Below are 72,089 nucleotides of genomic sequence, written 5' to 3'. Positions count from 1 at the left end.
AAAGAGAGAATGTGCAATCTGCACACAGTCACACGAGACTGGGATCGAATCCATGTCTCTCGTGCAGCGAGGCAGCAGCGAATCAGGATGAACAACAAATGCTGTCCTGACCAGCGACATCCACACCCTGTGGGTATATCAGGAAGAATAAAAACACATTCACAACATGGACAACGGGACTTACGTCTACGTGGACATGATTTGAACCAATCGTTCATCCTGGGTAGATACAAGGACACCGATATCACAGAGAAACCAGCGCAATGCGGGATTCAATTACCTGCTGAAGTGGAAACTCATCTACTCAGTCAAACTGGAGAGAGACTGTTCAACAATCCCGTGTGTGGGAAGGGCTCAATGAGCAGAAGAATCTCCAGATTAACCAGCAAGATTACATATCCCAGAAGGAGATCAATTAAACTGTCAACGCTGCTGTTAATCCAAACCAGCTGCCGATTTCATAGTGTCAAAGTCACAGTCTCACACAGCCTGAAAACAGGCCTTTCACTCCTACCAGCTCATACTGTACATAATGCCAAACTAAACGAGTCACATCTGACCGCTCTTGTAAGTGCTTAGGGTTAATAATGTCCTTGTGATATTATTACTGCATTGTTAATATGAATGTCCAGATATAATTCTGTGGACACGGGTTCAAACCCTGGCATGGCAGATGCTGGAATTATATTTTAAAAAATACCTAGAGTCTAATGATGATGTTGAATCAGTTGTTGTCGATCTGATTCACTAATGCTTGATAGGGAAGGAAACTGCCATAACTATCTGGTCTGGCTGGTATGTGACTCCAGATCCAGAATATCGTGGTTGATTCTGAACTGCCCTCTGGGCAATAAATTATGTACTAGACATGAATGAATAGCTTTTGTTAATCCAACTGATACTTTCCAATTCATTTATCGATCCAAATCTCCTGTAAATATTTTAAATGTACTTTCATTCATCACTGCCCCAGGAAGTGAATTGCACACGTCAGCCATCCTCTGTTAATAGAAAGCCTCTCATGTCTTATTTTAACTCCCTCTTTTCACTTTAAACATTTGCCCTCTCGTCTTGAAGTGCCCCTCCTTGGAGAAAAGACAGTTGCAGTTAACTCAAGCCGAACTCTCAAAAATATATAAATTTCTATATGGTCGCCTTTCAAAACTCCAGTGCTCGAGTGAAAATATTCTCAAGGTAGGCATAAGACCTTCCTGAAGAAGGGCTTATGCCCAAAACGTCGATTCTCCTGTTCCTTGGATCCTTCCTGACCTGCTGCACCTTTCCAGCAACACATTTTCAGCTCTGAAAATATTGTCAGCCTATCCAGCCTTTCGTTATAACACAAACCTCCCCCACTAGCCAGACACTGGTATACCTGTTCTAAACCTACTCCAGCTGAATATTTTCCTTGCTATGACTGGGCGACAAGAACTGGACACAGTATTCCAGAAGACGCATCACCCAATGTCCTATTCAACTTCAACATAACGTACAAACTCCTACACTCAAAGGACTGAGCAACGAAGGCAAGATGACATTTTTTTAAAACATTCTGTCTATATATGAAGCAAACTAAAATGAATTATGTACTTGCATCCCTGGCCTCCGTGTTCCACAAAACGATGCAACGCCCGATCATTAATTGTATAAGCCCTACTCTTATTTGATGTAGCAAAATGCAACACCTTCCATTTATCCAGATTGAACTTCATGTGACATTTTTCAGCCCAAAGACGCAATGGATTAAGATCCTTCTGGAATCTTAGATCACCTTCTTTACTGTCTCCAATTCTGCTGTCCTTTGCAAACTTATGAACCATGGCTTCTATGAGTTCTATTGTTTTCTCATACAGGTCAACGATTTTTAATTATTTGTCGTGGCCATTATTTAGCTGTTTGCAAATCAGGTAACAATTAGTCATGTCGTTAACCATGAGGAAGAAAGCTATAGACTGCAAGGAGATTGGAAACAATTGGCAAGAAAATGCGCTGAAAGGAATTCAATCCAGTGAAGTGGGTGATAATGAATTTGTGGATGCACAATGAGAAAAGTGTGAACACTGAGTGGTTTAAAGTAATAAAAGAGAAATTGGAGTAGACATTCACGAATATTTGAAGGTGATTGGACAAGGTATCAAGTCGTCTCGAGGGGTTGGAGATACTTTCTGTTCTTGACCGCAGGTGGGAATATAAGAGCAGGGAAACGATGCTGGAACTTTAGCAACGGCCTATTCAAGATTAATAGACAGGGGAATCAGATGGACGGAAGTGCGTACTGCAGGTGCTGGAAATCAGAATCAACATTAGAGTGGTGCTCAAGAAGCACAGCAGGTCAGGCAGCATCCGAGTTGCAGAAAGAAATAACGTTTCGGGCAATCGCCCCTCATCAGGAATAAAGCTGAGAGCCTCGAGGGTGGAGGGATAAACGGGAGGACTGGGTCTGGGATGAATTTAGCTGAGAGTGCAAGAGGTGGATAGAGATGGGGTCAAAGGTGATAGCTCGGAAAAGAGGGTGGAGCGGATAGGTGGACAGGAAGACAGACAAGTGGGACAGGTCAGTAGGATGGTGCCAATTTTAGAAAGTTGGAACTCGGATAAGGTGGCTGTGAGGAGATGAAGAAACTGGTGAAGACCACGTTGATGCCCTGGGGTTGAGGGTCCCGAAGTGGAAGATCTGGTGTCTGGTGGTGAGGGAATGGTGGTGGAGGAGACCCAGGAACTGCATGTCCTTGGGAGAGTCGGGGGACGTGGTAATTGATGCTTTTGGTCATGGGGCGTTGAAGTTGAATGTTGTGGGTTCCCTGAAAATGTTCTCTGAAGCGCTCTCCGAGAATGTGTCTGTTGGCCCCAATGTAGAGGAGACCACATCGCGAGCAACAGATGCAATAAATGACATGTATGGAAGTGCACATGCACATTTGATGCATGTGGAAGGCTCATTGGAGCCTTGGAAGGATGTGAGAGGGAAGATGTGTGTGCAGGTTTTGCAATTCCTGTGGTGGCAGGGGAAGGTGCCGTGAGGGGAGTGTGGGTTTTTGGAAGGCGTGGACTTGACTAGGTAGTCGTGGAGGAAACAGTCTTTGTGAAAAGTGGATAGGGGTGGGGAGGGAAATATAAATTTCCCTGTCACTGCAGGAATTGCAAAACCTGCACCCACATCTACCTCCTCCACTCTGTCCAAGACTCTAATGGAGGCTTCCACATCCAACAAAGTTTCTCCTGACTTCCACACATGCCATTTCTTGTATATCTTCCGCCCGATGCGGCCTCCTCTAAGTTGGAGAGAGGAGATGTGTTCTCACACAACACTTCAGAGAATATCTCCAACATACCCGCACGAATCAACCCCAGTGCCCCATGGCCAAACATTTCAACTCCCCCTCCCACTCTCCCGAGGACATGCAGGTCCTGGGCCTCCTGTATGAACACTTCCTCATGACCCGATGCCTGGAGGAATAACGCCTCATCATCTGCCTTGGGACCCTTCAACCCCATGGCATCAATTTGGACTTCACCCGTTGCCTCATTTGCCCTCCCCCTACCTTACCCCAGTTCCCACCTTCCAGCTCAACACCGTCCGCCTGACTTGTCCCACCTGTGCATCTTCATTCCCACCTATCCACTCCACCTACTTCTCTGACATATCATGTTCACCCCCCGCCTGCATCCACTTACAGCACTCTCCGCTACCTTGTCCCCAGCCCCACCCCCTTCCCATTTATCTCTCCATCCCATGTGCTCCCAGTCTCATTCCTGATGAAGGTTTTTGACTGAAACGTCCATTTTTCCTGGTCCTCAAATGCTGCCGGACCTGCTGTGCTTCTCCAACACCACTCCAATCTTGAGGGGAGTCAGTTGATTGAGTGGACTTTCAGATATTTTCTATTGTTGACCACAGGCTGTGGCTGATAGCAGAACTTTAGCAACCAACAGGTCAGGGAACAGCTAAAGGACTGAGCACAAGTCTGATCACGGCATAAATCAACATTTTTCTTAAAATTATAAGATAAAAGATGGAAGGCTGAAGTATGCAACTTTGCCCATCAAGGCCGTTTCACTAATGAGTTTCTCACTGATTCCTTTCCAAGTCAGGGTGCTGTGGGCCTTGGAGGGGAACTTGATAACGGTGGCGTTTTGTTGCCTCTTCCAACCTTGTCCTTATAGTCAGTCCAGCTGTTGAGCTTTGAAGGTTGTCAAAAATGCCCGAATGACTTACTCCAGTGCATCTTATAGTTGGTGAACTCTGCTGCAATTGTGCCTTAGCGGTGAAGGGAATGAATATTGCAGGTGTTGAAGAGGGTACACTCAAGTGACTGCATTGTCGTGGATGGTATCCAGTTCCTTAAGTGATATTGAAGTTACACCCATCTAGGCAAATGGAGAGAGTTATATTCCACGTCTCATTTGTGCCGTGCAAACGATGTAGGATTCACAGAACAATGAGTTGAGTTTATAATCAAAAAATGTCTCAAGGACATGTTATTGTTGTAAAAGTGTTTATGTAGCCAGTTTCTATAAGTTTTTCCCCCCGAAATAATAGCTCTGTGGACGATTACACGGGGTAATTTGTTTACAGTAAAGCTATTGAATGTCAATGAGATATGATTAAATTCTCATTTGTCAGAGTGATCATTACTCTATTTCGTCCTTGTGTGGACCAATCTGATTCCAGTCACTGTCTGATTTCAAGATCCATTATGCCGTCTGTGCTTGAAATTTCAACCGTTTCTTTGCATAAATGTCTCCACCTGCCTTAATAACATGTAAGGACGCTAAAGGGGACAGCAGAGATTAATGAACATGTTTTCAACACTGGAGGAAATGGAGCTTCGTGGAATGATTAGTTAGGCTGGGATTATTCTCCTTGAAACAAAGGAGAGGGAGGGGAGCTCTATAATCACATAGTAACATTTATAAACGTTCAATATTCATGGGATCTTGACAGGGTAGATACGGGCAGGTGGTTCACCCTCTGGTATGAGGAGAGCACCAGAGGACATTAACTCAGAATTAGATATTGCTTATTTAATTCAGAAATGAGGAGTAATTTCTTTGCTCAGGATCCAGTGAATCGGTGGAACTCCTTGCCGAAATTGTTGTTGAGGCTGACTTGTTGTGTATTTTCAAACTATGCCAGACAGATATTTAACCAGAAAGATGATGAAGCTTTGTCGTGGCAATGCTGGAGAATGGAGTTAAGGATTATCAGATCAGCCATGAGTTCGTTGAATGGTGGAGCAGACTCAATGGGCTGAATGGCTGACTTCCATTCCTGCATCAATGGTCTAACGCCCTAATTGATTGATACCTTTAGAATTCTGAGAGGATGGAATGAAGTAATAGAAAAGGTTTCTCAACCTGATCAGACAGATCAGGAACTAAGCTCATAATTTCATGACCAGGAAATGTGCTGTGACCTGGATACAACAAATGGCACTGGGCACGCCGAGGATGGGTATGTGCAGATGTTGTGATTGCTAAAGAAAATTGGTGGGTCTAATATTGTTGCCAATTTGGTGATCACGCTGGATGATTGATCGCGGTATGATTCACACAGCAAAAGGTTGTGAAATAATGAAAAATTCGTTTCATTGGAAAAGTTTTCTGCGGTTCCAATTCAATTGACTGTTAAGAATACTGATCAGAACTTTGTGTGGAGTGTTACATTAAAATTCACAATCCCACTGGATAAACTATTGCACCTGATCTCTCCTTATTTGTTCCCCTTTCATTCGATGTAAATTCATAGAACGTCAAGATGGAATGAAAGGAGAAAAGTAACGTTTGCACTCCTTTTCATTATCCCAAAGTTACTTACAACAGAATCAAATTGTTTTATTTCGACTTTGATGAGGTATCGATTTATCACAAATCTCCGGTGCAATGAAGGGCAAGAGCAAGATTCTCCACGTTAAATGTTGCGTTCAATTTTGCTCCGAATTTATTTCAGCTTAAAGAAAATAACGATGAGAAAAACAGAAGCTTGAACTACAAAACAAGATGGCAGTTTTGATGCTCAGTTACTTTGGCAGATTTCAATGGGTATGAAAGGAACCCAACATCATGGCGATCGTCCTCCCATCTTTAAGGCATGGGATTAAAGCAGGAAATCGATCTCCAAGAGACGGGTCACTTCCTATTCATTATGGAATAGCTGTCCTAGACAACAGACAAAATCTGCTCAGTTCCATTTATAATGCTTCATGTGGAATATTAATAGAAATCTTTCAAAACTATGAGTTTTTTTTTTGCTGAATCTTACTCAGCTGCAGACGTTTCCGATATTCCATTGCACCTGAAGTCGTCCAAATTAGATATTGTTTCCTCGCACCTTCTAGCCCCTACACCCTCCTTTACACTTTTACCTGGCCACAGGCTATCTCTCACCTGGTGAAACTCACTGCTTCTGTGTCTCTAAATGTGCCTTCCCAAATATTTTGGAAACGGATTGTCTGAGTGACAGAAAGTCTGCTCCCATTATGTCTTTGTCCTACATCGATGGTTTTGAAATCTTGACTTTCAGAAATTTATGAACTTGAAAGAGTGAATTTGTCACATATTTACTCTCTCCAAACCTCATATACTTTGGAAAACTTCCATTCGGTTTTCCTTGGTTTAGTTTCAAATTTTCCAAAACACAAATAAATAAAATTCCATCCCCACTAAATACCGTCAGCATCGTCTCCAATGTCTTAGCAGCCCAGTAAATGCTGGCAGTGTCCCCTCTGATAGAATCACAGATTCCCCCTACAATGCAGAAAGTACGGTTCAGCCAATCGAGTCTATCAGGAGACTCTGAACAGCATCTCAACCAGACCTAGCTCCCGTCTCTATCCCCGCAGCCCTCTGGCTTGTGATTTCAAATAAACTTGCTGGAATAAAACCTGGCATCGTGTGACTGCTGACCTTATCACCGCGTTACCCATGGCTAATTCACTTAACTTACTGAATACACTCCCTGGACACATCAGCGCAATATAACATGGCCAATCCACCTAACCTATAGACTTAAGAGCAGTGTGAACCACTGAGCAAAGGTACCATCACATTGACCACTATCTGTATCATGTGTAACGGCTTTACACACTGGGAACTCCGCCTCGTGAAAGCAAGCTGCGCCCACCAACCCGAATTCAATCCATCCAAACCCGGTTCTCCTCTGTACAACTTCAGTAGTTCTGCTGGAAATGTTTCTGCACTCAGGTCTGAATGGGTTTACTCTTTTCTTCCTCAGATTCCTGCTTTAAATAAACACATCAGTCAGGAACAACTCTATATAATGGATTTCATTGCAACACAAACACAATGTGCAGTTTGCAGAAGTTACGTGTTTGCACTTTCACTGACACTCCATCTCCCCAGGAGCTGCAGCCCTTCCCCAGCTGATTCAGACAGCACTGTCCTTCCTGTGACATGTCCCATCGAGAATGGAAGGCCAGCCATGAATAACCTTCACTGGGGAACAGAGCGACAGGTTTAAAACTTGACGATGCCCCCAGGGGAGAAATGAGCCCTGTGACGGGCGGGGACACTAACCACGATACTGTGGAGGACAACAACATCGAAGGAGGCCCTTCAGCCTGTTGTGGCCGCACTTGTCAAACACAACTGCTTAACGACCTGAATCAAGTTTTCCATCGTTTAGCCCATAATCTTACATGTTTTGGCATCGAAAATTAACATCTCAATTTTTTTTAAAGTTAGAATGATTTCCACCTCTATGACCCTTTCCGCAAATCTGCTCAAACCTTTCTGCCTTTTCCCGAAATCTCTTGGCCCCAGTGTTCCATCCCTCCATCAATGAGAAACGTTTCTTTCAGTCTATCCTATCCATATCCCTCAGTATTTAGTCCATCTCAGTCATGTCTTCTCCAATCTCCTCTGCTCGGTGACAAACAACCCCAGTCTGTCCAATCTCTCCTCACAACTGAAACTCTTCAGCCCAGACAATATCCCAGTGAATCTCTACTGCAACGTTCCCAGTGCGATCACATCCATTCAGTACTCTGAATTGCAGAACTGCACACAGTCATCTAGCTAGGGCCTAATCAACTTTGTTTTTCTATTCTGTTTCAGTATGAGGGCGTCGCTGGCTCGTCAGTACTGATTGGTATCCCTAATTGCACAGCGGGCAGTTGAAGCTCAACCATCTTGTAGTGAGTCTGGAGTCACATGGAGCCCCAAAAAGGTAAGAATGACAGTTTCATTCCTTAAATGAGGTCAGATGGTTTTGTTTTCTCAACAATTGAACATGGATATATAGGAGTTATTATATTCGTAATTCCAGATATTCATTAAATCCCAATTCTACCACCAAGCATGGTCGGAGTTAAACCCAGGTCCCTGGTGTCTGAATTAACAGTTCAGTGTTCAGTGGCAATAGCGCTCGGCCATTGCAGAAAAGCAGTGAAACTGATCTTATCCAATTCAGTCGCTTTTCCACGATACTGTTCTGTGCCATTTTCCTGAGCTTGATCCCCCTCAATAATCTGTGGTCCATATCAGTAAAAGCTGCTACATGAGTATTGATCTCACAACATTGGTAACCAAATGCATCAAATGGTCTGTAGGTGCCGATGGTGCGGTTGGGACACGTTCACCCAGCAACAGTGACCCCAGCCACACAGACTGATCGATATCAATGGGAGAGTCTGTATTAGATTCTGCAATGCCTTAGTGAAATGGGAAATGACTCCACAAACACATGATGAAAGAGCAGCGCTCCTAAAGCTCGTGCTTCAATTAAACCTGTAAGACCATAACCTGGTGTTGGGTCATTTTTAATTTTGTACTCCATAGTCCAACACCGGCATCTCCAAATTAATTAAATGGGGGTATGGGATGGAAAGTTCAGTTAGTGATCGTAGGAGGGAAGAAATCTCTGACAACAGGTGGATTTGGATTCTGACATATGAAACACAGAGATGTGAGCGAGCAGAGCTTGAAGGAAAATAAAATCAAAACTTTAAAACAACTGATTCCATTGTGTTTCACAAAAGACTGGAACACATAGAGAAGTTACTGCCGTGACTCGGATTCGAACCGAGGTTGCTGCGGCCAAAACACAGAGTACTAACCACTATACGATCACGACATTACACAGACGAACACACTAAACTCATGCAATAAGTACATTATTATAAGGAATGTTAGGCAGAGCACCAAATGCACAATATCAGTGCTGAGCGAACAGTAGCAGATATGTGGGAATTCAGAATGGGCTGACCGTTAAACATCGGTTTCCCCCAGTGGCTGTGTTGATTCCATCATTAATGTGTTGAGGGCTGAGTTAAATAGATTTCTCCAAAATGAACTGCTGTGCTCTTCCAGCACCACTAATCCAGAATCTGGTTTCCAGCATCTGCAGTCATTGTTTATACCAAATTTTTGTTGAAATATATACTTCCATAGCAATGCAGTTTAACATCGGTTACTTCTCGAGTTTCCCCACACAAGGCAGTAACCCCTGCTGCCACATGGGCCCATTTCCCAGCCCCAGAATCAGAGGAACTGAGTGGCGCAGTCGCGAAGAACCAACTTGAAATCGGGATGGGAATGAGGTCGCAGAGATACTCGATGGCTCAAGGGACGCAACCGGAGAATGCATGGTGTTTCTATGATGGTTTAGAGGCGCAAGCAATTCCGAGGTTGGAAGTGCTTCTGGTCAAAGACGGGGCAGAAGGGAAAATCTGTTCCCGTTTATAATAACAGCAATCGACAGTGTATCTTGCTGAGAGAGCTGAGTGCCACAACTGGTGCGTGGAAAGCACGTTTGAAATTTAATTTTGCTTCACTATCATCCACTTCCCTGGAATGAATTGCTTTCACCATTTTTATTTCCAATTGTTTAATATCTCCCTGCATTCTGCGGTTTTCTTCCTCATGGTTAATTGCATGACTAACTGTTGTATGATCAGCACACTGCGAAATCACGGCAACTCCAAGTAAATAGGAATCATTGATCTATAGGAGAAAACAGTGGAATTAACAGCAGCATGCTTTGTAGGTTTGCAGGCGAGACCAGAATTGTAGCCAGTGTGGAAGATTACCTCAGTTTCAAAAGGATCTTAATCAAATGAGTCGTTGGACTGAAAAATGTAACATGGAGTTCAATCTGGATAAATGGCAGGTATTGCATTTTGGTACAACAAAAAGGGTATGGCTTTGCGTATGTTGGAAAACAGGGAAGCTCGGTGTGCAGGTACATAATTCCTTGTAATTTGCATTACCAACAGACAAGATGGTTCAAAGGCATTTAACCTACTTCCCTTCATTGCTCAGTCCTTTGTGTAGAGTAGTTGGGACGTTATGTTGCATTTTTGAAGGACATTGATGAGGCCTCTTCTGGAATATTATGTCCAGTTCTGGTCGCCCAGTTGTAGGAATGATGCTATTCAGCTGGAGTAGGTTCACAAAAGGTATGCACGCTTGTTGCCTGTGGAAGGTTTGAGTTATAATGAAAGGCTGGATAGGCTGAGACTATTTTCAGACTCGACGTTGGGGTGCTGAAAACCACATCAGGTAAGGCAGCATCCCAGGAGCAGGAGAATCATTTTTTTTTCTCGCACGTGTCCTTCACCAGGTTCTTCCCCGAAACGTCGATTCTCCTGCTCCTCAAATGCTGCCTAATCTGCTGTGCTTTCCCAGCTCAACACTCTCGAGTCTGATCTCACATCTGCAGTTCTCACTTTCTCCCAGTTGAGTGTGTTTTCACTCTAGCTTAGGGGTTTGAACGGCGACCTGACAGAAGATTATGAATTATTGAGAGACAAGTTTAGAGTTAACGATCGCGGCCTTTTGTCGGGAGGGGGATTTCAAGACGAGAGGGCATATGTTTAAGATGAAAAGAGAATTTTTTTTAAAAACTGACATATGTGGCATTTTTTTAGAGACGGTGTTTTACGTGTGTAATTAACTTGCTGAGGAATTGATGGATGAGTGTACGTTTGCAACATTTAATGGTCAATTGATTCCAAACATGAATGGGAAAGTGGGATTTTCAAAATAAATTTATTTTCGCCTTGTACGTCAGTTATTTCCCAGAGAGCTTTTAAGAGTCACCCATGATATTATCCATCTGGAGTCTCATGTGGGACAGAGATGAATATGACAGTTTGCTTCCCGAACTGGCATGAGTGAATCAGATGGGATTTTCCACACAACTATTTCAGGTCATCACGAGACTCTTCAATTCCAGGTGCTTATTGAATTCAAACTCCAGTATCTGTCATGCCAGGACCTGAACCCTTTGTCCCCAAAATGCGACCTGGGTTTTGGATTAACAACACAGTAATAAAACTACAAGGGCATTTTCACCACTCAGTGGGTACACGAGGAGGCAGATGGGACTAGATTAATTTGGCAGTATGTTCCAGCATGGATCAGTTGGACTGACAGGCCTGTTTTCATGTTGTATGACTCTGACTGACGCTATGGAGCAGGCAGCTGGTTGGGATTAACAGCCGCATTGACATCATAATCGAACACCTGATGGGATCTGTAATCCTGCTGGAGTCTCCGGAGGTTGTTTTGCTCAGTGATCCCTTCCCACACACGGGACTGGTGAACGGCCTCTCCCCAGTGTTACTGATTAAATGAGTTTCCATTTCTGTGGTTAATTGAATCCCTTCCAGCAGTTCTCACATTATCTTGCTTTCTCTGTGATATCAGTGTCCTTTTCTCTACACAGGGTGAATGATCCTTTCAAATTGTGTCCACACAGATAAAAATTCCGTTTTCCATGTTGTTCATGTGTTTTCATTCTTCCTCATTCACCCACAGGGTGTGAGTATTACTGGTCAGGACAACATTTATTCTTCGCCCCTCGTTCGTTGCTGTCTGGCTACACTACAAACCCGGGTGTGATCCCAGCCTCGGGTGTCTGTCTGTGGCCAGTCTACACATTCTATGTGTGATTGCGTTTTTATTTCTCCCTCTGGCCAAAGATGTGCCAGTTACAGGGATCAGCAATGGGAAATGCAGGCTTATGGGATAGGGAATACCCTGGGGTCTGGTGGAATGCGCTTCGGATGTGCGGTGTGGACTGGAAGGTCCGATTAGACTGCTTCGCCAAGCGGTGGAGATTCTTGAATTAAGGGTCAGCTCATGTTTTTCTGGTCCTCGAGTCGCTCGTTGGCAGGACTGGGTGAAGATGATAGAATGGCCTGCATAAGGGACGTGAATGAATGGGATTGCAGGAAATTAAAGTCATGATCTCTGTTCCTGAGGTCAGTCTTGTATTTCATGTTTTATTCATCGAACGTAAACATCACCGTTTCTGTGTCCCAACCCCCAAGGATGACTAGTTTAAAATATCACCCCAACACCACCTTCTCCTGGTTGAAGTCTTGACTGTGTGGAAGGAACTGATACTGAGCTGATGCGAGCAAATGTAGCTGCCACCGCCAGTGTCAGAAACACAGATACAAATAGAAAAATCATTTTTAAACCCATCACTGCAACGTTAAGGTCTCAACACGCTCCACTCAGCTGTCTTAGAAAGATGCACCGTAAATCGCTATAATAGTATAAACGGGGGCAACTATTCCCTTGAGTAGGAGCACACTCAACCGAGGAATTTCCTGCGTCTCTATACCATCACAGAAGGACTGGACGCTCTCCTATTGCATCACTGGAGCCAGAGAGTAATTCCACGCACACATTCCCATCCCCATTTCCGGTTGGATATCGGCGGCTGTGCCAATGTTTCGCTAAAATGCTATTGAAGCATACATTTCAACAGTATCCTGTACTGTCCCCCTAATCTTTGATGTTTTATCGAAATCGATCAATCTCGTCCACATGTAGGCCAGACCAAGTAAGGATAGCAAATTCCATCCCGAAATAACATCAGTGGAACATATTTTTTTTCAACAATTGTCAATGGATAAATAATAGTCATTAGATTATTCCTTGCCGTAACTGAGCCGGTCCAAATCAACTAACTAAACATGTCGCCCAATTTCTAAGCATCCGTATCCCTCTGCTTCTCACTTACTCATGTATTTGTAGGCGCATCGTTAAATAATCTACCATGCCTGCCTCTGCTACCTCTGCTGGCAACGCATTCCAGCACCTACCACCCTCTGTGTAAAATACTTTCCATGTCTATCTCCCTTCAACGTTTCACCTCTCTCATTGAACGCATGACCACTCATTATTGAATCCCGCAACTTGGGAAAAAGCTTATCTCTATCCACCCTGTCTGTGCCCTTCATGATATTGTAGACCTCAATCAGGTCTCCTCAATCTCGTTTTTTCCTGATGAAAGCAGAAGTAATCTACCCAACCTCTCTTCAGAGCTTGCATCTTCCATACCAGGCAATATCTGCGTAAACCTTCTCCGAATTCTCTCCTAAATGTCCACATAATTTTGGTAGTTTGGCGACAAGAACTATACAGAGTATTCTAAACGCGGCCGAAACAAACTCTTCTACAATTTTAGCAGGACTTGCCTGCTCTTATACTCAATGCTCTATCCTGTGAAGGCAAGCATGCCATATTCCTTCTTGACCACTGTATCCACCTGTGCAGTCACCTTCAGGGTACAAAGGACCTGAATTCCCAGATCTCTATCCTTATCAAGTTTACCCGAGGCTCTTCCGTTTAATGTATACTTGGCTCTGGAATTAGACTTCCCCAAATCATCACCTCACATTTGCTTGGATGGAACACCATTTGCCAATTCTCTGCTCAACTCTTCTCTCTATCAATATTCCCCTTCATTCTTTGACAGTCCTCTATGTTTTCTGGCTGCTCCACCAATCTTTGTGCCATCTGCAAATGTAGTGGTGAGATACTGGGCTAGCAACCCTTGGAGATTGGAACATAGCAGTTGTTCATCCCATGCTGCAAGGAACCATGTTTGGATGCTTTTTCCCAGTGAAGAACCACTGTTTCCTGATGTAGATCAATACTTCAAACTTTTTCATTAGGAGTCATGATTTAGAAGTTTACTGATGATACATAGTCGTGTAGTTGACTATGGTGAATAATGTCATGGACCGCAGGGATGTATCCATCAGATGGAAAGCCAAAATGGTGAATACAATTGAATCCAGACCAATGAGTGGTGGTGAATTTGGGGAGTTGTAACAATAACAGTGAGGATTCTGAGTGGTGTACAGGAACAAAGAGATCTTGGAATGGGCATTCACAGGTCCCTTAAGACAGGGACAGGGAGATAAGTTGTTCAGGATGTTTTTGGATATTTTCTATTGTTGACGACAGACTGTGGATGATATTCGATCTTTAGAAACCGCCAGTTTAGGAAACAACTAAAGGAAGGAGCACAAGTCTGGTCCATGCAATAATCTACATTTTTAAAACTTAAAAGTTGAAAGACAGAGGGCTGAGGTATAAATCTTTGCCCATCAAACTACTTCACCACTCAATGAATTTACCACTGATTCCTCTCCAAGTCATGCTGGCATGAGCCTTGGACGGTAATTTGCAAATGGTGAGGTTCAACCTTGTCCTTATGGTCGGTACAGTTTTTGAGCTTTGAAGGTTCTGTCAACAAAGCCTGGATGACTTACTCTAGTGAATCTTCTCTGTGTTGCATTCTGCTGCAATTGTGCCTTCGCAGTTAAGGGAATAAATATTCAGATATTGGGCAATATACAGTTAAGTGACTGCATTGACGTGGAGGGTGTCCAGTTCCTTCAGTGGTATTGAAGCTGCACCCATCTCGGCAAATTGGGAGATTTCCGTTAAACATCTAATTTGTGTGTTGCGGACAATGTAGGCTTCACGAAGACAAGAGTTGTGTTAATAATCAAACAAAGTTGAACCACGGACAGGTTTTTGTCTTCAACTTCTTTATATGTGCGCTCAGGTTCCATTTTTCCTAAATACTAGCTCCCAGGGCGATTCCACGGAGAAATTCAGTTGCATTGAAGCCATTAAATGTCAATCGAATATGATTAGATTCTCATTTGTCAGAGTTATCTTCGCTGTATTTGGTCCTTCTGTGGGTCAATCCGATTCTAATTGCTTTCTGATTTCAAATCTCAATTCCCGTCTGCGCCTGAAATTTCAACTCGTTTCCTCGCCGAAATTTCTCCACATGTCTTAATAATATGTAAGGATGCTGTAAGGGACAGCGCAGACTTACTAACATTTTGCTAACTCTGAATCCAGTAGAACTTCGTGAAATGATTGGTTAGGCTGGGATTATTCTCCTTCAAACAAAGGAGGAGGGGGGGAACTTTATAATCACAGAATGACAATAAAAAATGATCAATATTCTTGGGATCTTGACAGGGTAGATACGGGCAGGTGGCTTGCCCTGTGCTTTGAGGAGAGCACCAGAGGACATAATCTCAGAATTAGATATTGCCCATTTAATTCAGAAATGACGAGTAATTTCTTTGCTCAGGGGTCAAGGAATCTGTGGCATTTTCCAAGTAACCGCTGTTGAGACCTTGTGGTTGGGTATTTTCAAACTGTGCCAGATAGTTAATCAGAAAAATGATGAAACTTTGTCGAGCTAAGTGAGCAGAAAGGATATCAAGATTATCAGATCAACTATGTTAAAAATCACACAACAACTAGGTTATTGTCCAAAAGGTTTAATTGGAAGCACATTAGCTTTTGGAGCTACGCTCCTTCATCAGGAGTGTTGTGTGATTTTTAACTTAGTCCAAAACCGGCATCTCCAAATCAGATCATCCATGAGTTCATTGAATGGTTGAGCAGACTCCTTGGGCTGAATAGGATACTTCCACTTGGTTTAACATTTCGTCTAACGCCTTATTGTATTCATAAGTTCAGAATTGTGAGGGGATGGGATGAAGTGTCAGGAAAGGTTTATTAAACAGATCAGAAAGGTCAGGAACAAAGCTCATAAACACAGGAAATAGAAATGTGCTGTGACCTGGGGGCAACAATGACACTGTGCCCCAGCATAGGTGGCTGTGGACAGAAGCTGTGATTGCTGAAGGAAGTTGCTAGATCTTATACAGTAGGCACGCTCATAGTCAGTGACCACGTTGGATGATGCATGATCCACACACAGCAGAAATTGGTGAAAGAATGAAATGTTTGTTTCATTGGAGAAATTTTCTGCGGTTGCATTTCCGAGTGACATTTTGAAATACTGATCAGATCTTTGTGTGAACTGTTAGTTTAAAATACTCATGAACAACCGCACTGGATAAACCTGTGCTCCCGATCTCTTGTTATTTTTTTCTCTTTCTTTCGATGTAAATTCGTAGAAAGACAAGATGGAATGTAGGGCGGAAAGAAAAATGCGTTCCTTCTCATTTCACCAATTTCATCTACAATTGAATGACTGCTCTCACTCTTCATTATGACTTTAATGTGGTGTCGATTATTCCTGAATCTCCCGTGCAGTGAAGGGCAAGAACAAGTTTCTCGATCCAGTGTATACCAGAGGTGTGAGGTGCAAAGAAAAACTGCTAGAGCGGCGTGTAAAGTTAGTAACCAGAGTGTGACTCGAACCCATGAATGTGGAGCACAGCAGTGTAATAACCCAGCAACATAATCTCTCGGTCTCCTTTGCACATTTTGTAGTGGGGTGACATGTGACCTCATCAGGTTACATGTGGTGAAAGTCATGAATGAGAAAGTTCCAGAGCGGAATCGAATCCACACCATTGTGTTTCTGCTTTCACTAGAATTATCATAACAGCAAATTCCAATAAATAACCAAGCTGGTCAGAATGAATAGCTGTCATTAATACATTCTGAGTCAGAACTGAGTCAGAATGAAACAGGACAAGAATTTTCCCTCATATTTACACCTACATTTGGTACATAATTTCTTCAGTCACTTGCTCTATCACGTGAAGAAGCAGCCATGGAGAGTGAAATAAAGGCAATGTTGTTGTTCAATGGTCTTTCTGATATGGCTGAACCTGAATTGGATTCAATCGCAATAAAATGCTGATTTGTTCGGTTCATTGTAATTTTGCTGAATCCTCACATTATTCATTGTAATAATCAGAAGTCAATTAGTTATATCTCATTGGAACGAAGAATATTGTATTCAAATTTGCTCAGCAAATATATTTCAGCTTAAAGAAAATACTGCTTAGAAAAACAGAGGGTTAAAATGCAAAAGAAAACCCACCAGTTTTGTTGCTCGTTTCTTTGGCAGATTCACTGAGTATTAAATGGATCAAACATCATGGTGTTTGTTCTCACATCCTTAACGCATGTGATGAAAGCAGGAAGTCGATCTCCAAGCAACTGGTCACTTCCTATTCATTATGTAATATCTTCCCTTCACAATAAATAAATATCCACTGAGTTCCATTTACAATGCTTCAGGTGAACATTATGCCAAATCTTTCAAAATGCAGAGTTTTGGAACCGAATCTTATTCAGCTGCGCACATTAAAGAAAATTCTTTACATTTAAAGACAACCAACTTAAACATTGTTTCCCCGCAACTTCTGACCGACTACACCCCAACCCCACACCTTTACCTATCCACACGCTGTCTCTCTCCTTGTGAAATTTATTCCTTGTATGTCACCAAATGTGCCTTTCCAAATATTTTGAAAAACAGATTCTCGGAGTCACAGCGATTCCGTTCTCATCATTTCTTTGTCCTTCAAAGGTTTTTATCAAAGGATTTGAATGCCTGACATCTAGATGTTTACTTACTTGAAAGAGGGAATTTTTCACCTATTTACTCTGTCTAAACATTTCATAAGCTGAATAAACCCAGTTAAGTCTTCCTTGGTTCAGGGATAACTGTTCTCAATTTTTCAAGAAGACAAGTGAATAAAATCTCATCCTCAGTACAGCTCCATCAGCATCTTCTCTAATGGCTTTACATCCCAGTAAACACCGTCATTATCAATTCATAGAATCAAAGAATCCTACAGTGCAGAAAGAGCATTTCAGTCAATCGAGCCAGTGTCGACTCTCTGAAGAGCATCTCACCCAGACCTTGCTCCCCTCCCTATTTCCTTATATTTCACCTGAAGAACGGGAATCCCTTCCCCTTATGATTTCAAATAAACCTGTTGGAGTATAACCTGATGTCCTGTGACTTCTGACCTTATCCCCGCGTTACCCATGGCTAATTCACCTAACTTACTTAATTCACTCCCTGGACACGAAAGGGAAATTTAACTTTGCCAATCAACCTAACCCTCCCTCTGAACAGCAGTGCGAATTACTGAGACAATGTTCCATCATACTGGGCAAATGCTGTATCATTTTTTAATGGTTTTATACCCTGGTAAAACTGATCAAAACAAAGGAACACAAATTCAATGTATCGAAACGCTACTCTGTCCTTTTCAATTTCATTCGTGCTGTGGGAAATGTTTCTGCACTCATATTTGAATGCGTTTATGTTGTTTCTTTCTCGGCTTCCTGCTTCTAGTAAACACTTCAATCCGGAACAAGTCTGTCAAATGCTTTTCATTCCAACACAGTCACAAGGTGAAGTTTGCAGAAGTCACGTGTTTGGCCGTTCACTGACACTCTGCCTCCCTGAGAGCTGCAGTCCTTCCCCACCTTTATTCAGGCAGCACTGTCCCTACTGTGACATGCCCCATCGAGAATGGAAGGACAAGTATCAATACCCGCACTTGGGAATGGAGCGACAGTTTTAAAACATTTACACTGTCCCCAGCGGAAAATTGAGCCCTGTGACAGGCGGGGACACTAACCATTATATGATCGAGGACAAGAGTGTCAAAGGAGGCCCTTCAACCAATTGTGGCCACACTTGTCAAAAACAACTGCCTAATGAACTGAATCCCATTTCACAATGCTTACCCCACAGCCTTTTCTGTATTGGCATCAAAAGTTCACATCTGAATATATATTCAGGTTATAAGGGGTTCTGCTGCTCTGAAAAATGCAGACAGTGTATTCCAAATTCCAACCACCGATTGGCTGATAACGTTTTTTCGCACATCTTCTCAAACTTTTCTGTCTTTCTCCTTAAGTCTCTGGCCCCTGTTGATCGATCCCTCCATCAATGGGAAACTCGTTCAGTCAACCCTGTCCATACCCTAACTCAATCATGTCTTGTCTACATCTCCTTTACACTGCGACAAACACTCCACTCTGTCCTGTCTTTCTTCACAACTGAACCTCTTCAGCCCAAACTGTATCCCGGTAAATATCTCCTGCAATTTTCTCAGTGTGATCACATCCCTACTATAATGTGACTTGCAAAACTGCACAACGACACTCTTGTGTGAGCTTAATGAGCATTTGTTTTAAAATTTCTGGATTAGTGTGAGGGCGATTCTGGCTAAGCAGAATTTATTACCCATTCCGAATTGCCCAGAGGGCAGTTGAGACTCAAGCATATTGCTATGAGTCTGAAGTCATATGCAGCCCAGACCAAGTAAGGATAGCAAATTCCATCCTGAAATGACATCAGTGAAACAGAGTTTTTTTCAACAATTGTCGATGGATGTATAATAGTCATTAGATTCTTCCTCGCAGATTTTTTTTTAATCCAAATTTGACAATCATGACATCGTGGGATTCAATCCGAGTACCCTGACTATTACCTCGGTCTCTGGATTATCAGTCCTATGAAATTATCACAAGACCAACGCAGAAAGCCATAAAAGCTGATCTTTAACAATATCATGTCTTTTCACCAGAACTGCCCTGGGTATTTTTCATGAGCCTGACGCTCCAATTGTCTCTGGCCGATGTCAGTAAAAGCTGCTACATGGGGATTGAATTCACAACCACGGTATCCAAATGGATCGATTTGTTTGAAGGTCCCGATGGTGGGATTGAGGCACGTTCACCCAACAACAGTGACCGCAGCAGCAGCACAGACAGAACAGTATGAATGTGAAAGAGAGTGATAGGTTGGGCATTGCCTCAGAGAAATGGGGGGAGGGACGGAAAGGAGGTTTAATGATCGTGGGTAGAAGGGAAATCTCCGACAACGGGTGTGTTTGAATCCTGATACATGAAACGCAGAAATGTAAGAGAGCGGAATTTGAAGGTAAAACAATTAATTTCTGAGCAGGTGTCACAAAAAGGACAACGGAGAGAACACTTAGTGCCGTGATTTGGTTTCAAATCGAGGTTGCTGTGGTCACAATGCAAAATACGGACAACCACGATCACAGTAACCACAGAACAGGATGCTTCTGTATAGAGGAGCACGAAATTCCTCGGTTGAATGTGCTCCTGCTCAAGGGAATGGTTTTCCCCGTTTATACTGTCATAGTAATTTCCGCCGCATCTTTCTAAGGCAGCTGAGTGGTACAAGTGGAGCGTGTTGAGCCCTCAACTTTGCAGTGGTGGGTTTAAAAGATGATTTTGCTGTTTGGATCTGTGTTTCCGACACTGGCGGTTGCAGCTACATTTGCTCGCATCAGCTCAGTATCAGCTTCTTCCACACAGTCAAGACTTCAAGCTGGAGAAGGTGGTGTTGGGGTGATATTTAAAACTAGTCATCCTTGGGGGTTGGGACACGGAAACGGCGATGTTTACGTCCGACGAATAAAACCTGAAATAGACCTGAATAAAATCTCAGAAACAGAGATCATGACTTTAATTTCCTGCAATCCCATTCATTCATGCCCCTTATGCAGGGGATTCAACCATCTTCACCCAGTCCTGACGACGAGAGACTCCAGGACCAGAAAAACATGAGCTGACCCTTAATTCAAGAATCTCCACCGCGTGGGGAAGCAGTCTAATCGGCCCTTCCAGTCCACATGGTACATCCGAAGCGCATCCCACCAGACCCCACGGTATTCCCTGTCCCATAAGCCTGCATTTCCCATTGTTGATCCCTGTAACTGGCACATCTTTGGTCTGAGGGAGAAATAGAAACGCAATCACACAGAGAATGTGTAGACTGCCCACAGACAGACACCCGAGGCTGGGGTCACATCCGGGTTTGTGGTGTAGCCAGACAGCAATGAACGAGGGGCGAAGAACAAATGTTGTCCAGACCAGTGATACTCACACCCTGTGGGTGAATGAGGAAGAATGAAAACACATTAACAACATGGAAAACAGGATTTGTATCTGTGTGGACACAATTTGAAAGAATCAATAACCCTGTGTAGAAAAAAGGACACTGATACCACAGAGAAAGCAGGGCAATGTGGGAACTGCTGGAAGCGATTCAATTAACCACAGAAATGGAATCTCATTTAATCAGTAACACTGGAGAGATACCGTTCACCAGTGCCGTGTGTGGGAAGGGATCACTGAGCAAAACACCCTCCGGAGACTCCAGCAGGATTACATATCCCATCAGGTGTTCGATTATGATGTCAATGCGGCTGTTAATCCCAACCAGCTGCCTGCTCCATAGCGTCAGTCAGAGTCATACAACATGAAAACAGGCCTGTCAGTACAATCGATCCATGCTGAACATACTGGCAAACTAACCCATTCCCATCTGCCTCCTCCTGTACCCGCTGAGTGGTGATAATGCCCTTGTAGTTTTATTACTGTTTTGTGAATCCAAAACCCATGTAATATTTTGGGGACATACTTTTGGTCCTTGCATGACAGATAGTGGAGTTTGAATTCAATAAGCACCTGGAATTGAAGAATCTCGTGATGCCCTGAATTTGTGGAAAATCCCATCTGATTCACTCATGCCAGTTCGGGAAGCAAACTGTCATATTCATCTGCTCTGTCCCACATGAGACTCCAGATGGATAATATCGTGGTTGACTCTTAAATGCCCTCTTGGAAATAACTGACGTACTAGGCATGAATACATTTATTTTTAAAATCCCACTTTCCCATTCATGTTTGGAATCAATTGTCCTTTAAATGTTGCAAACAGACCCTCATCCATCACTTCCTCGGCAAGTTAATTACACACGTAAAACACCGTCCCTAAAAAAAAATGCCGCACATGTTTTTTTTTAAATCTCTCTCTTTTCATCTTAAACATATGCTCTCACGTCTTGAAATCCCCCTCCTGGGAAAAGGCCGCAATCGTTAACTCTAAACTTGTCTCTCAACAATTCATAAACTTCTGTCAGGTCGCTGTTCAAACCCCTAACCTAGAGTGAAAACAGTCTCAACTAGGAAAAAGTGAGAACTGCAGATGAGGGATCAGAGTTGAGAATGTTGTGCTGGGAAAGCACAGCAGGTCAGGTAGCATTTGAGGAGCAGAAGAATCAACGTTTCAAGCAAGAGCCTGATGAGCGACACTTTCGCGAAAAATAATGATTCTCCTGCCCCTGGGATGCTGCCTTACCTGATGTGGTTTTCCAGCACCCCAATCTCGAATCTGAAAATATTCTCAGCCTATCCAGCCTTTCATTATAACTCAAACCTTCCACTGGCAACAAGCGTGTATACCTTTTGTGAACCTACACCAGCTGAATAATATCATTCCCACAACTGGGCGACCAGAGCTGGACATAATATTCCAGAAGAGGCCGCATGAATGTCCTGCAAAGCTTCAACGTAACGTCCCAACTCCGATACACAAAGGACTGAGCAATGAAGGGAAGGTTCAATTCCCGCCTCAGGCGACTGACTGTGTGGAGTTTGCACATTCTCCCCATGTCTGCGTGGGTTTCTTCCGGGTGCTCCGGTTTCCTCCCACAGTCCAAAGATGTGCAGGTCAGGGGAATTGGCCATGCTAAACTGCCCGGAGTGTTAGTTAACGGGCAGATGTAGGGGTATGGGTGGGTTGCGCTTCGGTGGGGTGGTGTGGACTTGTTGGGCCGAAGGGCCTGTTTCCACACTGTAAGTAATCTAATCTCCCATGCTCTCCAACATACGCAAAGCCATACTCTTTTTGTTGTACCAAATGCAATATCTTCCATTTATCCAAATTGAACTCCATGTTACATTTTTCAGTCCAACGACTCATTGGATTAAGATCCTTTTGAAACTGAGATAATCTTCCTCACTGTCTACAATTCTGGTGTAGCCTGCAAACCTACGAAGCATGCCTGCTGTTAGTTCCACTGTTTTCTCATATAGATCAATGATTCCTATTTACTTGTAGTGGCCGCAATTTACCAGTGTGCAGATCATACAACAGTAAGTCATGCAATTAACCATGAGGAAGAAAGCTGCAGACTGCAGGGAGATATTAAACAATTGGAAATAAAAATGGTGAAAGCAATTCATTCCAGGGACGTGGGTGATAGTGAAGCAAAATTAAACTTCAAACCAGCTGCCCCCGCTTCAGTTGTGGCACTCAGCTGTCTCAGCAAGATGCACTGTAGATTGCTGTTATTATAAACGGGAACAGATTTTCCCTTCTGCCCCGCCTTTGACCAGGAGCACTCCCAACCTCGGAATTGCTTGCGCCTCTAAACCATCATAGAAACACCGTGCATTCTCCAGTTGTGTCATTTGAGCCATCGAGTATCTCTGCGACCTCATTCCCATCTTGATTTCAAGTTGGTTATTTGCGACTGCGCCACTCAGTTCCTCTGATTCTGGGGCTGGGAAATGGGCCCATGTGGCAGCAGGGGTTACTGCCTTGTGTGGGGAAACTCGTGAAGTAACCGATGTTAAACTGCATTGCTATTGATGTATACATTTCAACAAAAATTTGGGAAAAACAATGACAGCAGATGCTGGAAAACAGATTCTGGATTAGTGGTGCTGGAAGAGCACAGCAGTTCAGGCAGCATCCGAGGAGCAGTAAAATCGACGTTTCGGGCAAAAGCTTTTCATCAAGATTTCAGGCAGAGAGCCTGTAAAGTGGAGAGATAAGTGAGAGGAGGGTGGGGGTTGGGAGAACGTAGCATAGAGTACAACAGTTAAGTGGGGGAGGGGATGAAGGTGATAGGTCTGGGAGGTAGGGTGTAATGGATAGGTGGAATAGAAGATAGGCAGGTAGGACAAGTCATGGGGACAGTGCTGAGCTGGAAGTTTGGAAATGGGGTGAGGTGGGGGAAGGGGAAATGAGAAAACTGTTGAAGTCCACATTGATGCCCTGGGGTTGAAGTGTTCCAAGGCGGAAGATGAGGCGTTCTTCCTCCAGGTGTCTGGTGGTGAGGGAGCGGCGGTGAAGGAGGCTCAGGACCTCCATGTCCTATGCAGAGTGGGAGCGGGAGTTGAAATGTTGGGCCACAGGGCTGTGTGGTTGATTGGTGCAGGTATCTCGGAGATGTTCCTTAAAGCGCTCTGCTAGGAGGCGCCCAGTCTCCCCAATAAACAGGAGACTGCACCGGGAGCAACAGATACAATAAATGATATTGGTGGATGTGCAGGTAACAAAAGCTGCACTGTCCCCGGAGCCTTTGATGTTTTGGAGAAATCTATTTATCTCAACCTTCAACACATTAATGATGGAATCACTACACCTACTGGGGGAACAGATATTAAAAGGTCAGCCCATTCTGAGTTCCCACATATCTGCCAGTGTTCGATGAGCACTGATATTGTGGATTTGGTGCTCTGCTTAACATTCTTTATGATACTGTACTTATTGCACGAGCTCAGTGCGTTTGTCTGTGGGGTGCCGTGATTGTATAGTGTTTAGTACTTTGCGTTGTGGCCACAGCAACCTCGGTTCGACTCCGAATGGTGGCAGTAGCGGTTCTATGTATCCCAGTCTTTCGTGAAACCCAAAGGAATCAGTTGTTTTCAAGGTTTGATTTTCTCCAAGGTGATTTTTTTTTCCTTCAAACTCTGCTCGCTCACTTCTCTGTGTTTCATATGTCAGAATTCAAATTCACGCGTTCTCAGAGATTTCTTCCCTCCTACAATCACTAACCGAACTTTCCATCCCAGAGCCCCATTTCATTAATTTGGAGAAGTCGGTGTTGGACGATGGTGTACAAAGTTAAAAATGACCCAACACCAGGTTATGGTCTTACAGGTTTAATTGAAGCACTAGCTTTCGGAGCGCTGCTCTTTCATCAAGTGTTAGCGGAGTTGTTTCCTATTTCACTAAGGCGTTGCAGAATCTAACGCTGACTCTCCCATTGATACCGATCAGTCTGTGTGGCTGTGTTCACTGTTGTTGGGTGAACGTGCCCCAACACCACCATCGGGACCTGCAGACCATTTGATCCATTTGGTTACCACTGTTGCGAGATCAATACTCATGTAGCAGCTTTTACTGATCTGGACCAGATATTATTGGTGGGGTCAAGGTCAGGAAGATTGCACAGAACAGTATCGGGGAAAAGCGACTTAATTGGACAAGATCAGTTTCACTGCTTTTCTGCAATGGCCGAGCGCTATTACCACTGAAGACTGAACTGTTAATTCAGACACTCGGGACCTGGGTTTGACTCCGACCATGCTAGGTGGTAGAATTGAAATGCAATAAATATCTGGAATTATGAATCTAATAACTCCTATATTTCCATATTCAATTGTTGAAAAACAACAAAACCATCTGACGTCATTTAAGGAATGAAACGGCCATTCTTACCTGCTCACGCCCCCATGTGACTCCAGACTTACTACAAGATGGTTGAGTCTCAACTACCCGCTGTGCAATTAGGGATAGCAATCAATACTGCCGAGCCAGCGACGCCCTCATACTGTAACAGAATAGAAAAAAAAGCTCATTAGGCCCTAGCTAGATTACTGTGTGCAGTTCTGCAATTCAGAGTACTGCATGGATGTGATCGCACTGGGAACGTTGCAGTAGAGATTCACTGGGATATTGTCTGGGATGAAGAGTTTCAGTTGTGAGGAGAGATTGGACAGACTGGGGTTGTTTGTCGCCGAGCCGAGGAGATTGGAGAAGACATGACTGAGATTTACTAAATACTGAGGGATATGGATAGGATAGACTGAAAGAAACGTTTGTTATTAATGGAGGGTTCGAACACTGGGGCCAAGAGATTTCGGGAAAAGGCAGAAAGGTTTGAGCAGATTTGCGGAAAGGGTCAGAGAGGCGGAAATCATTCTAACCTTAAAAAAATTCCGATGTGAATTTATGATGCCAAAACATGTAAGATTATGGGCGAAACGATGGAAAACTTGATTCAGGCCGTTAAGCAGTTGTGTTTGACAAGTGCGGCCACAACAGGCTGAAGGGCCTCCTTCGATGTTGTCGTCCTCCACAGTATCGTGGTTAGTGTCCCCGCCTGTCACAGGGCTCAATTCTCCGCTGGGGGATCTTCAAGGTTTTAAACCTGTCGCTCTGTTCCCAGTGAAGGTTATTCACGCCTGGCCTTCCATTCTCGATGGGACATGTCACAGCAGGGACAGTGCTGTCTGAATCCGCTGGGGAAGGACTGCAGCTCCTGAGGAGAGAGAGAATCAGTGAAAGTGCAAACACCTAACTTCTGCAAACTGCACATTGTGTTTGTGTTGCAATGAAAACCATTATATAGCGTTATTCCTGACTGATATGTTTATTTAAAGCAGGAATCTGAGGAAGAAAGCAGAGCAAACCCATTCAGATCTGAGTGCAGAAACGTTTCCAGAAGAACTACTGAGGTTGTACAGCGTAGAACCGCCTTTGGATGCATTGAATTCGGGTTGGTGGGCGCAGCTTGCTTTCACTAGGCGGAGTTGCCAGTGTGTAAAGCCATTGCACATGATACAGATAGTGTTCAATGTGATGGTACATTTGATCAGTGGTTCGCACTGCTGTTAAGTCTGTAGGTTCGGTAGATTGGTCATGTTAAACTGGGCTGATGTGTCCAGAGAGTGAATTCAGTAAGTTAAGTGATTACGAATGGGTAACGCAGTGATAAGGACAGCAGTCACACGATGCCAGGTTTTATTCCAGCAGGTTTATTTGAAATCACAAGCCAGAGGCCTGTGGAAGTAGAGACGGGAGCTCGGTCTGGTTGAGATGCTTTTCAGAGTCTCCCTACAGACCCGATTGACTGAACTGCACTTTCTGCATTGTAGGGAATCTGTGATTCTATCAGGGAGGACACTGCCAGCGTTTACTGGGCTGCTAAGGCATTAGAGACGATGCTGACAGCGTTTAGTCTTGATGGAGATTTATTTAGTTGTGTTTTGGAAAATTTGAAACTAAATCAAGGAAAACCGAATGGAAGTTTTCCAGAGTATGTGAGGTTTGGAGAGAGTAAATATGTGGTAAATTCACTGTTTCAAGTTCATAAATTTCTGAAAGTCAAGATTTAAAAACCATCGATGTAGGGCAAAGAAATAATGGGAGCAGAATTTCTGTCACTCACACAATCCGTTTCAAAATATTTGGAAAGGCACATTTAGAGACACACAAGCAGCGAGTTTCACCAGGAGAGAGACAGCCTGTGGCCAGGTAAAGTGCAAACGTGGGGTATGGGGGGTAGAAGGGGCGAGGAAACAATGTCTAATTTGGACGATTTCAGATGCAAAGAAATATCGGAAACGAATGCAGCTGAGTAAGATTCAGCAGAAAAACCTCAGAGTTTTGAAAGATTTATATTAATATTCCACATGAAGCATTATAAATGGAACTGAGCAGATTTGGTATATTGTCAAGGAAAGCTATTCCATAATGAATGGAAGTCACCCTTCTCTTGGAGATCGATTTCCTGCTTTATTCCCATGGCTTAAAGATGGGAGGACGATCGCCATGATGTTGGGTCATTTGATACCCACTGAAATCTGCCAAAGTAACTGAGCATCAAAACTGGCATCTTGTTTTGTAGTTCAACCTTCTGATTTCCTCATCAGTATTTTCTTTAAGCTGAAATAAATTCGGAGCAAAATTGAACACAACATTAAGCGTTACATTCATATAAATCCAATTCACTTCTGATCATTGGAATGAACAGAGTGAAGTTGCAGCAAAATTAATAAAATGAAACGAACAAAACTGCATTTCCGGGAATTTTACCCAGTTCAGGTTCAGCCATATGAGAAAGACTATCGAGCTAAAACATCACCTTCACTTCTCACTCCGTATATATTTCTTCACGTGAGAGAGAAACTATCTGAAGAAATTATGCGTCAAGACGAAATGTGCGTGTGAATGTGACGGGATTTTCATGCTTGCTGGGTCATTCTGAGACAGTTCCGACTCGAAATAAATCAAGGACAAGATATTACTTCCAAGGACGTGGTCAATTCCTTGGATTTTGCTGGTATCATTATTCCGCTGAAAGCAGAAACATAATGGTGTGGATTCGATTCCGCTCAGGGAATTTCTTATTCCTGAGGTGCACCATACGTGATCTTGACGGGGTCACATGTGAGCCCCTTTGCAATGGGCTGAAGTCTCCCAGGCGTTCAGGCGACGGGTTGCTCTTCCATTGTGCTTGTGTGGATTTGAATCCTACTCGGGCTGTTACTTCTATCAAACTTCTATCACAAAGGTTTCCCTTTGTGCCTCGCATCTTTAGGATACATTGGATGGAGAATCTTGCTCTTGTCCTTCATTGAACCGGAGATTGGTGATAAATCGATATCTCATCAAAGTTGTAATTAAGCAATTTGTTTCTGTTGTTAGTTACATTGGGATAATGAAAAGGAGTGCAAACGTTTCATTTCTCCTTTCATCCCATCTTGACTTTCCATGAGTTTTCATCGAATGAAAGTGAAACAAATAAGGAGAGATCGGGTGCAATGGTTGATCCAGTGGGATTGTAAATTTTAATGTCACACCACACGAAGTTCTGATCAGTATTTTAAACAGTCAACTGAATTGGAACCGCAGAAAACTTTTCCAATGAAACGAATCTTTCATTCGTTCACAACCTTTTGCTGTGTGAATCATACCGCGATCCATCATCCAGCGTGATCACCAAGAAAGCAACAATATTAGATCTACCAATTTTCTTTAGCAATCACAACCTCTGTACATACCCATCTGCGGTGTGCCCAGTGCCATTTGTTCTCTCCAGGCCACAGTACATTTCTTGTTTATGAACTTTTGAGCCTAGTTCCTGATCTGTCTGATCAGTTTGAGAAACCTTTTCTATCTACCTTTTCTATCACTTCATCCCATCCCCTCAGAATTCTAAAGGTATCAATAAAATAAGGCGTTAGACCAAATGATGTAGGATTGGAGGTCGGCCATTCAGCCCATCGAGTCTGCTCCACCATTCAACGAACTCATGGCTGATCTGATAATCCTCAGTTCCATTCTCCAGCATTGCCTCGACAAAGCATAGACGGGAATTGCATATGAAATTAGAAAGCGACTGGAATCAGATTGGTCCACACAAGGACGAAATAGAGTAATGATCACTCTGACAAATGAGAATCTAATCATATCTCATTGACGTTCGATAACTTTACTGTAAACAAATTACCCCATGTAATCGTCCACAGAGCTATTATTTTGGGGGAAAAGCTTATAGAAAGTGGCTACATAAACACTTTGACAACAACAACATGTTCTTGAGACTTTTTTTATTATAAACTCAACTCATTGTTCCGTGAATCCTACATCGTTTGCAAGGCACAAATGAGACGTGGAATATAACTCTCTCCATTTGCCTAGATGGGTGTAACTTCAATAACATTTAAGGAACTGGACACCGTCAACGACAATGCAGTCACTTGAGTGTACTCTCTTCAACACCTGCAATATTCATTCCCTTCACCGCTGAGGCACAATTGCAGCAGAGTGCACCAACTATAAGATGCACTGGAGTAAGTCATTCGGGCATTTTTGACAACCTTCAAAGCTCAACAGCTGTACTGACTATAAGGACAAGGTTGGAAGATGCAACGAAACGCCACCATTTTCAACTTCCCCTCCAAGCCCCATAGCACCCTGAGTTGGAAAGGAATCAGTGAGAAACTCATTGGTGAAACGGTCTTGATGGGCAAAGTTGCATACTTCAGCCTTCCATCTTTAATCTTCCAATTTTAAGAAAAATGTTGATTTATGCCATGACCAGACTTTTGCTCAGTCCTTTAGCTGTTCCCTAAACTGGTGGTTGCTCAAGTTCTGCTATCATCCACAGCCTGTGCTCAACAGCTCAACAATAGAAAATATCTGAAAATCCTCTCAATCAACTGACTCCCGTCAAGATTAGAGTGGTGCTGGAGAAGCACAGCAGGTCCGGCAGCATCTAAGGAGGAGGAAAAATGGACAAAGTTTTCAGGCAAAGGTTTCAGGACGGAGACTGGGAGCACATGGGATGGAGAGATAAATGGGAAGGGTGTGGGGCTGTGGAGAAGGTAGCTGAGAGTGCTGTAAGTGGATGCAGGCGGGGGGTGAACATGATATGTCAGAGAAGAAGGTGGAGTGGATAGGTGGGAATGAAGATGCACAGGTGGGACAAGTCAGGCGGACGGTGTTGAGCTGGAAGGTGGGAACTGGGGTAAGGTAGGGGGAGGGGTAATGAGGCAACGGGTGAAGTCCAAATTGATGCCATGAGGTTGAAGGGTCCCGAGGCAGATGATGAGGCTTTCTTCCTCCAGGCATCGGGTTGTGAGGCAGTCGCGATACAGGAGGCCCAGGACTTGCATGTCCTGGGGAGAGTGGGAGGGGGAGTTGAAATGTTTAGCCAAGGGGCACTGGGGTTGATTCTTGCGGGTATCCTGGAGATATTCTCTGAAGTGTTGTGTGAGAACACATCTCCTCTCTCCAACTTAGAGGAGAAAGCATCGGGCGGAACGTATACAAGAAATGGCATGTGTGAAAGTGCAGGAGAAACTTCGATGGACGTGGAAGCTTCCATGAGAGCCTTGGACAGAGGTGGGGAGGTAGATGTTGGTGCAGGTTTTTTAATTCCTGCAGTGACAGGGAAATTTATATTTCCCTCCCCACCCCTATCCACTTTTCACAAAGACTCTTTCGTCCACGACTACCTAGTCAATTCCACGCCCTCCAAAAACCCACCCTCCCCTCACGGCAACTTACCCTGCCACCACAGGAATTGCAAAACCTGCACCCACATCTTCCCTCTCACATCCTTCCAAGGCTCCAATGAGCCTTCCACATCCATCAAATGTCCGTGTGCACTTCCACACATGTCGTTTATTGCATCTGTTGCTCGCGATGTGGTCTCGTCTACATTGGGGCCAACAGACACATTTTCGGAGAGCGCTTCAGAGAACATTTCCAGGGAACCCGCAACATTCAACTCCAACGTCCCATGACCAAAAACATCAATTACCACGTCCCCCGACTCTCCCAAGGACATGCAGTTCCTGGGTCGCCTCCACCGCCATTCCCTCACCACCAGACGCCAGATCTTCCACCTCGTGACCCCCAACCCCAGGGCATCAACGTGGTCTTCACCAGTTTCCTCATCTCTCCACGGTCACCTTATCCGAGTTCCAACTTTCTAACTTGCCACCATCCTACTGACCTGTCCCACTTGTCTATCTTCCTTTCCACCTATCCGCTCCACCCTCTTCCCCGACCTATCACCTTTCACCCCATCTCTATCCACCTCTTGCACTCTCAGCTAAATTCTTCCCAGACCCAGTCCTCCCGTTATCGCTCCACCCACGAGGCTCCCAACTTTTTTCCTGATGAAGGGCGTTTGCCGAAAAGTTATTTTTTTCTGCAACTCGGATGCTGCCTGACCTGCTGTGCTTCTTCAGCACCACTCTAATCTTGATTCTGATTTCCAGCACCTGCAGTACACACTTCCGTCCATCTGATTCCCCCTCCATTGATCTTGAATAGGCCGTTGCTAAAGTTCCAGCATCGTTTCCCTGCTCTTATATTCCCAGCTGCGGTCAAGAACAGAAAGTATCTCCAACCCCTCTAGACCACTTGACCCCTTGTCCAATCACCTTCAAATATTCGTGAATGTCTACTCCAATTTCTCTTTTATTACTTTAAACCACTCAGTATTCACACTTTTATCATTGATCCTCCCCAAATTCATTATCACCCACTTCACTGGATTGAATTCGTTTCAGCACATTTTCTTGCCAATTGTTTCCAATCTCCCTGCAGTCTATGGCTTTCTTCCTCATGGTTAACGACCTGACTAATTGTTACCTGATTTGCAAACAGCTATATGATGGCCACGACAAATAATTAAAAATCGTTGACCTGGATGAGAAAACAATAGAACTCATAGAAGCCATGGTTCATAATCTTGCAAAGGGGAGCAGAATTGGAGACTCTAAAGACGGTGATGTAAGGTTCCAGAAGGATCTTAATCCATTGCGTCTTTGGGCTGAAAAATGTCACATGAAGTTCAATCTGGATAAATGGAAGATATTGCATTTTGCTACATCAAATATTAGTAGGGCTTATACAATTAATGATCGGGCATTGCATCATGTTGTGGAACACAGAGGCCAGGAATGCAAGTACATAATTCATTTTAATTTGCTTCATATATAGACAGAATGGTTTACAAAATGTCATCTTGCCTTCGTTGCTCAGTCCGTTGAGCGTAGGAGTTTGCACGTTATTTTGAAGTTGAACAGGACATTGGGTGATGCGTCTTCTGGAACACTGTGTCCAGCTCATGTCGCCCAGTAATAGCAAGGAAATTATTCAGCTGGAGTAGGTTTAGAACAAGTATACCAGCGCATGGCTAGTGGGGAAGGTTTGTGTTCTAACGAAAGGCTGGATAGGCTGAGACTACTTTCACTCGAGCACTGGAGTTTGAAAGGCGACCTGATAGAAATGTATAAATTATTGAGAGTTCAGCTAGAGTTAACTGTAAGTGTTTTTTTTTCTCCAAGGAGGGGGCACTTCAAGACGAGAGGGCAAATGTTTGAAGTGAAAAGAGGGATTTAAAATAAAAAAGAGGCTTTTTAAAACAGAGGATGGTTTGTGTTTGCAATTCACTTCCTGAGGCAGTGATGAATGAAAGTACATTTACAATATTTACAGGATATTTGGATCGATAAATGAATTGGAAAGTATCAGTGGGATTAACAAAAGCTATTCATTCATGCCTAGTACATAATTTATTGCCCACAGGGAAGATCAGAATCAAATACGATATTATGGATCTGGAGTCACATACCGGCCAGACCAGATAGGTATGGCAGTTTCCTTCCATATCAGGCATTAGTGAATCAGATCTACAACAACTGATTCAACATCATCATTAGACTCTAGGTATTTATTTAAATAAAATTCCAGCATCTGCCATGCCAGGGTTTGAACCCATGTTCACAGAATTATATCTGGACATTCATATTAACAATGCAGTAATAATATCACAAGGGCATTATTAACCATCAGCAGTTACAAGAGCCATCAGATGCGACTCGTTTAGTTTGTCATTATGTTCAATATGAGCTGGTAGGAGTGGAAGGCCTATTTTCATGCTGTGTGATTCTATGACTTTGACGCTATGAAACTGGCAGCTGGTTTGGACTAACAGCAGCGTTGACAGTTTAGTTGATCTCCTTCTGGGATATGTAACCTTGCTGGTAAATCTCGAGGTTCTTCTGCTCATTGAGCCCGTCCCACAAACGGGGTTGTTGAATAGTCTGTCCCCAGTTTGACTGAGTAGATGAGTTTCCACTTCAGCAGGTAACTGAATCCCGCATTACGCTGGTTTCTCTGTGATATCGGTGTCCTTGTATCTTCCCAGGATGAACGATTGGTTCAAATAAAATCCACGCAGACGCAAGTCCCGTTGTCCCTGTTGTGAACGTGTTTTTATGCTTCCTGATATACCCATAGGGTGTGGATGTCGCTGGTCAGGACAACATATGTTGTTCTTTCTGATTCGCTGCTGACTCGCTGCACGAGAGACATGGATTCGATCCCAGTCTCGTGTGACTGTGTGCAGTTTGCACATTCTCTCTTTGATTGTGTGAGTTTCCTCCCACAGTCTGAAGGTGTGCGGGTTACTGGGATCAGCAATGGGAAAATGAAGGGGAACGGAATAGGTATAGAGTGTGTGTCTGATAGGATGTGCTTCAGAGGGATGGTGTCGACTGGAAGGGTCGAATGTCCTGCTTTCCCATACGGTCGTCATTCTCGGATGAAGGGTCAGCTATGTTGTTCAGGTCCTGGAGTCACAAGTAGGCAGGATTGGGTAAAGATGGTATCATCCCCTGCATCAGGGACATGCATGATTGGGATTGCAGGAAATTAAAGGCATGTTCTCTGTTCCTGAGGTCAGGCTTTCATTTCAGGTTTTATTCGTCAAACTTTAACATTACCAGTTCCGTGTGTGAGTCCCCAAGGATTTGCTGTGTGAGTCTATAACCACAACACTACCTTCTCCAGGTTATAGTATTTCCTGGGAACCAGAAGCTGATTCTGAGTTGATGCGATCAAAAGCAGATGCCAATATCAAAAACACTGACCCAAACAGGAAAATTAAATTTCGAACCTTGCCACCTCAAAGTTAAAGTCTCCACACGCTTTAGATGCGCCAATCGGCTGTCTCAGCAACATGTGCTATTTATGGTCATAATATTAGAAATGGGGGCAAGTATTCCCTTCCGCCCCGCTTTTGACCAGGAGCTGCCCCAACCTCGGAAATACATGCGCCTCTCTCCCGTCAATCCATCCCAGTTTACAATTGGATCTTCGTGAATGATTCAAAGTGAAAGTGTAACTTTGATTGTGCAATGCCTCAGTCAAATGGGACGAGGGACGGAAAAGAGAGTTAGGGAGAGGGCAAGGGAGAGACATCTTCGAGAACTTTTGGGTTTAAATCCTGATACATGAAACGCAGAAACATCAGAGAACAAAATTCGATGGAAAACAGATCATCACCTCAGGAAATATTATCATGTAAAAATTATTAATTTCTGACCGTGTTTCACCAAAAGTAAAACTTTGAATGAACTGACCGCCATGATGTCGATTCGAGCCGAGGTCGCTGCAATCACAACGCAGAATATGAACTACAGTTTCTCTGATTCCGGGTCTGGAATTGGGACGATGTGTGATTGCCTGCAGCAGTTGGTACTGCCTTGTGTGGGCACAGCGATGAAGTAGCCGATGTTCAACTATAATGCTATTGAAGCGTACGTTTCAACAATGTTCTGCACTCTCCCAAGAATTTGGAGCGTTTCCTTAATCCCATTCTCCAGTACTCTCATTCATGGAACCTCCACAGTCTCTCGGGACGCTAAAGTTAAAGATTCGGTTCATTCTGCGTTCCCACATGCCTGTCGCCAAGTCGTGATATTGTGCATTCTTCCTGACATTCCCACTACTACCATACTGCTTGTAGTTTACAAGTGTGGCCTGTGAAATGCTGTAACAGTTTAGTAGTTCATATTCTGCGTTGTGATTGCAGCGAACTCGGCTCGAATCGACATCATGGCGGTCAGAATAAAGAGTTCTTGGCTAATTGTGATATTCTTGGAAGTGAAGATGTGCAGAGCGATCTCGGTGCACATGTATCTCAAAATCGGAAAGTTACCACCCACGCTGACAGGTTTGTTTGCAAGGAGTACGGTATGTTAGTTTTTCATGGGAGAGTGATTCAGTTTCAGAGTGAAATTATCACTTTGCAGCTCCAGAAGTTAACTGGTGTGGCCGCAGTCGTAGAGGTGCGTGCATTTCTGGTCGCCACATTATACGATGGATGTGAAAGCATTCGAAAGGTTGCAGAGGACATTTTCTCGGATGTTGCCTTCTATGGAGAGATGGTCTTACGAGGAAAGGTTGAGGGACTTGAGGCGGTTTTTGATAGCGACAAGAAGTTTGAGGGGTGAATTTAGAGAGACATAGAAGATGATCAGAGGTTGCCATAAGGTGGACAGTGAAGGTATTTTTCTTCAAATGGTAATTTTGGCACAAGGGCACATCGATGAAAATTGAGGGTGATAGATACCGTGGTATATTCCTTTATCAGTGAGTAGTAAGGTTGCTGAACGCCTTGCCTTCAACACTCGTCGACTCAACAACTTTCAGGGCAATGAAATGGTCATTGTATAAACGTGCGGATTATGATGGTAAAATACTAGTCAGATTGTTATCACAGGTCGATGCAACGTTAGGGCGAAAATGAACTTTATTGCGGTGTAATATTTGGTGTTTGAACTGTTCTACAGCTTGAAGTTGCAATCATCTCTGGTCACTATCAGTAAAACCAACACCTGGCGAGAACCGAATATGCAACTTTGGCACCTTACGCACTTCCAGTCTGTCGTGCAATTACATCAAACTGACGAATTGCACCACTGGAGCTGCCGTGTACTGATAACCAATGGCTACTGATCTTACCACTGGGCCCCTCAAACCAATTACTCCTTTTTTGCTGAATATCTGAAATGAAACACAGCGCAGAGGAGGTTATACTCATGATGGATCATGGATTATGGAGCATCAGGTTCAGGAAAATGAATAGTGAAATGTGGTGAAAATAGGCATAATTGAATTTTGTGTTCGTTTACCGTGGCTTCCTGCGTTGATCACAGACAATGTTATGTCGCTACTGTGCTGGGATTTTCCTTCTATTGGTATCAATTCGTCAGAGAATTCGATTCACTGGTACTTCACCAGCATCCTTTGGAATGTTCATACGGCACAATGACCCACACTGTACACAACGTCAACAATCTTCTACATTACTACATCCAAGGGCTCGTGGCATGGTTTTTTATAAATAGTGAAAAATTAATTATGTTATGCAAGGGCAAATTGAATTTTAGTTTAATTAGTAAAGTCGCAAGAATCCAGAGTAAGTTTGAAAATGTCAGAAATTTATGTTCATTACCTTGGCTAGAATTCTAGCCCAGCAAGAGGGAAATCTGTCCCTCAATCCCCAGCATCCATGTAATCGCTTACTCCATGTGTCCACTTGGAAACCTATATGAAGGGATGTTCGGTCTGACAGAGAACTTGTGAGAATCCTCCACTGTCTGACCTAAAGCTGAAACAGGAGCTATCTATTCCAGCTTGGAGGGTAGTGAAGTGGAGGTGAGACAGACAATATTAATTGGTGTAGATTCACATTGTTCTCATTGTGATTATTTAAAAACCTGGGGCAGAAAAGACTCAAGCAGAAAGGAGCAGATGTAGGCCATTCTTAACACCGCTCCTGCCCCGTCACGCCATTCTGTTCCATCATAGCTCACACAGCACTTTTATGTCTTTTTCCAGCGTATCCATATCATCGTGTTGCCAAGTGGTTCACACATATTTATCGATCTCTACAATAAATAGACATTGAAGTTATTCATCGCTGTGAGGAAAATGTTGCATTTCGAGACAGTTGGGTTTCTGCATGAATGTTATAGGTTTTGCAGATGAGCAGCCGAGTCTGGTCTAGAAATTCAACGCGCTTTCCATTGCACCACAGAGTCGCGGCCTCTCCCAGTTTTCACCACAAAAGTTTGCCTTAGAACGATTTCGTTCGGGACACCCATCTCACGTCTGTCTGACCTCGTCACACTTTCCAGTATCTTGTCCTTATCCACGTGTGCTCTGGATCTTTAAGTGTTCGGCTACATACTGCTGAAATGTCCTCATAACACTTAGCATTACCACATGATCAAATTAGAAATTCCAGATGAACAACACTCTATGGGTGAAAGCGTTCTTCCTAAATCTCCTCTAAACTGCTTTTCTCCTGCTTTTCATCTATGTCACTGTTTATTATTCCTTCCCGAAAAGCCTTATTCCTGTCATACATATCTAACCTCTTCATAATATGTGCATGTTAATCAGTTTCTCACTCAGCCTTCTCTGTGCTTAGTTACACAGCCCCAGCTTAGCTCTTCTTCCTTCACAATGGGAATTGTCCAGCCCTTGGCATTATTTTCATCTCCTGTGAACTTCTCCTCCTGCAATCAGACGGTTCCTGCAGTCTTGCGATTGCAACGGAAAATGAAATGCTCTTTCAAGAAATGCTAAAATGTCTGAACAAAATCAGCAGCTCTTGTCCATCTATGATAAGAAAGGACAGTGAACGCTTCGATTCTAGTGATTCGTGTTCGGTACTGATGGGATGTATGGGTGGGTGAAAAATGAGGAAGAGGGCGGACAGGATCCAAAATGATTGAACTCGATGTTGGGTCCTGAAATCTACATGGTCTTTCAGTAGAAAATGAGTTGCCCGATCTTCCAGCTTGCGCTGTGCCTTGAAGAAGAACTGCAGCAGACCAGAGACTGGTATGATGGCTTGGGTACACAATGCAATCTTAAAGTGGCAGGACACTGGAAGACTGGGATATTTTTTATTGATTCTGGACAGAACTAAAGTGATCTCAGCTTTGTCACCGACTCTGTTTTCCTCTCTCCATTGTAGAGAGATCACATTCTCAGCAGGAACTGCAGTCTTCTGGATTGAATGAAGTGCAGACAAATCACTGGAAGATGTGTCTGGAAGTTTCCACGGTGAGGAGAGACATCAGAAACCAGCAGGAAATGTATCTTACAACATAGAACGTTACAGTGGAGTACAGGCACTTCGGCCCACCGATCTTAAAGTTGAACTTTAAATGGAATATGTAAAAGATATCAGGCGCCCATTACATGAGGCGTCTTGCCAATGTATTACCTGGGACACGGGAAACCTGATTTTGATGGAACTCCACGCGCTACATGCTGAAAACATTCTGGCCCAAGAGAAGGAAAAATGGAAATTAAAGATGGAAAAACAAACACTTAAAGCTCAGCTAACTATGATGCAAATGGTCGCCCAGACGTTGGAAGGAGGTGCTGCGTGAAAAGAAGGGCTGGCAGAAGTAAATCTGGCGGGTGCTTTGTTTGCAGAGCAATGGACCACTGAGTGAGGCAGTGCACGCCCAGGGAGCCTCAATCGGCTCTGGAGGCTGGACAGCAGGGTGACTAAAGGAGGAAGGCTGAGGTGGAGGTGGGCAGCCCCAAAGTTACAGGTTTAGGCTTGGCAACGATTACACGCTTATGCTCATCTCTACTACTAACCTTATGGGCACTGAAACATGTCCCACCTCTATACTGAGCACTGAGTTTGCGAAGCGTGAACTATATTTTCAGTCCAACGATGATGCATATAAGTCAATGCTTACATCTATGTTATGTGTGCAAGGAGCACCTCTTACTTTTTTGGAAGATACAACGGCAACATATTCACTTCATAAATCAAGGCAGTTCAGAGAGTCGATGCAAATGAAGATGAACAGAAGCTTCCTGAACTTAATGGGCGCACCAGGAGTCATGACACGAGAGAGATTTACCGAACCCCTATTGTGCAAAACCAGTAATGGGGAAACATTCCAATTCTCATTTCTGTGATCGGAATTCTGTACTTTAAATCTGATGTCTCGGGATCTCATAGTGGGACTGCGGTCCGATTTGCGCAGTACCCTGACGGGCTTGCAGGTAATGCAAAAAGAAAATTTAACAGTGCAGGCTGGAAAATACGAATCACGACCCCTGATGCATGTCAGAGAGCGATAGGTTCCGTGAGTGATTCACTCACCCAGGAAGCAAGTAGCCATGTTAATCCCATTAACACAGATTTTCTTGCTGGAGATATGCTGCACTGCACAGCACACATACACCGCGATGGTCCTGACAAATCAGAAGAGAAGGATTGGTTCAGGAGATTGGTTAAACCAGATCAGTTGTTATTCTGCGAATTTTATTGGAATGATCACAGATGTGCTGTCACTTTAAACTTTTTTAAGTATCTGTGACGGTAAATAGACCCTTTTTTTTGATGTGGAAGACTCTTCTCCTCACGTATCATTGGCGAAGGCATCTAGCGACAGGTGTCAGAATTTAGGACCATGGATACGACAGGCATAAAAAACGAAAGATTGTATCTTCAGGGTTGGTGTGGGTATCTGCTTCAATGCAGTTATAAGGACGTATAGGAAGAAACTAAATTGGCTCACTCAGGCAGACAGGGCAGTCCAGGTAATCCCCGACAGGAGTGTCGTCTGGCGTTTACCTATGGTAGATGTGTCGAGCCCGTGATTAAGAAGGGTCCCAACTGATTTCAGCGTAAAAGGCAAACACGATGTGGGCCTCATACGAATCCTTAAGAATAACCCCGAAGTCTGAGTATCGTCCTTGCAAAGCAAAAGAGCCGTTAAAACCCGAGGCTGTGCAAGGAATTACTCCCAGTCTTTGAATCTCTCTTATAGGCTGGAGTAATAATCCCCCGTGAATAATCACTGGTGAGAACACCCATTCTTTTCGTTCAAAAAGGCAAACATTCCAGGTGAATCGGGGGAATGGAGGTTTGTTCATGACCTGCAAGTTATCAAGAACGCTGTTGTTCCGCACACCCCAAATGTTCCCAACCCCTATATTATATTGGCTCAAATTCCACCGGATGTAAATGGCTCTCTATTGGGGATTTAGCAAATGCCTTGTTTTGTATACTGTTACACGCCGACAGTCAATTCTGGTTTACTTTTCCATTCAAAGGCAAATGGCATACTTTCACGTGACATTTTCAACATTGCTGTGAGTCCCCACCATAATTAACGAGGCTTTGCACAGGAATCTGGAGACCCTTGTTTTAACCAGGGGGGTGGGGGTCAGCGCTTCTGCAGTATGTAAAGGAATGCTTAATCGCAGCATCAACAGAGAAACAATGTGAGAAAGGTAGGCTTGCGAAGCTCAGCCATCTAGTCTCGCACAACCACAACTTGTGGAACAACAGTTGAAGTTCTTAGGTCACTTAATATCTGAACAAGGAAAGGCCATTGGTCAAGACAGAGTTCAAGCAAACCAGCAAAATTCAAAGCATCACATGAAGAAACAATTGTTATCCTTTTTGGTCATGTGATCCTACTTAGAATGTTTAACCTGCATTACGCAACCCTTTAGGCGCCCAAAAGTGACACAGTTCATGGTTCAGGTTTGCAGAGCTCGAGTCCGTTGCAGTGACCCCTGAGGCCTAGAGTGCCTTTGTTGAATTGAAATGGCACTCCAAACTACACCGACACTGGGATTCCAAATCCAAACAAGCCTTTTGTACAAACAGAGGATGAGAAGCGTGCCTGCATGACATTTGTGCTGATGCAGAATTATGTGTGGAAAATTGAGGCCAGTAGCTTAGTTTTCACCTCAACTTAGATCCCGTAACGGCAGGATTGCAAAATGCCTCCGTGTCATGCCTGCATTTGGAAAGGCTGTTACAGCTTCCAGGGACATAGTCGGCTTTGTTGAATTAAACCGACTGGTCCCACATGCAGTATCCTTACTGCTTTCTGAGTAAAACACAACACACATGTCGGCTGCACGTTGGCTCACATACTATTGGAGAAGCCTAACGTGACAATAAAGCGATGTAACGTCCTTCATGCTGCTTGTCTTCTCCCCACAGAAGGAGACGGAGACCCACATGACTGTGTCGCTGTAATTGATGACATTTGAAGCCCGAGACCAGACGTGTAGGATTCACCAATTTAGAATCTGGTTACGGGGTTTTATTGTGGATAGGTCAGCATTCAGAAGCAAAGAGATAGGCCAGTGTCTGGTATGTTGAAGCAACTACCCACGAGGTAGTCAAAGCGGGATCATTTCCTTCTCATTTGTCAGCGCAAGCAGCAGAGCTGATTGCCTTGATTGAGGCATATAAATTGGCCAAAGGAAGAACAGTGAATATTTACATCGACAGCAGATATGCATTAGGGGTTGTACATAATTTTGGATCCCTGTGGAAAAACAAGGACTTCTTGACCTCCACTGGAAAGCCAATCACATACCATAGCCTGATCCCTGACACCATGAAAGCAGTCCGATTGTCTAAATCAATCACTGTATGTAAATGTGAAGCCCACAGGAAAAATTATGATTCAATTTCTCTAGGCAATGAAAATGTAGAATGAGCGGCAAGGACGGCAGCCAATCAGCCGCCAAGTGATGGGTTTGACATGTGTATGTCAAGTATTTGTAATCCAAAGCAGACTTATGGGAGTTACAGTCTCAGGCCACATCGAAGGAGAAGCGTGAATGGACAAGGGCAGGGTGCAGAATGAGGGAATGGGTGTGGTGTGGCCCCAGTGGGAAGCCCTGTCTACTACGATCATTATTCCCTTTCTATACCAAAGCAGCACACGGTAAGGACCATGTGTCAAAAAAGGGGAGGTACTACAATATTTCAGCACGCTGGTACAGAAAGAGATTTACTTATTACTCATTAAAATAATGTGAATAATGTGTTATCTGTGCCACTAATAATGTGGGGAGCTGAATACAAATGAATCAGGCAGAACACCCCCAATCCCAAAGACACTTTGAACATTTACAGATGGATTTTATTGAACTAACAGCCAGCGAAGGGAAAAGGCGTTGTCTGGTAATAGTTGATGTTTTCCCAAGGGGTGGAAGTGCTCCCACGTCTAAACAGGAAGCCAGTGCAGTAGCCAAGGCTTTGCTAACTGAAATAATTCCGAGATGGGGCATCCCTGAAAGGTTAAGCAGCGACAATGGAAAGCCATTTATAAATATTGCCCTCCAGCAGATCAGTGATTACTTGGGAATAAAGGTGAGGCAACATTGTGCTTACCACCCAGCGAGCGGTGGGGCAGTGGAAAGAGAGAAAACTATCCTTAAAAATAAATTGACAAAATGTTGTGAGGAACTAGAGGTGACATGGACAAAGACATTTCCAATTGTGCTAATGTATATGAAGGAGAGGAAGAGTAAATATTAGGACGTTTGAGATTTTGTTTGCAAAGTGGCCCAATACAGAAATTGGCCAAGACCGATTTTAAAACAGATAACAGACCACTGTGAGGACGAGATATTCTGTTACGATATAAAATTCTCCACAATTCTGTCTCAAATATAAAATCAAAAGAAGGGCAACACTACCCCAATCAGTAGAAGGGAAGATGCACAATCTCGAACCTGAAGACTGGATAGTGGTGAAAGACTTCAAGAGCAAAAGCATGAAGGCGAAGAGCTGGCTGGGACAGTTCCAACGGCTTTCTACAACACAGACAGCTGTTAAGATCGCCGAAAGAGCCACGTTGATACACGCCAGCCGTTGCAAAGTGTAGCAGACCTTAAGGAGACATTGGACAATACCGGATCCAAATAAGTGTAAGTAATGATTAGAAGACTCATAGAAATATGGGGCTGCATGGCAGGACGAGTCGTGAAGGCAGGGGTGTCTGGGATACAACAGCAGACGGTAATCTTAACCAAGGATGTTAAGTTGACCTTTACATGCCACCCATGCCTGTTTGGTAACCAGGACGACTATAAATAAGGCAATAAATATTTACGCAGAGATCCTTGTGTACCCAGTTACTGGCACTGAGTAGTATCCATCATGGCTACAGGTACACCTGACACGGGATATGGGTTTCCTGTTATCAAAGAAGGAGGTGCCATGGCAAGGGTAATAATAACCAAGATTCAGAAGAGCAATGAGGAAGCCTGGTGGTGTGGAATAGATAGACCCTTCTCCGATATCTATAGACAGGTGAATATAGTGGTACAGCCTCGCACCCACCCCACCCGAGATGCAGTGCAGAAGGTCCTCCAAAAAATAGTAGCTCCTGGACTCGAAAAGATGAATGTCCAATGACCCGCACTGCAGATGGGCGGAAAGGTCTTTTCCAAGCTGACAGAAATGGAAGAAAGAAATAAACTAAATGGGCAGCTAAAATGATCACAAATGAAAAAAGTAAAATTGATTCATTGAGAAAACATACAGCGCCATATTTCACTTTCCGTGGAAGTCTCCTGGAAAGGACTCAGTGGTCTCACTGCTGTAGCAATGGGGGATTTCCTCTGACCGTTTATGTTGTTGACAACCTTCCCAAAGCAGGGAATTTGTATGGAACTGGCCATTAATCCAGTATTGTCACAAACAGGATTCAGACTCGCATAAAACAAAGAAGTGTGAATCCTGGAAATCTGAATCAACAACAGGAATTGACAGAGAAACTCTGCAGGCCTGACAGCATCTGTGGAGACAAAGAGATTTAATGTTTCATATCATAGATTCAGGCTACTTATGCCTTTTATTGATTTATTGCCTGGGTAATTGTCAATTTCACTTCGCTAAACAGCATACATACCAGAATCTCTCATTAGCTGACAGACATCATTCTTTTATCGGCTGTAATGCTGTTGCTGTTGCCCTGAGTTGGTGAAAGGCTGGTCTTCATTACCTTTTTCTTCTCCTTTATGTCGATGAGCAGCCATGGTGAATGGAGAATTTCTGTTTGTGTCCCTTTGTCTCTCTGTACCATCTCACTCTCTTCTACATTCTCCCACTCTCTGTCTGTCAATATCCCTCATTTTTCATTTCTACTCTTGGAAAAGTGTTAAAATCGGAGGCTGTTCCGTGGCTTTCTCCGCAGCCCCCCCCCCCCCCCACCCCCCCCCCCCCCCCCCCCACCCCGGCCAGAGTGTGTAGAACTGGGCTCACAGTCTCCAAGTAATGTCTGTGTTACTTAGGTCTGAGATCAGGTGACATTTGGTCACTTATAACGTTATGAGCTTTTACAATTCTAAATAGTATTCATAATAGACCAGAGAAAAAGCAGTTTCACTCCAATTATAGGATTTCTATGATGCCATTGCCGTTTGCCGAAAATCAATGAATGGTGACAGTAGACAGTGAGAGCCAGTATCTCATTGAATGCGTTATTACTAAAACATTGTCCTGCAAGTCTGCAGTGTCTCCTGCGTCTCTTCATTATTCCCAAAAAACTTGAAAAGATGGAAAGAGAATAATGGTAGAAGAGATAGACAAATCCTTGTCGAACAGAGTAAAAAGAACTCTGCGTTGAATTAGCAGGATAGAACATGGACTAATGGGTCCACATCAGGAGGTAGGGCTTAGGAGCACGAAATAATAACGGTCTGAGCTAAAACACAAGAAGCATGCTGAGCCGTCACTTTCGGGATATTGGATAAACAATACGGCTTTTACAAGAAGTTTAAACAATGAACTTACAATGTACAGAACATTCGACAGCATTTGACACCATTAACGTCTGGTTATTACCATATGCTTTAACTGACGAAACCACAGACACGGTTCTTTAAATCAATAAGTGCATTTAATGAAGTATTTGATCACAGTTAATCGGACCACCTTTCTGTAATAAAGCTGCTCGATGAGAATTTATATCAACGTCCGTTTGTGCAGGAAAGAAGTTCACAGCTGGTGACTGTCCACTGAAAATGTACAGGAAGAGGCAATCTCTTCTTGCTTTGATTTCAAACTGATGCCTTCACCTCTTTAACCTGACCGGATAAACAGTATGCGTTCATCCTCTCGGGGCCGATTTACCGCCTGAATATGCACAGAGGGAAACTCATACCAAGAGACCAGGGTAATTGTGGTGAATTTACCAGGAGTGGTGTGTGAGTTGTTGTTAACAGTGGGCAGTAAGGGCTAAACCATTAGCACTGATATTGATCCTTGTACCAACAGCTCCTCATTCACTTTCTGCCTCATTCATCTCAGTCATCATTGATTTTCAGTTTATCCTACTTTCCCTTCGAAACTTTACTTTTGTTCCCGACCACTTTCGGATGTCTACTTGGAAACTGTAGTTTTTTCAAACGAAATTGTGGAGAATGCACGTCACTCTTTGGGATAGGCTTCACTGCCCAACCATAATTACTCAAGAGATTGAGATGGTAAGTTACTTTACTTCATCAACGAAGTGCTCAACACAGTGATATAGCCATGATGTCGATAGGGAGGCAGTTCCAAGAATTAGATATAGCGACACTGAATGAACAGCGAGATAGTTTCAGCTCAGAAGGGCGAGATCCTTAGAGGGGATTTGTAGTGACAATTTATTCGGTGTATGTGCTGCCATGGCTGCCAAAGGATGTGGTGGAGGCTCGTACACTTTGAACATTTAAGAGGCATTTGAAATTGTATATGAGTAGGAAGGTTTTGGAGGGATATGGGCCGTGTGCTGGCAAGAGGGACCAAATTGGGTTGCGTTTTCCGGTCAGCATGGACAGGTTTGAACGAAGGGTCTGTTTCCCTGCAGTACATCTCTATGAATCTATGATTCCAGTTGGATGCAATCAATCACTGGTTTCCTTCTGGCAGAACCGGGTCTGTGCTCTCTGTTGAAGCAGAAAATGGTTTTCATTCAGATTAGCCACAAGAAGAGAAATAAATCTTCATTTCCTGATTTGGAATTTTATCCAGGCCTGGGCGATTCAAACCCAGAGTCTGAAGCAGGGACTCCACTGAAGTTGACAATAACCCTTTCGAACTAACCTGTACAAACTCTTGTGCCTATCGTTCTTTGTCCCCAAATTTTGAAGCATCGGTCATTGCCGTGGGTGGTGAAGCAGCTAACTAATGCCTCGCAGAAAAACCGTGGGGTCAGAGACCCGATCGATCTGTCATGCAGCGAGGATTGCATTGCTCAGAACAGACGTGTTTGCTGTGTGGGACTGAAATTGAGCTCGATCTCACACAGATACGGTGTAACAGCTGCCAGCAAATGTGAAGATGGTTCAGACTGTTTCATTCGCACTCTGGGAAAAATACTGGATCCTAAGGTCAGGGGATATAAGTGTCACAGATAGAAGGCTGAAAATTGGTTTGGGAACCGTATAAGTCATGACCGAATGGCGGGCAGACCAGATGGGCTGAAAGCTCTAACTGTCCTCCGATGCCTTCTGGTCTCTGACCGTCCAGTATCTAAGGAAATAGAAACAGAGTTAATCGTGCATTTCGAAGTCCTCCTCCCATAACTCGGTGAGGTGAGAGATGGAACAGTTCTGCTATTAAATTTTGAGACTGGGAGAATGTTTGGAGATGGAGTAATAAAAGAGAAACTCAGTATAAAGTTGAGAGTCAGGAGATATTCAATAAAATAGGTAGACGGAAATGGACATGGAGTAATAAGTGTCAATGGTCTTGAAGACTTAACTCGGTTTTCCATTCCAAGATTCTACCAGACCTGCTGAGATTTTCCTGCAATTTCTTTTGTTGGTTCTGAAACAGAAGGGAAAAGTCTGATCCTGTACCAATCAGCTATGTCTGCTCTGTGGACGTTTGAATTCCCTATTCGAACAAATCACTTCCGACCCACACGGAAACCTCACTATCCTGCATCACCCCCACAATAAGCTGTTCATTACGTAAACACATACGGGTACACAACTGCATCATTTACCGAGTGAAGTCGGAGAATTACAGGGAGAGTTCCATTCGGTTTCCATCAGAGCATTCTCATTCAGTTAATTCTATTGTAGCACCATTTGACATGCAGCTGTCACTGTCATGTGGCCATTCGCATTCCACGTCTCAGGACATTTTGTTTGGGGCACGTTTGGAATGGAACCTCACGTTTTGGAAGGGACATCATTTATAGCATATTCGGCTGAACTGATAACCTTGTCTCTTGCACCTGCAGTACAGTGGAGACAGTTTTCACTCAGAAACCAAGAGATGATCAAAAACAGAGGAAAAAAATGTGTCAACAAAACCTGCCTCAGCGAGCGAATTCGCTTTTGCAACATTACTAGAGAGCAGCAAACCTATTAACAAACAACAGCGCCCTGCGTGGGTCCGACCCCACACCATTGAGATTAAAGGTCTCAAGCTCTACCGACTGAGCGTACCAGGGCAGGATTGGTGTTCGTTAATTTATCATTTCATATTGACTTAATTCAGCTGACACGGCAATTTTCAAAAATCTCGTTCGTTCCTCCCCATTGCAAATAACATTATCCAAGTCGTTCAATTCTCAGATTTATTCCTTCAGACCATTACAATCCATTTAGGCCTTGCCCCGGGATTTACTATTCTCTGTTAATATTTTCATATTTTGACCCTGATCCTTAGGTCGCCAAAGTGATTCCCAGACACTCTGGCAGACTGCAAATCAATCGGGAAAATACCTCAGGAAACCAAATCATTTCTGATTAGAGTGGAGGGAATCCCACCCGCTGAAGAGACAGAGTCCTCACAATAAACACTTTCTTTGTTCTACCTGCCTACAAAGTTTACCACTTCTAATATTCGAGAAAGGAATTCTGATTATAAAATGTTTTTAAAACAGGAACAATCTTCTGAAGCCATTTCCAATTTGAATTAGAATGTTTTACCCTTTCACACGGTAACAGCCGTTCCTGAGGAAGGAGTTTCCATGAGCTGTGTCCAGGGCTGGGCAGGAAGCCACTGATTGAAACTGCAGTGGCCCCTTTCTGTTGGCAGCAGGGGCTTGTAGAGAGTGGGGTCACATTTTGCTGCACGTGACCGTCTCACTCATTGCGGACTCAGGGTCAATCATGGATGAGTTCTCGTGGTTGTATTGTCAGTACATGGTCGATCTCAATACTTGATGTGAAATATTTGAGGCTCTGTGCTCTGTTTGGGCTTGGACAACCAACATTTCAGCAAAATGCTCTGATCATTTGAGACACAGCAACTGGCAGCAAAGTTGTGCATGTACACATCCAAACGCACAGTGATCGAGAGGATGTGGACAGTAGTAGTTCTCATTATTTTAAGAATCAGTTGCTCATGTTCCCGTGTTTATCGCAGAGAGGGTGAGAGACCCGAGGAGTAACAAACACCCCCACAAAGCAATATCAGGACCTGTGTAGTTCTGTCATAATAAGCTGCCTGCAGCGGTTCTATTGCAAAGTTGGGTTTCAAACCCACGACGCAATAGAGACTGGATTCTAAACCCAGCACATTACACCACTCTGGATTAGTGGTGCTGGAAGAGCACAGCAGTTCAGGCAGCATCTGGTGAGCAGTAAAAATCGACGTTTCAGGCAAAAGCCCTTCATACAGGGTTTCGCCCGAAACGTCGTTTTTACTGCTCCTCGGATGCTGCCTGTACTGCTGCGCTCTTCAGCACCACTAATCCTGAATCTGGTCTCCAGCATCTGCATTCATTGTTTTTACCAACATGAAACCACTCGGCGACGCTCTCTGACGATAACTAATCACCAAACTTGTCAAGGCTAATGTTTCAGCATCGCTTCACTTCAGGCAATTTCCCCTGGCACTTTCTATGAATACCTTAGCATAATTTTTAAAAAAATATTTACAACGATTTGAAAGGTTTGCACGGTGTGGACATTATTGAGAAGCTGAATATTCTTCGACAGTTTTCCCCGGAGCTTCAGGCCTGAGGGATGTCCTTGGAAAAGTTTACAAAATTATGAGGTAGACGAGCAGAGAACATCGTCAATCTACACTTTTTCAGAAGTCACGTGAGTTTAAAGTGAGATAGCATAGGATTAATGTGAGAGCAGTACAATTTGAAAGGGATGTGAGCGACACTTGTTTTTAATACAGACATTTTTGTGCGTGTGGAATAAATTGCCACATTTAGTGGCAGAGTTTGGTGCACTCACAACACTTCAAAGGCATCTAAATGGGTATGCAGACAGGAATTGTTCGGAGAGATAAGGGACAAATATTGGCAAATATGTTTAGATTCGTTCCGGTCATCTGTTCAACAGGTGCAAGGTGGATAGGAAGGTTTGCTTCTGTGCTCGGCAGTTCTGTGACACTCCAGTACCTGACAACAGTTTGAATAGACCACTTGCAAAAACGCATGCTGTTTGTTACTAAGTCAGCGTGTTTGAATTTTATTTTTTTCACGAGGCATAATGTTTTGAAATGACACAGAGAGGAATGTTTTCCAGACATTTACAGACAATGGCCATTCTCCTTGATACATTCTCAAGTTCTCCATCAAATAATTTCGTTGACTAAAAAAGAACCTCACAAATCGTGTTAATCCCTCAACTCTCCAGTGAATCCAAAAACTGACAGCTCTTAACGTGGACCAGGTGCAAAACTCAAAAGGCAGAGTCATTATCAGACAGGCAAACTCATTACTTCTGTCTGTGGGGCAGTGCGAGACGTGTATATCAAGAACTGCTCACACAAATAACACCGAAGCAATTCCAAACGGAGCTTCCTGACATTCCGGAGATTTAGTGCATTGCCAAGTAACAGAAAGAGTTCAAGTAACATTAAACAAAACAGAAAAATGTACCATGCAACGTGAATATTACCAATTATATTCTCGATTAAATTAGGTCAACAATGCGCTGGTGCCTCCATCTGATCGAGCGAGCCAACCTGCAGCCTCCCTCACCAGGACAGTAATGAAGGAAATGAGAGAAATATAACAAAGTTTCACGTTGCGATTGCCCACCTTTTAGCCACACCAACAAAAAACGAGGGAGCAGATTCAGTGCAGGATCTGGCTTCACAACAGCGGTGAAATAACGACGTCCACTCACTTTCAGGGAAAACTGTGAACAACTCACACTGTCCAGAATATGAATACACAGCGCAGGCTGTTTAGTTCCCATATTCTACTGCTGTCCTGACATTCATACGATAATGTACCTTTCAAAGAGAGCGTTTGTAGCTGTGGAATGACAGTGGCAGCTGTTTCTCCTCGCTCTTACTGCCGCCCTTGGTCGTGTAGGGGCTGCGATTCTCATATTACACGCGGTAGTTCAGTGTGCAATTCTCTGTTGTTGAAAAGTGGAGTGTTTTGGAGCAGAAAGATGTGAAGTTCGGATGCTTCTGGAGTTCTTGTTGAAAGGTTTGGTGACGCTAGGAAGATGGTTTGCAGACTTTTCCTCCCTTTCTGGGTGACATTCTCAGCGCTGCAGAGGTTCCTGTGAAGCGCTGCTCTCATGTTTTGGTACGAATTCATTTGGTTTCATTCCCGCTGCTTCCGTTTGTTGGGATTGCAGATTGGGTCCAACGGATGGAATCTGTGGATGAGTGCCCTGCTTCAAGGAATTGTCTGGCTATCTTCTGCTTGCCCTGCCCTATTATTGTTGTGCTATTCTAGTCGAATGTGTGGCCCTTGCCGTTTGTACGTAATGCTACTCGGGACTGCTGGACTGACGCCCACACAAATTCTTTGCCAAGAACCAATATCCACCCACCTTCATTCGCAACTGCATGGCACACAAAGTTCGCAACGACGATTTGCTATGAGGTAATTTTTAAATCATGCTTCCCTGTGATAAAAGCAAATTCTGGAAAACGATATCCAGACTCCTCCGAACGCTCGGACTTATGACAGCACAGAAACCGAGAGCCCCACTCAGACAACAACTCATGAGGAACCAAGGCCCAATACCCATCATGTGCAGGTCAAACGTGGTTGACGAGATTCCACGCAGGGACTGCACGAAACACGACATAGGAGAAAGAGGCTGACAACTAGAGAGCTGCATTCATAATTTCACCTGGACTGTAAACGCCTTGGACAGCTGTTCCTTGCAGTTATGCACAGAATATTGAATATCTCTGATTCCAGGGCTTGGAATTCGGATGATATGACCGTCTGCAGCACTGGTTACTTCCTTATGTGAGGTAACACCTGATGGAACACATGTCACACTCTGTTGCTCATTGAGAAATACATCCAAAATAGGAGCTTAGAGCAGCATTTCTGTTGTCCTTCTGGTGTTGTCCCTGACATGCCCTGTGGCACTGCACTTATTCTGTGTTTCCTGAGGGTTCGGCACATGCTTCCACGATCGTATTATGGGCAGTAATCTGCATTTTCGGTTCAATAACGGGTGTGTGAAGCGGAGGTCCACCATTCTCTATTGTATTCTTCTCTTCTTATGCACAACTGCAATACAGTAAAGGATCAATTAATCTTGAAAGGTGATATACAGAGGCGTGTGAAATACCGAAGTTTTTATGACATTTATGCAATATTTAGAGATTACCTTGATTCAGGAAATAAGGATGTAAAGTCTGTTTGGCTGGAGTTGAGGAACAGTGAGGAATGAACTCACAAGCATGTGTCGTTTACAAGCCCACTCGCAGTAACCACAAAGCAAAATAAATCGTACAAGGGGAAGAAATGCGTGTGAGTGACAAAAATGGCAATAGTCGTGCGTGATCTTAACTTCCCATCTAAAACTTTTGGTTCCATTGTAAAAACGTTTGGAGAACCAACATCAAAAAAATCCCACATGTCCCATAAAACATCACGAGGGATATCTAGGTAATTGATTACTCTACTGGTGACTTAATTTTCCTATTTTCTTGGAAACCATCTCTTTAATTGCGAGCATCAGAAAAGCCTTTTTTTTTGCCAGCAAGAAATAAATATGTGATTAAGCTTTGTTCGTTTCATGTATAAGAACACTGAGACTCCTCTGCACCGCACTTCTTTTACATTTCTATCGATTTTAACACTAGTGTGTCTTTTGATTCTTCCCAACAAAGTATATGACCTCGCATTCCCTACATGAAACTGCATCTGCCAAGAATACTCCAATTATTGGAGGGAATCCTGAGGAACAGAATGTACATGTATTTGGAAAGGCAAGGGCTGATTCGGGATTGTTAACATGGCTTTGTGCGTGGGAAATCTTGTCTCACAAACTTGATTGAGTTTTTTGAAGAAGTAACAACGAGGATTGATGAGGGCAGAGCAGTAAATTTGATCTATATGGACTTCAGTAAGGCGTTCAATAATGTTCCCCATGGGAGACTGATTGGCAAGGTTAGATCTCATGTAACAGCAGTGGACGTAACACCGACCCTTGTGGTATGCCGCCAAGACCTGGACACCAAGAAGAACATGTTCTAACAACTACAACACCGTTTTCTATTGGCAAGCCAATTACTGATCAAAGCTGCAATCTCTCCCACAGTTCCATTCCTCCACATTTTGTATCATAGCCTATTGTGGGGAAACCTATCGAACAACTTGCTGAAACCCATATACACCACATCAACCGGGTTACTGTCATCTAACTGTTTGGTCACTTTGTCAAAAATGTCAATAATATTCGTTAGGCAAGGCCTACCCTTCAAAAAACCGTGCTGACTGTCCCTGATAAGATTATTCTTTTCGAGATGGTTATAAATCCTATCTATAATAACCTTTTCCAACACGTTTCCAATAACTGCAGTGAGATTCACTGGTCTGTAATTACCAGGGGTGTCTCTACTAAACTTTTTGATCAAGGGAAAAACATAAGCTATGCTCTATTCCACAGGCACTATTCCTCTAGACAACGATGATTTGACGATCAATTCCAAAGGCTAATCAATCTCTTCCCTTGCTTCCCAGGGGATCCGAGGACCGATCCCATCCGGCCCAGGGGACTTGTCTGGTTTCACACTCTTCAGTAATTCTATCACCTAATCCTTGTGAACCTCAGAATCTACTACACTAGACGCAAGTATCTATGTATCGTCGTAGCCAACATTTACATTTTCTATTGCGAACACTGTCGAAAAATATTTATTTAGTGCTTCCTCTATCTCCTCTGAATCCACACAAAACTTCCCAATATTATCCTTGATTGTCCCAAATTTAACTCTCGTCATACTTTAATTGCTGACATACCAATGGAAAGCCTGAGGGGTAACCCTGATCCTATCTGCCAACAACGTCTCATGTCTTCTTCAGCTCTTCTCAGCTCTCTTTTTAGGTTTTTCCTGATATTGGTAGAAGCCTCGAGCGCTCTAACTGAGTTTTCACGTTTTGTCCTAACATAAGACTTCTTGTTCTTCTTGACCAGGGATTCCACTTCCTTAGTAAACCACGGCTCACGCGTTCTATATCTTCCTCCCTGCCTGACAGGTACATGCTTATCTAGGACACACAGGAGCTTTTCCTTGAATAAGCTCCACATTTTTAATGTGCTCACCCCCGACAGTTTCCTACCCCACTCTACGCTTCCTAAATCTTACCTCTTTGCATCGTAATTTCCCTTCCACCAGCTGGAACTCTTGCTCCGTGGAGTACACCTATCCCTTTCCATCACGAAAGTAAACCTGAGAGAATTGTGATCGCTGTCTCCACAGTGCTCACCTACTTCCAAATCTAAAACCTGGCCAGGCTCGTTACACAGTACTAATTCCAAAGTGGCTTCTTCCCTTGAAGGCATGTCTACATACTGTGTCAGGAAGCCCTCCCGCACACACTGGACAAAAACTGACCCATCTATTGTAATCCTACTGTAGTGATCTCAGTCAATATTTGGACATTGTCTTGAGTGTTCCAGAGTTTTTCATTGTCCCACAGTCCAGATGAAGTTTGTATTCCTCACGTACGGGAGCGAGAATTATTTCAATGTCTCAGATCAGTTCCTGTGCCTTGGACATCAGAGTCAATGTCCCTTCCTCTACTCGGACTGACAATTTACACTTCTTCAATCTCCTATGATTCCATTTCCCAAAGAGTTTCTCAAGATTTGCAAAGCTGGAGCCTAAATTATATGGTTTGCTTCCTAAACATTTTTCGAACTGCCAACTGACAGTATTTTCACAGTATCTCTTCACAATCCTCTGGCTTGCACCATGTTCAGGGATGAAAAGTCCTATTTGGTGGAGAGAGTTCCTAGGCTGGTGAGTTTCACTTTGGAACAAAGATGGTTAAGTGGCAATTTCCTGCGGTTGTTTGTAATGATGGGAGAGGGAGCAGTGGGGAATGAGCACTCTGACGAACAGGAGAAAGTGTTGCCAATGAGCAGAGTCAGAGAACAGAGGACAAGGGATTAAAGGAATCTAATGAAAAGCAGCACTTCTGCTCAGGGCGTTCAATAACAACTGCAGAAACCCGATGTGTCGAGCAGTGTATCTGGAAAGAGAAACAGAGATAATCTTTTAAATGTGGAGCATTTCTGATGAAGAACTCGAGTTTCTCAAGTCTAATAAAATTACAGGCCTGGTTTGCGAAACAGGCTTTCTGAACTTTGAATTGTTCCAGCAGGAAAGCATTCATAATGTAGTCAGCAGGACTCGAACCTACGTGGGGAAACCCCAAAGGATTTCTAATCCATCGCCTTAACCACTCGGCCATGACTACAGACAATGCCGCACCCTGAGCACTGACCAAATGAGCCGTGATCTCATTGAAAACTGCCGCTGACTTGAGTTAAATGTTTCCATCTCCATTCATCCCTTTGCTGTCATTTGTAAGGTGCGAGACACCAATGTAAAAGAAGAAAAGCACAAAGTTAGGAAAAGATATTTGCAGCCAAATTGAGTCAAAATTATTTATTGAAAGGAAAATCACACTTGGCAATTTGCTAGATCTCTTTGCGAACATGACCAGCAGAGGTAATCAAGGGAGCTATTGATCTGAGTATTCTTGGGCATGAAACAAACAAAGGTTAGTGACATATTCATTTCTTTTTTTAGCGAACGAAATGGTCATTCCTGATGGTTACAATGAAAGAGATGGTTCCCAATAAAAGACAGAGATTAAGTCGCTTGTAGATATACTTCAATGTGATACGATTCACTTTCAGCCCCTAATTACCCCAGAGATGGAGGGGGGGAGTTACTTTTCTTCACTCTCCAATTCCACAGCATAGAGGTCCAGACATGAAACCGCTAGAGATGGAGTTCTTGAATTGGGAACCAGCGACACTGAAAGAACTCGGCAAAAGTGAGGACTGCAGATGCTGGAAACCTGATTTTAGATCAGAAAATTCTGGAAAAGCACAGCAGCATCCGAGGAGCAGGAAAGTCGATGTTTCTGTTGCCAGTCTTTCTGCGTTCCGCAAACAATTTTCGTTTTTGGCTCAGATTTCCAGCAACTGCAGCTATTTGTATTATGTTAACATTCATAATGTTTTGGACAAAACCAATGACCTGCTAGCATCGGAAAATCGGCAGAAGTACTGGTACACCGATATGTTAGCTGAACAATACAACCATTCCATGAGCGGGAATATGATCTGGGCCACGGTGCTGAGAGTACCGAATCTTCACAAGTAAATATCAAGACAAGGCGATAGATACTATCGTATTTAGTGTAAATAAAACACCTTTTATGATCATTTTCGTTGCAGATTATTTTCAACTTGTCTTCGTAGATTTACAAAGTGGCAAAAGGCCATTCCGCCTGTGTGCATTGCGGCTAATCAGAGAGCCATCTATTCCAGTCGCAGTTTCCAACTTTGGCCTAAAGTCTCGTGTGTTCTAATGTTCCCAGGGCAAATGGCAATGACTTTATCCTGTGTTCTTAAATGGCAAAATAATGGGGCAGATGTATGACACTTGCACAACGACTTGTAACTCTTTGGAGGAACTCAGGCTCATTTTCACCCACAAAGGGAGACACACAGAAAGGTCCCCCCAAACCGACAGAGGGCTCCGTTGTGGTGAGCTGGAATTTGAAATGGACAATAGGACGAATGCAAGTTTTAAACGCGGAAGCACATAAGCAACGCCTCGGCAGGACTTCACAGAGGAGCGTCAACATGGGGCACAGTTAAAGAGAGACATTGCCCACGAACCAGATAGGACTCGAACCTACAATTTTCTGATACGAAGTTAGACACGTTATCCATCACGCCACTGGCCCAATAGACACGCTGACCAACGGCAGAATGCCGATATGTAATGCCATGGACTTTCACGGAATCAGAATTCAAAAGGTGAACAAGCAGCGAAGATAATCACCAACACTGCTTCACTTCGAAGTTTCCAATTTGTGAAGCAGTGCCTTTCACTGGCAAAGGAGAAACATTTGTCCTCAGCTGCCTGCTTCAGGGTCGCCTCCTTCTCTGCTGGAAGTGTCCATCGTTTTATTCACAGTCCCGACGCGATGTCATGATCCACTCCAGTGAAAGCGTGTCATGGTGCCGTCTAAGCAAGACCCTGCCGAAACTCAGCGAGAGACATCTGGTCATTTCGAGCTCAGGTTGTGGAATTAGACGAACTGCGTGACACCTTTTATTGGCGCCGCCACTTCACTGCAAATTAGCGGCTCAAAACGAGCCGACGTTAGCATCAGCTTGATTTGTAACTTCCTGCAGTGCATTTGCTAAACAACATCAGATAGATCCCATCCGGTCTAGCTGACTTATCTATTTTCACACTCTGCAGTATTTCAAATATCTCTTCCTTGTGAACCTCAATCTCTTCTAGTCTAGACGCAAGTATCTCTGTATCTTCCTCGCCAACATTTTCATTATCTATAGCGAACTCTGTCGAAAAATATTTATTTAGTGCTTCCTCTATCTCCACTGACTCCAAACACGACTTCCCACGATGATCCTTGATTGTCCCAAATTTAACTCTCGTCATTCTTTTATTCCTGACATACCTATGGAAAGCCTTAGCGTTAACCCTGATCCTATCTGCCAACAACTTCTCATGTCTCCTCCTGGCTCTTCTCAGCTCTCTTTTTAGGTCTTTCCTGATATCGTTGGAACCCTCGAGCGCTCTAACTGAGTTTTCACGTTTTGTCCTAACATAAGACTTCTTGTTCTTCTTGACCAGGGATTCCACTTCCTTAGTAAACCACGGCTCACGCGTTCTATATCTTCCTCCCTGCCTGACAGGTACATACAAATCTAGGACACACAGGAGCTTTTCCTTAAATAAGCTCCACATTTTAATGTGCTCACCCTCTGCAGTTTCCTAACCCATTCTACGTTTCCTAAATCTTACCTCATTGCATCGTGATTTCCCTTCCACCAGTTGAAACTCTTGCTCCGTGGAGGGGACCTATCCCTTTCCATCACGAAAGTAAACCTGAGAGAATTGTGATCGCTGTCTCCACAGTGCTCACCTACTTCCAAATCTAAAACCTGGCCAGGCTCGTTACACAGTACTAAATCCAAAGTGGCTTCTTCCCTTGAAGGCATGTCTACATACTGTGTCAGGAAGCCCTCCCGCACACACTGGACAAAAACTGACACATCTATAGTACTCGTACTGTAGTGATCTCAGTCAATACTTGGATATTGTCTTGAGTGTTCCAGAGTTTTTCATTGTCCCACAGTCCAGATGAAGTTTGTATTCGTCACGTACGGGAGCGAGAATTCTTTCAGTGTCTCAGATCAGTTCCTGTGTCGAGAACATCAGAGTCAATGTCCCTTCCTCTTCTCGGACTGACAATTTACACTTCTTCAATCTCCTCTGATTCCATTTCCCAAAGAGTTTCTCAAGATTTCCAAAGCTGGAGCCTAAATTATATGGTTTGCTTCCTAAACATTTTTCCAGCTGCCAACTGACAATATTTTCACAGTACCTCTTCACAATCCTCTGGCTTGCACCATGTCCAGCGATGAGACGTCCCGTTTGGTGGAGAGAGTTCCTAGGCTGGTGAGTTTCACTTTGGAACAAAGATGGTTAAGTGGCAGTTTCCTGCGGTTACTTGTAATGATGGGAGAGGGAGCAGTGGGGAATGAGCACTCTGACTAGCAGGAAGAAGTGTTGCCAATGACCAGAGTCAGAGAACAGAGGACAAGGGATGAGAGGAATGTAATGAAAAGCAGCACTTCTGCTCAGTACGTTCAATAACAACTGCAGAAACCCGATGTGTTGAGCAGTGTATCTGGAAAGAGAAACAAAGACAATGTTTTAAATGTGGAGCATTTCTGATGAAGAACTCGAGTTTCTCAAGTCTAATCAAATTACAGGCCTGGTTTCCAAACAGGCTTTCTGAACGTTGAATTTTTCCAGCAGGAAAGCATTCATAACGGAGTCAGCAGGATTCGACAAAAACTGAACCATCTATAGTACTCGTACTGTAGTGATCCCAGTCAATATTTGAATAGTGTCTTGTGTGTTCCAGTGTTTTTCATTGTCCCAGAGTCCAGATGAACGTTGGCAGATTCTCGATATGTAATGCCATGGACTTTCACGGAATCAGAATTTAAAAGGTGAACAAGCAGCGAAGATAATCACCAACACTGCTTCACTTCGAAGTTTCCAATTTGTGCAGCCGTGCCTTTCTCTGGCAAAGGAGAAACATTTGTCCTCAGCTGCCTGCTTCAGGGTCGCCTCCTTCTCTGCTGGAAGTTTCCATCGTTTTATTCACAGTCCCGACGCGATTTCATGATCCACTCCAGTGAAAACGTGTCATGATGTCGTCTAAGCAAGACCCTGCCGAAACTCAGCGAGAGACATCTGGTCATTTCGAGCTCAGGATGTGGAATTAGACGAGCTGCGTGACACCTTTTCTTGGCGCCACCACTTCACTGCAAATTAGCGGCTCAAAACGAGCCGTTGTTATCATCAGCTTGATTTGAATCTTCCTGCAATGCATTTGCTTAACCACTCGGCCATGACTACAGACAGCACCGCACCCTTGAGCACTGACCCAATCAGCCGTGATCTCATTGAAAGCTGCCGCTGACTTGATGAGTGAAATGCTTCCATCTCCTTTCATACCTTTGCTGTCATTTGTAAGATGCGAGACACCAATGTAAAAGAAGAAAAACACAAAGTTAGGAAAAGATATTTGCAGCCAAATTGAGTCAAGATTATTCATTGAAAGGAGCTATTGATCTGAGTATTCTTGGACATGAAACAAACAAAGGTTAATGACATATTCATTTCTTTTTCTGGCGAGGGAACTGGTCTTTCCAGATGCTCACAATGACAGAGAATTTTCCCAATTAAAGAAGGCAAATAAGTCCCATCTCACGCTGACACCATCGTGAGCGCTGCTGTTTCACAATGCCACAGAGTCAGGGTCAATTCCCACCTCAAGCAACTGCATGTGTGGAGTTTGCACATTCTCCCCGTGGCTGCGTGCGCTTGCTCTGGTTTTCTCCCACATTCCAAAAATGTACCGATTAGTTGAAATGGCGGTGCTAAATTGACAGGGTTAAAGGAGAGGAATGCATTTGGGCTCGGGCGGTTCGGTGTGGAGTTGCTGGGCCGAAGGGCCTGTTTGCACATTGTAAGTATTCTAATCTACAGTAATCAATGACCAAGGTACAGCACACTTTGTTCGATGGGGCATATATAACTTTTCGATTGTTTTTCTTCAAAGTTTCTTTACAATTCAAACGGGAGAGTAAGAAGGGAAATGAATGCCTCCCATGATTCTTGCCTTCTTTTATCATTCACAGGCGGTATTTTTTCCTGTCTTTTTTTTTACACTATGCTTACTGTTAGTGTTCTTGTAAGCTCCACCAGCTGGTTTCCTCTTTCCTCAATGTTCCTCATCTCTACTCAAACACACTTTCCATCCTTATCTCCTGAATCAAAGTAATCTCTAACCATTGCAGAATTGCCACGGAAACTGGGCTTTTCACACGCCTGTGTATGTCATTTCCCAATATTAATTGATCGTTTACTGTGTTGCAATTGCGCACGATAAGAGGAAAACAAAATAGAGGCCGGTGGTCCTGGGTTTCAAACGCACGTAATTGCAGCTAAAACGCAGGTTACAGCACACAATGCGATCACGGAAGCATGCACCGAACCGTCAGGAAGCACTCAATAAGTACAATGCTGGATGTCATGTCAGGAACAGGACTAGAGACACAACAGAAATACATCTCTTGGGTACTATTTTGGACGTATTTCTCAAATACGTGTTTTACATATGTTCCATCGGGAGTGACCTCACACAAGGAAGTAACCAGTGCTGCAGACGGTCATATAATCAGAGTTCCAAGTCCCGGAGTCAGAGACACTCAGTGCCCTGTGTGTACCTACAAGGAACAGCTGTGCATGGGGTTTACAGGGTAACTGAACTGCATGAATGCAGCTCGATGGTCGATGCTTCTCCTCTATAGTTTTCTGTGCAGTCCCTGCGTGCAATCTTGTCAACTACGTTTGTCTGGCACAAGATGGGCATTGGTCACTTGTCTCTTAGAGAGGCTGTTGGTTTATGTGTTGTCATAATTCCGAGTGTAAGGAGGAATCTGGCTGTCAGTTCCAAGAAACTTATTTTAATAAATGGAAGCGTGCTTTTTAACTTGTTGCGTGGCATATCCTCGTTGCGAAGTTCGTGCACTGCGAATCACGTTGTGGGACTATCCAATTTTGACAAAGAATTTGTGTGGCAGTCACGAGTTGCCACGACCAGCTATCCCTAGTAGCAATACGGACAAATGGCAAGAACTACAAATTCGATTAGAGCAGCACAAGTTTAATGTGACAGGGCAAACAGAAGGCAGCCAGAAGATTTCTGGGTGTAGGGCAATCACCCAAGGTACACCCAAGGTCTGTGCATCAGTAGAATCTGAGACCAAAGTCGTCTATGTTGGTTATTCATATTCCAGACAACTTGTGTTGTTCCCCATTTACTCTGAAAGTGAATAGACATAGTTATTTCATCGTTATTTCGAAAGACGATCCTGCATTGAATCTCTTTGCCGTTTTTTGATGTTGTGGCGAAAAGGTGGGCTATCGCGATGTGAAAAGTTGCTATACTTTCATTTCCTTCATTACTGTCCTGGTGATAAAGGTGATTGTCTCTCTCGATTAGATGGGGGCACCGGCACATTGATGGCCTAATTTAATCACGGATATAATTGGAAATGTTCACTTTTAATGGTTCGTTGTTGTGTTTTGTTTTACGATACTTGAGCACTTTCTGGGACTTGGCAATACACTAAATCTCCAGTAGGTTTTGAATTGCCTCGCTGTTATTTGTGCGAGCAGTTCATGTCAGAGACGACTCACAGTGCCTCACAGACAGCACTTAAGCTTCGGTGTGTCTGATCATGGTACTGCCTTTTCAGTTTTGATTCTGTTCCACAATAAGAGCTGTCAGTTTGTGGATTCGCTGGAGAGCAAAGTGGGTAATGCGATATGTGAGATATTTTTCTTCAGCCAATATCTCTGATGGCGAACTTGGGAAAGTGTCAAGAAGAATCGTCATTGGCAGTAAATATCCAGAAAACCTTAATCTCTAGATCGGTTGGGCTCATCCACCCTCCAAACAAAATAGCCAAACTCGCTGGCTGAGTTACAAACATCATGCATTTTTTTGCAAATGGTGTATTCAAACTGTTGCCGGTGGCTGGAGCATCTCAGACTTTTCGAGCATGGAAACAAATCCCGCGATCCAACTTGCCCTTGCTGAATAGATAACCGAAATTAATCCATACATTTCTGCCAATATTTGTGCCTTATCTCTCCGAGGTCTTGCTGTCTATAAACCCATTCAGATGCCTTTGAAATGTTGTGAGTGCACCAGACTCTGCCACTAAATGTGGCAATTCATTCCACACACAAAAGTTCTGTGTGAAAAACATGTGTCCCTCACATCCCTTTTAAAACTTTCCTCTCTCACATGAGACATTTGCTATGTAGATCTGAACTCGCGTGTCTTGTGAAGAAGTGCTCCCTGACTATTTCCTCTGTCTGTCTTCCTCATGATTTTATAAGCTTCTGTGCGTCCATATCTAAGCCCTGAAGCTCCTGGGAATCTGACAAAGCCTATTCAGTTTTGTTCTCATGTCCAAGCACTTCAAACCTTGCAAATCCTTGTAAAGCTTTTCTAAACTTACACTTGCAAGACGTGTGTCCAGCTGCAGCACTTGTTTGACCGCGTGGCCACTCTGGAACTGCGGGTGGACTCACTGTGGAGCATCAGCAATTCTGGAGAGTTATGTTGCCTCCCAGGTGCTCAGGCCAGGGATGTCGCCCATCGGCTGAAGAGCATTCGAAAAGGGGATCGTGAACAGCCAGTTGTCTTGGTGCATACAGGCACCAACGAAAAAAAAACGAGATGTGGACCTGCAGGGAGAATTCAGGGAGCGTGGAGAGAAATTAAAGAGGATGACCTCAAAGGTAGTAATCTCGGGATTACTGCCGGTGCCATGTGACTGCCAGCGTAGAAATGAATTAAGAAACGGCACGGTGAACACGTGAGTTGAGGAATGGTGCTGCAGGGCGGGTTTCAGATTTGTTGGATTTTGTGACCAGTTCTGGGGAATGTGAGACTATAAGAAAATTGACGACCTACATCTGAAACAGGCGGGAACGTATGTCCTTTCGGGAGTTTTTGCTACTGCTGTTGGGGAGGTTTTATACTAATGTGGCAGGGGACTGGGAACCACAAGATTAAACAGGTTGGCAGTGAGGTGGAAACTGGAAACGCTGAGAATCTGGAAGATAGTATTAATAATGGGAAGATTAGGCAGAGAGCAGATAAATGCAAAAGAACTGGTGGCCTGAAATGCATCTACTTTAATACATGGAATATAGACAGATGAACTTAGGGCTTAGGTTGGTGCCTGGGAATATGACGTTATTGCGATTCTTGGCGAATGTGTCTGTGTCTCTCTTTCTGTGGGAGACACGACGTGGGTAATAACACAGTGTGAGTATGTCAAACTTCAATCCCATTGTTGTGTCATCTAAGATCAAAGCGAGAACCTCACTGCCATTTGCACTGGAAGCATCAGAACACATAAGATTATGGACCAAAGCTGGAAACTGGGAATAGAATAGATGAATGTCTTTAAACCAGACTGCACCATGGGCCAAATTGGATTTTCCATTCTGCAAAACTTGAAGACGAGCAGAAACCAATCTGCAGGGGAACTGATCAGAAATTAAATGGAAAATCCATTTCATTGAGAATAAGTGCAAGAGCGTCTGTCTTCATTCCGTGTAATCTCGTAGTTCGGAATTGGAACTCTATCTACAATAGTGTTGGTACTATTCTTGGACAGGGAATGCATGTTTTATTGTATAAATATATCGTGGTACCAGTATTTCTTACCACTGGTCCGAACCTGGTAATGCTTGGTTTTGTGCCAGGTTATCAAAAATCACAAAGATACAGGTATTGGAAATATGATCTAAAAACGAGAATTGATAGAGAAACCGCTACAACTGGCAACATCTGTGGAGAGAAACAGTTTTTTTTCCTTAAGATAGACAGGAATCAGGTTACTTATAGATTTCTAGATTATACTGTTGGGAAAATGTTAATCTTACCTGTCGAATCAGGATATTTATCAAAATCACTCCTGAGCTTACAAACATCGAATTTACAATCTTAAAAGGACTTAATCAGCTGTCATGTTACTTTCATTTTCCTGAGCTGGTGGAAGGCTATGTTTTAATGGCTACATTTCCTTTTAGTTTCCGTTATTTAGCAGTCACGCCGAATGGAGAATTGTTTCTTTCAGTGTCTGCCTCAATATGTGTCTTTGTTTTTTCTATATTTGTCTCTGTATCCTCCTGGGCCTTGTTCACATTCTCCGACTCTCTGGCTCACCATATCCCTCATTTCCCATTTCTGCTCTTGAAAAGCCTGACATTCAGAGACAGTTTGAGATTCGAACTGCTGAGAGGCTTTCTAACGCCTGGCTGGAGTCGGTCGAAGTAGTCTCACATTCTCTGGATAATGCGTCTCTCACTTCGACCTGAGGCAAGGAGACATTTCTTCCTCAAAATCTAAAGACCCTTTCGAAGTTAAACTTGAATTCCTTATCCAACAGAAAAAGAAAGTAATTACATGACAGCTGAAGAAGAACAACGATGCATTTACTGTTGGTGTACAACGAATGAATGGTGACAGCAGAGAATGAGGGTGATCATGCCGTGGTGTCAGTGCCATTACCACAACATTTCCCGGGAATGCTGCAGTGTCTCCTGCCTCACCACTTAATTTCCACAAAACTGGGAATGAAGGAATGAGAATAAGAGGATGAGAAGCAGAAGTGCTTGTGGAACTGCGGGAAGAATCTCCAGGTTAAAATATAGTTAAAAAGAGCAACCTACACTACTGGATTTAAACCAGGAAAATGAAGCCGGAACGCGAAATTAGAATGCACAGCAATTCAAACAGGACACTGAGTTCCTCGATCAACAACACAATACTGGCAAGAAATAACGAGCTTTCAATACAATGAGCAGGCACCAGTGTGATGGGAGCTGCTTTCACCAGCTAGGCCATGACGCCACGTTAAAAGCCAGATTTCTCGTCCATATGTGCAATGCCTGAACCACTTGATCACAGGAATTCTAAAACGCGTTTTCTGTATTAATGTTGCTCAGTATGAATGGCAATCAAACTCTGCTTTTGCAAAAACAGACATTTCAATGCTAGCATGCCCCACTAAAAAGGCACAGAAAAAGACAGTATCCTCTTGCATTGGCATCCAACAGATATTTTCGTCTGTTTCAACTGACAGAATAAAGAAGATGTGCTCATCTCCTCTCGCGTCCCATTAACCACGTTAATACACACGCAGGGATTTTCAAACCAAGATGAACAGGCTCATTGTTGTGAATTGACAGCAGTGGTGTGTGAGTCATTGCGAACAGTGAGCAATAAATGCTGAACCAATAGCACTGACACTGAGCCTTGCACCATCAGCTCCACACTCACATCTTGTATCATGTCTCCAAGGCATCAGTGCATTTGACTTTAATTATTCTACCCTGCACCTCTCCTCAAGTTATTCCCGACCGCTTGCAGTTTCGAATTAGAACATGCAATTATTAGAAATGCATTTCTGGGACACAGTTGTCTTTCAATGAGATAAGATTCACTGCCCATCCCTAATTATCCCAAAGATGGAAGGGACGAGTTACTTTTGCTAACTTCTCAAATCCTTAGTATGGAGGTACTGACAAGAAACCGCTAGAGATGGAGTTCCTGGATTGCGGAAAGCAGACCGACCGCAAACAGCTAACGTAACCCATCCAGGGAAGAGCAGATGGATCCCACTCTGTCAATGTAACTCAACCAGGGGACAGAAGTCTGACATCACACGATCAATGTAACTCAACGAGGAAATTATGGCCTGACCGCACTCTGTTCATGTAACTCAGCCAGGGAAGAGTAGACTGGCGCCACTCTGTCAATGTTAGTCATCCAGGGAAGAGCAGACTGACCCAACACTTTATATGTAACTCACCCAGGAAATGGCAGAGTGACACCACTCAGTCAGTAAAATTTACACAAGAAAGAGCAGACTGATGCTACTCTGTCAACGTAACTCACTCAGAGAAGAGCAGGCTGTACCCATTCTGTCTCTGTCACTCATCCAGGAAAGAGCAGCCTGATCTGATTCTGTCAATGAAACACAAGCAGGGAGACGAGCCTGAACCCACTCTGTCAAAGTAACTCACTCAGAGAAGAGAAGATTATTCCATTCTATCTATGTGAATCATCCAGCGAAGACAGTAATGAAACCATACTTGCTGTTAAACTCAGATAGAGAAGAGCAGACTGTCACGACTCTGAGAAAGTAACACGCCCGTGGAGGAGCAGACTGACACCACTCTCTTAACGTAGCTCACCCAGGGAAGAACAGACTGAGTGCACTCTGTGATATTACTCACTCAGAAAGGAGCAGACCGACCCCATTCTGTTAATGTGACTCTCCCAGGGAAGAGCAGATGAAGCCCAATCTGTCAATGAGACTCAACCAGAGAAGAGCACCCTGACCTCACGAGATCACTTTAACACAACTAGGAAATTGCAGACTGACCGCATTCTGTCAATGCAACTCACCCAGGAAAGAGCAGATTGATTCCACACTGTCCAAATAACTCATTCCATGAAAAACAGACTGACACCACTCTCTCAATGTAACTCGCACAGGAAAGAGTAGACTGATACCACTCTGTAAATGTAACTCACTGAGGGAAGAGCAAACTGACGCCACTCAGTCAGTGTTACTCACCGAAGGAAGGACAGACTGACCCCACACTCTCAGTGTAACTCTGCAGACGGATCCCACACGGTCAATAAAAGTCATTCACTGAAGAGCAGTCTGACCCCACTCTGTAAATGTCATTCACTCAGGGAAGAGCAGACTGAACTGATCCCATTCTGTCTATGGCACTCACCCAATGAATGAACACTAACCCCACTCTACCAATATAACTCGCCAGAGAAGAACAGACGGAAGCCAGACTGTCAACATAAATTATCGAGGGAAGAGAATACTAACCCCGCTCTTTCTGTTTCACTCAGTCAGGGAAGAGCAGACTGTCACCACTCTGTGAAAGAAATTCGCCCAGGGAAGGGCAGACTGACCCTCCTGTATCTGTGTGACTGACACAGGTAAGAGCAACTAATCCAACTCTGTCAATGTCTCTCCCTCAGGGAAGAATACCCTGACCCCTCTCTGTCCATGTAGCTCACCCAGGAAACAGCAGGCTTACCCCACTCTGTCTATTCAAGTTCACTAAAATCCTCTGAAGTACGTCCTATCCAGACACTCTCCTCATCACTGTCTCTGTAACCGTGTGCGTTCAATGGTGAATCCAAATAACCTGCAAATGTTCAGAATGTGGCAGCAAACCAGAGCTACCACACAGAAATTGGGCGTATGTGCAAACTTCCATCAGGCAGTCACCTAAGCCTGGAATGGAAACCAAACCCGACAGCAGTCGTGATTATAAAATGGCAGAACAGAAACCCAGCAAAAAGAATTGCTGTGTGTTGCAACGATTCTGAGGATTAATGAAGCCCCCCCTCACTGGAGTTAATCTCCATTTTCATCACTGCCAACCTTCTTCAAAGCAAAGGACGCACTTGCTTTTTTCAGACTTCTGATATCCCGCTTTCATCCCGCTTTTTACCGAATCATGTTTCTGACTTTACAAACTACGTCATACCAGGTTGGCAACTGCAGAATGAGCTTTGTTCCGTTCTCCACTGATGTTGAGAGTAGTAATACAACATATTCGAGTAGGACTTGATGCGCTTGCGGGTGGTGTATTCGCGGCATTATGGCTTCTTTTCGTTTTCGGTCTACTATTTCGAGTTCATTGCGCTGACTCCTGAAGAAGACTTCTTGGAGTCGAAATGGTAAATGTGTTTTCTCTCGAAAGACAGACGTAGCTTTATTTCTGTTCTCTTATAAATTGATCTTCTTCTGATCTTTGCAAGTGAAATAGGGTGCATTACTATTGCCCGTTTTTAGTTTCAAAATCAATGGAAACATGAAGGAGACAATATCAAAGAACACAAAGTTCTGAGTTGTTAAGATAATTTTTGCAGCAACGGTGGACATGAAGGTCAAATTAAGATAACGGTTCAAGAAAATTTAGTCTGAAAGTGGTATGTGACTTTAGTTCCAAATATATGTTTCCGTTCTCCAAGTACATCTTTTTGACTCCCAGAAAACATTGATTGTTTTCTGTATTCACTTTGTTTCGCGATATCTGTTGTCTGGTCGACCAGGGACAACTCGAATTTGCGTCTGCATTGAATAAGATTTCGCTCTTTCTTTCGAGAAGCAAACCTATGCATTATGTACCACTTATCATGCTGATGGCTAAGAAGTTCAAAATGAATTGCGGTTTATGGATCGTGAGCAAGAATGAAGTGATCCACTTGCCAACAGATGTCACCACGCCCTATTCCTACATCGGGCCTGAACGGTCCATTGGCAGAGTCTGCAGACAGGAAATGTCTAAGTGAACTAGTTCTTTGTTCAGTTTTATTTGATACCAATGGTAGTGCTGTTTTGGGGCAGAAATGTGTGAACATCTCTGACGTTATAGTCAAAATTTAAGTCACATCTACTTCATGGAGTATCTTCTCAGATCGGAACATGCTGACATGAAAATATCTAGCTCTGAGAGCAAAGGTTTTTACATTAAACTGGTAGTATGTTTAACTCAGCAATTCAGATAGCCAAGATGAATAATTGGTATTTGGTTCTTCATGTGAGCTCTCCACACCAACTGCTCCAACGAAGGTCGTGGATAAGATCCCCATCGATTATTTTGGTCAATTTTAGCCTCAACAACAACCTATTGCTCTGAACAATGCTACCCCACAAGCAGAGGGCTAAGTCTGATTTTCATCGTTAATTTTCAAATTCAGTTCTTAATGCACAGTTTCTTACGAATGTGGACAGCAGAAGCCCGTTAACATTCCATTTCTAATATTTCCAGAAAATTCTACTCCGCTGATATCGCCTTGCCTTATCACACCTCAAGCCAGGAACCTGGATCAGTCGAGTTCCTTTCCACACATGGAGTTGCTTTTTCTAATTCATTGACTGCTGATATAATAGATTATTGGCCTTGAGAGTCAGTTGTAAATTAGGTTGAACTTTCTCAGCTTGACTTTCAACTGATCCTAAAAAAAACTCATCACCTGCAGGTAAATTGCATTGCTTCTTGTTTTGCTTAATTCCACCCCTCCGAACATCCAAATTTCACGATAGTTCGACAAATGTTTTGAAACTGATTCGTGTTGGAAGTTGATTACTTTTTGTGTCTCGACATATAATTTATTCAATTAGACGTCTTGAAATTACTTCGGATTCTTCACAGTTGAAAATTTACATTCGATTGAATGCAAAGCTCAAGCTCCACGAAACCCAAATTCTGCAAAGGAATTAATGACTTTTAAAAGATTCAACGCTGTGAGCAGGATTCGAACCTGCGTAGGGAGACCCCATTAGATTTCAAATCCAACGCCTTAACCTCTCGGCCATCACAGCTGCAGGGAAGTGGCCAATTTTCATATTAAAATAACTTAATTCATGAAATATGTACTTTGTTTGAAGAACAAATTGTCAAGACCCAAAGATTTCACCAAATCCTTTGCAGAGACCCAGACGAACGTTACCTTAGCAGATTGACAGGCTTTCACCGCAAACTAGATCCTGACACAGCTGAAGTTGTGGGAATGATTCTTCGTTGAATTATAGAGTCACGGATGTACACCACACGAAGAGAGGATCATTGTCTCACTGCGTCCGATCGATTTTGACTCAATTGCTCATTATCTGGTGCTAAAGTTGTGTTTCAATATTCATCGAAATATGGTATAGAAATATTGATTGTAAGTCCATAAACACTAGCTACATTCGTTAAAAAAAATCGGAATTAGAAAGAATGCAGAACCAATTTACAGGAATGGATCCAGCAACTAATCCGTAAGTTATGCCATCAGGTAATGAACTTGTAGCACAAGAGAGGAAGATTGACCGAAGATTTGGAACTTGAAATCGTCTTGACGGAATTATTTGCAACATTTTTGCGGTTGTTCTAGAGTCATCAAGTCCTTGAACAATACAACACGGAAAGTGGCCCTTCTTTCCAACTTGACCATTGAGGACAGTTATCCTAAATTAGTAGGTCCCATTTGCCAACTTTTGGCCTACATCCCTCTGAACCTTGTTACTCATATATCCATCCAGATGCCATTACATGTTACAGTTGTACCAGTCTCCAACAATTTCTCTGTCAGCTCATTCTGGACACGACTGAAAATGTTGCCCCTGACGTCCCTTTTAAATCCTTACCCACTAATTTAAAACCGATGTTTTCTAAGTTTTGACTTCCTCACCAGCAGAAAAACACGAGTCAACCTATCCATGTTCCTCATGATTTGATAAATAGCAACGATTTGACTTTATCATACTTGTCAGGAGGGAAATGTGTGGAGATTATTTGTCGAAGATTTGAAGAAGAAAGTCTGATGTACAGATTTTTAGAATTGCATCTTGGAGAAGTTTTTAATAAGTCATTGAAGTCTAGTAGCAGTTGTAGAAGTCTGTTGTGAAAGCTGCAGAAGGATATCAGGTCATGAGAACGAAGTATTATTTCCAATGTATTGTGGCTCTGTTCGACCGCACTTGGACTACAGTATGAGGAATTATAATCCTCAATTTAGGAAAGATACTAATGCCATATGAGGAATACCACGAATGGTGATTAGCCTTGATATCATGGATGAACGTTAATCCTGTGAATTGAAATTGGGCAAATCCGGTCTTTTTTTAACAGTTTCAACACAAGAGAGGTAATCTCATTGAGAGTTGCAAAATATTTGAAGAGATAAACAGGGTGGAGCAATTAAATTTTGTTCCCTCATTGGTGAATCTCGAAGCAGGAGAGGACAATTTTAAAATGAAGCATTGTGATTTATGACCAGGAACGAGAACTATTGATTTTTATCTTAGCCTTGAGAAGTCTCGCTATTCACCACTACAGTGCGCCCTGAATATTTGGTCTATGAATGCATCACTATCAGCCTGACCCGCCGAAAATAACTGCAGCACTATGGACCTGACCCCTCACACTTACCACCTTAATTTCAGCGTGAACCCCTCAAACTTACTGCATCACTATCCATCTGGCACCCTCACATTTACTGTGCCACTTTCACTTCGGGACCCTCATTTTGACTGCGTCACTATCAGCCTGACTGCCAAACACTTACTTTGTCACGATCAGTCACGTCCTTACACTTCCTATGTTACTATTATCCTGACTCCTTACACTTACTCAGTCACTATCATCCTGAGCGGCTCACACTTACTGCATCACTAGCACACCAACACTCTCACCTTTACTGCGTCACTATCAGCCTGACACCTCACACGTAATGCATCACTATTAGCCTGACCCGCTCACACGTTTTGCGTCACTACTACCCTGACCCCCTCACAATTGCTGTGTCGCTATTAGCCTGAGCCCCTCACTATCACACTGATCAAGCTCACAATTACAGCAGCACTATCAACCTGACCCCCTCACACTTTCTCTGTCATTATCACCCTGACCCTCACACACGTAATGCATGACTGTCACACTGACACTCACATTTTCTGCGTCGTTATCAGCCGGACCCGCTGGCACACAGCGTCACTATCAACCTGGCCCCTCACACTTGCATGCCTCAATATCAGCGTGAACCCCTCACACTTACTGCATCACTGTCCATCTGCCATCCTCACACTTACTGCACTAGTTTCACCTTGACATCCTCATTTTTACTGCGTGACTATCAGCCTGACTACCACACACATATTGCGTCACTATCAGTGACGCCCTCGCACTTCCTATGTTAATATCACCCTCACTCCTAAAACCTACTGCGTCACTATCAGCCTGATTCCATCACACATTTTGTGTCAGTATCAGACCGACGCCTCACGCTTACCATGTTACTAAAACTCTGCCCCATCACACTGATTCCGTCACTATCAGCCTGACCCCTCAGACGTACTACGTCAATATCACCCTGACCCACTCACACTTTTTGTATCAGTTTCAGACTGATGCCTCGCACTTACTATATGACTAAAACTCTCCCCCTCACGCTGACTATGTCACTCTCAGCCTGACCGCTTCATACTTACTGCGTCAATATCAGTCTGACCACTCAAAACTTACTGCGTCACTCTCACTCGGATCCTCTCTCATTTACTGCGTCACTCTCACCCTGACCTCCTCACATTTACTGCGTCGCTATCACCCTGACCCACTCACACAGTCTTTGCCATTTCACCTTGCTGGCCTTATTTTTATTGCGTCCCCATCGGCCTAACCGCAACACACTTATTGCGTCACTTTCAGTCATGCCCTCACACTTCCCATGTTACTATCACCCTGAATCCTTTCACTTATTGTGTCACTATCAGGCTGACCCCTCACAGTTACTGTGTCACTATCAGCCTGATTCCATCACATTTATTGTGTCAGTATCAGACTGACGCCTCACACTTATCTTGTCACTAAAACACTGCCCCGTCACATTGACTGTGTCATTATCAGCCTGACTCGCTCACACGTACTGCTTCACTATCGCAAGGCCCCTCTCTCACTTACGACGTCATTTACACCCTAACACCCCACACTTGCTGTGGCACTATCACACTGAGGGCCGTACACTTAGTGTCACTGTCATCCTGACCCCTTACACTTACTGCGTCACTGTCACTCTGGTATCTCACATCCACTGTGTCACTATCATCCTGAGCCGCTTACACCTATTGTGTCACTATCACTTTGACCCCA

General features: G+C 43.6%; 2 non-coding genes across 2 annotated transcripts; both read right to left on the bottom strand.

Moving 5' to 3' along the window:
- Positions 1-54,374: 54,374 nt before the first annotated feature.
- Positions 54,375-54,456, bottom strand: trnas-aga (transfer RNA serine (anticodon AGA)). Its single transcript has one exon. It is a non-coding gene; the product is annotated as a tRNA-Ser (tRNA).
- Positions 54,457-68,700: 14,244 nt separating this feature from the next.
- On the bottom strand, positions 68,701-68,782 carry trnas-uga (transfer RNA serine (anticodon UGA)). Its single transcript has one exon. It is a non-coding gene; the product is annotated as a tRNA-Ser (tRNA).
- Between the last annotated feature and the right edge of the window lie 3,307 nt (positions 68,783-72,089).

This window comes from Chiloscyllium punctatum, chromosome 30, assembly GCF_047496795.1.
Source record: "Chiloscyllium punctatum isolate Juve2018m chromosome 30, sChiPun1.3, whole genome shotgun sequence".
Classification (NCBI taxonomy): Eukaryota; Metazoa; Chordata; class Chondrichthyes; order Orectolobiformes; family Hemiscylliidae; genus Chiloscyllium; species Chiloscyllium punctatum.
Note: the sequence above shows the minus strand (reverse complement) of the source record. Positions and strands in the feature narration are given on the sequence as shown.